We start from the raw sequence: 72089 nt of genomic DNA, 5'->3' as shown, positions 1-72089 counted from the left end.
GAACAACTTTCTGTTACTAGTTTGAAGCCTGCTACCCATTCCTTTCCTTTGGTGTCCTCTAGTCCTTCTATTATGGGAACTAATGAAGAACTTTTCTGTATGCACCCTCTCCACCCCACTCGTGCTTTTATAGACCTCTATCATATCCCCCCTCCATCTCCTCTTTTCTAAGCTGAAAAGTTCCAGTCTGTTTTGCCTCTCTTCATATGGGACCTGTTCCAAACCCCTCATCATTGTAGTTGCCCTCCCCTTTCCCACCCTCTCTCTTCTCCTCTCCCACCTCCTTTTCCGAGTCTTCCCCAGTTTTGTTCAATAAAGAGAGATTCTATTTTTGAACACAATTGTCCTTTATTTTGTACCTCAGGAAGGGGGGCTAGGGAGGGGTAAGTGGAAGGAGGTGAGGGAGGAATGGGGTATGAGCCCCCGATGGGGAGGACTGGGCTGGCTCTGCGGGCTTCTGGGGGTGGAAGCTCTCCTGCAGCCCCCCAATTGCGCCCTCTCCCCAGATGGCAGCCTGCGGCAAGTGCAGCCGGGCTGATGGCCGAGTGCTGTGATGTGCCCAGTGTGGGTTCTCCGGGCAATCCAAGCCAGGACTGCTTTGCAAGCGGGGCACCCCTGAGAATTGTCTGTCCAGGGTGGGGGTTGGGTCCCTTTAAGCACAGCCCTCAGCTAGCCTGAGACAGCAGCTCCACGCTCTAACTCCTCATCTGATGCCCTGCCGGCACTGCTTCCGGCCATCCTTAACCCTGGTTCAGGGTCCACTCTGTGTGGACATGCTAGTTCGAATTAGCAAAACGCTAATTCGAACTAGTTTTTTATTCTGGATGCGTTAGTTCGAATTAGCTTAGTTTGAATTAACTAATTTGAACTAAGTTAGTTCGAATTAGCGCTGTAGTGTAGACATACCCTGAGAGACTCCCTGGTCTGCCTCACTGGGGGCTTGTACCTCATTCCTCCCTCACATCCTTCCACTTACTCCTCCCTTACCCCCCTTCCTGATGTCAAATAAAATGCATGTATTTTCATGAACATAAACTCTCTTTATTTAACAAAACTGCTGGGGTGTGGGGTGGGAAATGAAACTCTGGTGAGACTGGGGAAAGGCAGGAGAGGGGAAGAGAGAGGCTGGGAGAGGGGAAGGGGGTATCTGGGAGGCAGGAACTGGAAGGGGGAAGCAAGGGGAAGTAAGGGGAAGAAGGGGAAGGGGAAGGGGAAGCTCAGGGTTGGGGGTCATGCTGGACCAACTTGATTTTCATGCAAACCTGCTCCTGGGTTCCTCTGGTGGCCAGGCTGGCAGCTATCCTGCCATAGACAGCCGCCTTCCTCCATCTAGTGCAGAGATCATGGAAGTTGGGGGCATCCCCCCCAAACCTGAATAAGGTCCATGATCTGCACCCTGGACCAGGAAGGCGCCCGCCTTCTCCAGGCCCTGGCAGGCTTCTGGGAGCTGGCAGACTGCTCCTGGGGAGCGGTGGAGGGCTGGCTGCCAGCGGCTTGCTGGTTCATGCTTTGGGGCCACTGGGTCAGGGACAGTGACTGCTGGCTCTGGACTGGCAGGCTTGGAGCTGGCACAGGCACTGTGGCCAGAGTCAACCCCTTTAAGGGCTCTGGGGACGGGGGAGGGAGAGGAGTGTTCTTAGTTGAGGCTGGAGTGGCCACCAGGGCACCCTGGGAAGGCTGGAGGCCCCCTATTTTGATATGTGTCTATAGCACTTATTTCGAAATAGCTATTGGCATTATTCCTCGTGGAATGAGGTTTACCAAATTCAAAATAAGCACTCCGCTATTTCAGATTAATTTTGAAATAGCGGTTTGGCTGTGTCGATGCTAGTAAAGTTATTTCAAAATAACTTTGTTGTGTAGACATACCCTTAGACCGAAGCCTTAGAGATACATTTTTTCCTTAGCACACTAATAAGTGTGGAAGAAAAGACCAAAATCATGGCTCCTGGTCTACTGCTACTATGCCACCCAGGCAAAGAGTGTGAGCAGTCAAAGTTGAGGATGCTAAGCCCCATCTATATCATAATATATGCAAATTATGATCTTCAGACTAGATTTATATCTTTGATCATATGCTACAGTGACATTTTCAGAATTGTTGAGAAATTTAAGTTTTAAAAATAGCTGCTGTGCACAAATGAGCCTACAGCATTATTGAAACTGGATCTTGAGATTAAATTGGTCTGGTGATCTTCTGCATTTGGAAAGAAAATGTCTCCACTTGGAAGATATAAAATATGATGCACTAGTATAATACAGAATTTGGCAATCAAGCATTATAATCTCATATTATTTCAATTGGTTTCAGTAAGTACATAACATAATGAAGTCATATTTTGTATATATACACATAAAATCTCCCCACTGTATATAATAGCTCTGTATATTACCTCTAGCTTTCAAGATTAGTAAAACACAAAAAGAGACACACTCTATACATTACACAGTGCAACTCAATGTAGCTAAAGTTTTTCTAATATTTATTTACTACTAAAATTTGAGATTGTTCTCAACTGAAGTTAATGGGAGTCTTTCAATTGTTGTCACAATAGGCTGGATCTGGCTCTAAGTGGTTTGCAGGTGATAATATAGTAAATCCCTAGATGATGGAAATGGGATTAGAATTCAGGAGTTTTTAGCTTTCAGTCCTGTGCTCAAATCAACAGAAAGTGCTGTCAGGTTGGACTGAAATAAAGAAGTTTGATTTCAAAAGGAGCAGTTAAGACATTTTAAGGATGGGTCTAGACCAGGCATGTCAAACTGGCTTTTGGAGGGCCGCATTCAACCCAATAGAAATTTATAAAAGAATGACCCACTGGCTGCTTGGAGCACATGGCCAAGTGCCTGCTCATGGCTGGGTGGGCTGCTCTGCACTGGACTTTCCAGCAGGTGCTCACAGCCAGCGGGGCCTCTCTGCGCATGCGCTCATGGCCAGCTGGGTGCTCTGCACTGAGCGCTTCAGCAGGCACTCACAGCTGGTCGTTGTGCTCACACCGCCTGCTGTGCTCCCGCCATCCCAGCGCCTCAGGTGGCATCGTCGACTCCAGGACCCTGGTATTAGGTTGGGGTGCTGGGAAAGCCTAGCTCTGGGAGAGGGGAGAGGCAGTAGGTTGGGGAGGCTGGGAGTGCCTGGTTCTGGGGGAGAGAAGAGGCATTATGTTGGGAGTGTGGCTATGGGAGAGGGAGGAGGCAGTAGGTTGGGGAGGCTGGGAGTACCTGGCTCTGCAGGAGGAGGGGAGGCATTAGGTTGGGGGGGCTGGATCTGGGGGAGTGGAGGAGGATTGGGTTAGAATGGAGGTATGGGAGTGCCTGGTTCTGGGGGAGAGAAAAGGGGTTATTTTGTTAATATTTTGTTATTTATTTATTTATTCCCAAATAAAATCACAAAATGTATATTAATTTTATATCAATAAATATGTGATTTTTTTGCAATTGCATGAATAATTATATCTTTATGAAAAATCTCAAACTTACAAAGTATCTGAAATTTTCACAGACGCCTGTTCTATTTGATTAACCATGGTCTATACTTGTTTTTATTTCAACAAAACAAGTTATATATCATATACAAAATCTAAAAATACCTTAAATTTATATTTAAATTACAAATTATGTAAAATTAATTTTAAAATAATTTAATATGAGCAAATAAAAATTTTACACATCAAATTATTGTAATATTATAAAATATACCTAAAACATAATCTATACTAATAAATAACTACGACTTTCTAACAAAGTACGTTTTCCATGTCTTGACGTTATTTGAAAATAGCTATCAAAATAACGGGCACACTATTCCAATGTCCCTGTAAACCTCGTTCCATGAGGATTAAGGGACATTTCGGAATAACTCTCTATTTTGAAATTTGGTGTTGCGTAGACAGTGTCAAATTTCAAAATAAGCTATTTTAAAATTAACTTGAAATAAGCTACTTAATTTGTTTAGCTCAAATTGCGTAGCTTATTTCAAGCAAAGAGTGCGGTGTGGATGCACCCTAATTTTGCTCCTCATTTGGCCTGCTCCTGTACCCATTGTAATTGGTAACAAAACACACATGAATTTCAGTGAATGGAGACTCAACATGATTAAGAGAAGTTTTGACTAATTAACGTTGGAAATAAAACCTAGTAAAGCCCAAAATTTCAGAGGATATGGATATATAACTTTATTCGTAATATTTTTGACTAAATACTGTGACACTGAGCTTTTTAGCCTCTGTTTTAAAGTAATAGTGCAGACCAGGGTTTCCCTGGTAGAGAGGTAAATGCTGTCTATATTCATAATATGAAATTGGCCCACAAAATGAAAGGCAACTGAGATTTGAATACTGTTTTTTTCTTTCCTACCAAGAAAATGATACGAATGATTAAATAAAAAAACTCTGAAATTTTACTCTGGAAATTAGAGAGAGAATAATTTAAAAAATCCCATGTATACTTCACCCTAACCTTAATATATTAAAGAAAAAACACGCACCTGGAACTGAAATATTAAGTGCATAATGCAAATGGATTATATTTAATTATGCATATGTTACTTTTATGTATTATACAGTATTGAGAATTATTGGCATTTAATAATTTCAAAGATGAACATATGAATGTTTATTTACATAACATGGAGAAGAAGGAAAGGGACAGAAAGAAAATCACTCCATTGAGGTGGAGTCCACCTTAGAAGATCTAATTGCAGAACTGGAAATCAATTGCTAAAAAACAGGTAGGGCAGTAACTATGAGTTCAGAACTGTTCCTTTTGAAGTCAGTATCTAAACCTCATTGACTTCAGTGGAATAGAGATTAGCAGATTTGTACAAGTGAGCTCCTTATGATGTCCTTATACCCTGTGCTTCATTCAGCCTTGGGACAACTTCTCGAAAAACAAACCTCTTGCTTGACTCATTGGCTACAGCTACACTGTAACCTTCTTCAGGAAAAGCTTATGCAAATGAAGCACAGCGTGGAATATCGCTGCACTTCATTTGCATAAACTTTTCCAGAAGAAGGCTACAGTATAGCCGTAGCCATTGACATAAAATCTCACTACTTACAAGTTCCAACCATATTTGTAAAACCAGAATCAAAATGCACTCTAATGAACATGTAGTTCATTAGAACCCAGCCCTTTTGTTGAATCGCTGCTTGTACTCAGCTGAACACTGTATTTGTAACAATCTTCACTTCTCAGTAAAAGAGACAGTTTATAGTTAAGACTTTGTATTATAGCACACCACTTTACTTTCTCTATCCTGGGTCAAACAATTGGGAGTTTGGTCTGAGAAATTAATTGGGATTTGCCTTTTAGCTTTGTTTTCAAATATATTTACAACTTTTCGGTCAAAATAGAAAACCAAAAATAATTTTAAATCCATTGATGTAACAGTCTAAAATAAAAAAATTCTGATACAATATCCTGATCTTGAAAACTGCTACTTGTATGATCTTTCTTTTCTTTTGCCTTTAGGGCATGAAGTATATGAAATCAAATTAGTTCCCTTTTTTTTCTAAAACATTTTTAACATGAGAAAATAACTGAAACAAGTTTAAGGGATTAAGTTGTAAAAGCTATAAAATAAACCATTAGGGTTTTTTTTTAACAGATATTAACTTTTATTTGGCAAACTTTTTATTTGTTATGTATGATCTTATGTGGTATTTTTTTCCCTGCTGATAGGTTGCTGTAAGTAAGTTGTACTTGCAATGTCAGCATGGGTATCCTGCAAAAGCTAAATAAATAAAAAGTGACTTAGCATTTATCTACCTTGCAGCAGGTGAACAAATAAGGTGACAGTGAAATAAATTATTTTTCCTGCCAGCTAAGCATGTCATCAAACCTTTTTACCAAAGTAATGAAGCAGTGAAACAATATTTTGTTTGCTTTTCACCTCTGGTGTAGAAAGTTCAAATAAAATAGAAAGGCAACACTTCAACTTTAAGGATAACAGAAATATGATATTTTGGCCTGTCTGCCAGGTCCTGTACTGCCTCCCCTGTTAAAACAATCTGAAATCATTCCGGATTATCTTGTCACCAATATTGCCTCCCAGCAATTCTTAGAATAACTTGTAAAGAATACACATGGACTACTTCTCTGAGTTTCAGTCATGGAAATTTTATTAAAAGAAAATTGTATATCATTAAAAGAACATTGCTGTGTTTAAAAGTGGCCATGTTCTGCAAATATTTAGATGCATGTCACTCTCACAAATGTGTGCTCCAAAAGCATTACCAAAACAAACATAAAAATACAGATGGATATATTTTTGCGTGCTTATTCACATCCTTGTTCATTCTTATCCATGACCCCCCCATGCTGATATTGGTGGTGCATGAGTAAGGGGATACAATCTGATGCAACATACCTTTAGAACTTTTCTCCTGTTAAGAGGACCACAATGGCAATCTTCTGTTACTTTGAGAGCATTCTGATGTTGATGTCTGTCTGGATTCTTCAGTTTTCTCTTGCCATAGGGGACTACTAGTCTCACATTGCAGAAAAACTTTGATACATGCAACAGATAGCTTTGAAAATGAACAGAGTGCAGGTGGAAGTATTGACTGTAAATTAGAATATTAAGATTAAGGACATTACAACCAAAAGGACACTAAAATCAAAATGGAGTCTTGAGTTTTACACAGAAATCAAAATGGAACCCAAAGGACTAAAAAGACTTTTGCCACCAAAATCCATCATTTGCACACAGCACATGGTTGTACACACAACACTGCTGCTCTGCACACGGCACTAACGTCTGCACCAGGAACGCTAATCTGCACCCAACACTACACCTTGTGCACTAGAGACGCTCCTGCTGTTTCCCACCTTGGACTCTTTATAAGCTCAGACCCCTGAAGGGATCAGGCTACTGCTCCTGGCTCCTGCTTCCTTCTCATCTTCCGGTAGCTGGCAGTTCAGATCGCTGTTGAAGAAGAATCGTAGCGAAGGCCGGGACCAGCTTCCCAACAGACCAGACCAGACTCAATTTCACCGCTATCTATAGGGTGCATTAGCTCACTACTGTGGCAATTGCCCAGTGTTGTGGGTTATAGCTACCTGTAACTCCAGACCGAGAGCAGCTGCCTATCACCCAGTTCCACTCCAACCATTGTGGCAAAGGCCCTATTTTGAAGCTGAGAACTGATTACTATCGGGTGCCTGTGTAACATACCTACCATTATACCATTAACGAATCATCAGTTGGACTCCTCAGTGTTCCTCCTCTGAGGCTGCCTATGCCAACGGGTTGAGGGTCCTGAGCCTCGGCTGTCATCTGACTTTAGAACAGACTGAATATAGTCCTTTCTGGTTTAGTTATACTGTGCTATCTTCTATTACTTCTGGGGTGAGGGGTAGATTTATGCAGTGTTGTATTCTGGGGTTACTCTTTGTGTTGTTACCTGTTGTATTCAATATATCTTTTAAATTTAACATTCGTGTCTGTGCTTATTTTGGACTGGAGAAATCCACCGCTGACAGATCTGGTGGTTTCCAGGTCAGACCGCCTTCTGAGACAAAGGCATTTTCCATCTATTCAGATCGGCTCCACTAAATTTAGTTTACTAGTGTGCCTTTGCTAGTAACAGAGGGTATGTCTACACTAGCCCCCTAGTTTGAATGTAGGCATTCGAAATTGCAAATGAAGCCCAGGATTTAAATGCTAAGAAGTACACACTAGAAAATATAATCCCAATTGTGTATATAAAGTGATGGGGTATAAATTAGCTGCTACTAGTCAAGGAAGAGATCTTGGAGTCATTGTGGATAGTTCTCTGAAAACATCCACTCAATGTGCAGCAGCACTAAAAAAAAGCTAACAATGTTGGGAATCATTAGGAAGGGAGACATAATAAGAGAAAATATCATATAGCCTCTATATAAATCCATTGTTGACCCATATCTTGAATACTGCATCTGGTAGGACCATCTGAAAAAAGATATTGGAAGGTACAGAGAAAGACAACAAAAATAATTAGGTATATGGAATAGCTACCTTAGGAACTTTTCAGCTTGGAAAAGAGACAACCCGTGGTGATATGATAAAGATCTATAAAATCATGACTTTGTGGAGAAAATAAATAAGGAAGTGTTAATGTAACTCACACACCTGCTGTGTGTGGTTCACTGTCCCCTGTGACTTAGACCACTTGTAGAGAGAATGAGCTTGCTCTACAGCCTTAGCTGAGAGTCAGTTGTGTCTTAGCTCAAGCTGTAGCGACTCATACACTGAGCTCCAAATGTCCCAGGATTGGATCTGCCTGTCAGTGTTCCATTAATGCAAAGCCTAGGATTCATTAAATTAACAGGCAGGAGATTATAAACAAAAGCAAGATTTTTCTTCAAACAGCACACAGTCAATCTTTGCCAGAGGATGTTATGAAGGCCAAGACGATAACAGGCTTCAAAAAAAGTCCATCAGTGGCTATTAGTCAGGATGGACAGAGAAACAAAATCATGCTCTGAAGTGTTCCTAGCCTGAGGGGTCTCAAACTCTCAACCCATAGGAAATCCCCAGCTGGAGTGATCTGAGACTATAAGATTGCTCAGACCAATGCTACATCTAGTCCAGTATCCCATCTTCCAACAGTGGCCAATGCCAGATGCCTCAGAGTGGATAGAACAGGTAATCATCAAAAGGCCCTTCCCCTGTCACCCATTTCCAGCCTCTGGCAAACAGAGGCTAGGGCAGGGGTCTCAAACTCCCAGCCTGTGAGCCATCCCTGGCTGATGTGATTGTGCAATCTGACTGGGAATTCCTGATGGGCTGGAGGGGAGCCTGTCCATTACTCGTCCCCAAGAGCCACCCCACGAAACCCCATCCTGTTTGCCAGAGGCTGGGACTGGGTGACAGGGGATGGATCTCTTGATGATTTCCTGTTCTGTCCATTCTCTTTGAGGCATCTGGCATTGGTCACTGTTGGAAGACAGGATACCAGACTAGATGGAGCACTGGTCTGACTGAGTATGGTAATTCTTATAATCTTTCATTGACTAATTTCAAAGTTAAGTCACACTCATGGGTCATTGCTGCATGTATAGATCTCTTCTTTGCATAAACTTATAGGTACTAGTCTGACAGCACTGGAGTGGATGCTTATCACCAGCTCTCGAATAGAATGCCTCTTGTGAGGAAGAGGAGCAGCATTTGGCCCAAGAAGCAACATCAGCTTGTCAAATAGCTGGATATTTGTTCTTTAGTAGACAACCAATTAAAATATACAACACATCTTTGAATTATACAAAAATCACATGTCATTTGAATGGACAGTGAAGTTAAAAATTTTAAAAAGTGTACTATATATGTGCAAAACACATACTAGCATACTCAATAAAGGAAAGAGGAAATGCACTTAAAGTTGTGGCTACACTGCTTGCATAGTTTCTGTTATAAATGCATATTTACTTATTTTGCATGTGCTATTCCATCATTCCATATTACACACGCAAGTTAGAAACACATTTCTGAAATGTGTCCAATCATGTCAACTTTTTCCTCTTTTCTACAGTTATGTTCTGCACCTGCTGTCACTCCTTTTATATCATGAGTAGAGCCTTGCATGGATACAAAATTTGTATCCATATCTGCATCCATATTCATAAAAATGAACCACAGATATTCACATCAACATCTGCAAATGCGGATACTCTCTGTTATAAAATGGTTATCCGCAAATTTGCAAGGTTTAAAGTACAAAATTTGTAACCACATACGCATTTGTAGCTGTAAAAATGAGCTGCAGATAATTATACCTACATCTGTGGCTGTGGATATCCATGGATACAATACGGATATCTATGGATTTGCAGGACTCTAGTCTTGACATGTCCAGTAATTTGGCTTCTGTCCTCTACAGGCTATGCTACACCATCATTCACTTTAAAACTTGCCTTTAAAGAGTTACTCACTGTTCAAACTTACTCCTATCCATTTTAGCAACAATGTGGCAACACCAAAAAAGAGGAGAGACAGCCTAGCACATGCAAAGCTGCACATGTGTTTACTGCTTCATTTGCTCCACTGCTGTGCACACTATCGTTCAATCATATTTCCAAATTATTGATACTTTCTAGCAGTTCAGAAGCCCGTATCCAAATGCCCTATGCTGAAAGTTTTGACTGAATCTTTTTACTCTATCTAGAAATGATGCAACCTGTTTTTTAAAGTATTTACAAAACAAAGCAAGCACCAGTTCTGGAAGATGGAACATTGTAAAAAGAAAAAAGGAATGATCTTCTACAGTGACAGTGACAGTGACAGTGACAACTATTAACCAAGAGAATTATAAAACATCTTCACCTTGTTATCTTGCTGCATTCAGATGCTCATAACAGTTTTAGAAAGCATGCCGCCCACACCACAGGATCTTGCTCCTCTTTAATTTTCCCTAATTTGTGTAGTGAATAACCAAATACTCATAATGCAATTAGAAGATAATCAAGCTTGTAATTATGTTAATTGCTGGAGACTTACATCAATCCTCCAGCAAAGTGATAGGATTTCAGGGGAACTATTAACATGGAGAGAGAGAGAGAGAGAGAGATGGGGGAGTGGGTAAATTGATGAACAGCTTAGACTTGTATCATTGAACAACAATGAGAATACAATGGTGCAACAAATGAAAAGGGCCTCAAGGGGAGAAGCTCAGAAAATGAGGTTTTAGGTACCAGCAAGTCAACCTCTTTTGTCTATTTTCTTCCCATAAATAATCATGTTGTGCATCTATATTTATTGTAATAAGCCCAATTCAGAGAAATCAGATCCATAGCTGAAGAGAGAACAAAGGGGAACTGTTCAACTAAGCAGCAGTTTTCCATGTCTCCCACACCACTGAAAGAGCCACTGTATTACCTTCTGTCCTGGTCTCCTGGGGGTATTCTTTTCTCATGGTGATGTCCAATATTACATTTAAAGCCATAAGATTGCAACTGCAATGGCCTGTCTCAGGTTTGTCACGGATCAGTCATAATCTGTGCAAAACATACAATATGTACTTCACTGACAAAGTTTATAAAACACCCAAAAATAAAGGTAATTTAAAAAAGTAGTGGTGTTCCATTTGTGTTGTAATGACCGTTTAATCCTTTTGACAGAGTGTTCTCTGTTTAGTCAGCTGAAATCTGATATAAACTGTAGAACATGATTATACTTTATTAGTGTGGTTACTTCTGAGTTTAAAATGCAGTTTTCTATGTATGTTACTTGCCCGAAGTAATATAGCTAGCCTAAAAGTTGGAATGCTGTTCATTATCTACTTAGAGAATTTTCAGACATGTTTTATAAGAAGCAGGAAAATAACTGTTGGCCATCATGATTGTACTCCTTTTTGCATTTGCTTACTTTGTGGGTGACATTTCCGGGGATAATGCTACTAAAGAGTAAATCTCTACTGACAGCACATTCAGGGTAAAGTAAATTAAACAAGAGAAATCTCAACATGTTATTAAGATATTAAAAAATGAGAGAGAACCACCAAATAAAACAAATAAGCAAATAGGCATTGTTGTTTTGTCATACGCTTTATAATCCAGGATAGCAAATTTGATATGAAAATTGACTAGTTGTACAGTAATAAAATCTATTCCATTGTTGCCATATTGATGATGATTAATGAGAAAAATAAGTATATTCACTTGACAAGAGAGCAAACTCTTTTCACTACTTTTCTGTTCTTTTTATTTAAATGTATGCACATACACTGTTCAGTTAAACTAAAGGTACGTGCAAGATTTGATGTATGCAATGGTGAGAATACATAATGATGGTACAGTATTGCCTTTCACATTGCCATGCAATAACATTTGTTTTTATGTAGCACACTCCTACTGGGGATTACAAAATGCTTTACACAGAGACTGTCAATAATAAACAAAAAGCAAAGATGAAGGTTTTAAAACAAAGATTTAGAGAGAACATGATCTTTGATTAAATGGAGCTTCTGTGAATGCATCTGAGTTTGTGTTTTAATCTGCGGAATCTTTATAATATTCCCTTCTGTGATGTCAGTGGTTGCTCTTTGATTTGTTACTTTTGAGTTAATTTGAGGTGCATGATCTCTCACTCCTGTGAGGAAACCCATGAAGCAGGGGCTCTGGAACAATTTTTATGGTGGAGCTGGTCACAGCCATTGAACAAAACTGGTAACCCCTGCACCTGTAGCTATTAATACTTCAAGCCAGAGGTTGCTTCCCCAGCATCCTTTCATGGGAAGGGCTTAAAAGGGCAAACACCCTGCAACTCTCCAAGAGGTTTCTCCCCAGTTGTCCTACCAGTGGAAGGAGGAGAGGTATTGACTTCTCCATGGAAACAGCCATATGTCTTATCCAACCCAATATTTCACTCCACCTGATCCACAAAGGTCCCAGAGGCTCAGCATGAGACTCCAACACCCTTCTTTTGTTCTGTCAACCTTGACTCATTATTCCCTGGCTGCACAACTGGAGCAGCCTGAGATACTTTCAGAGGGGAATTTCTGCTATGGGGCAGGGAAACATAAATCTAATACAAGTTTAGTATGGATTTGCATTTCCTTATTGAGCTCTCTAAATTTACTGCCCCATACCACCTTTGGCCTACCCTAACTTGTGCTCAGCTATGTTTCACTGAGAGCCTGCTGCCTTTGGGGACAGGTAGCTGTGTGTACAAGGCCTTAACACAGGTTTCGCTGTGCCTCTAGGATCTTTCCACAGGGTCTTTCTACAATTGGACTTTCATATTTATTTGTTATTTGTGTTATCATAGGACCTAGGAGTCTCAGTCATAGGTGCTGTCCAAACACAGAATAAAGAGACAGCCCCTGACATAAAAACAGATAGATGCAGACAGATAGGGGACAAGAGGAAACAGAAAATTTTGTTGATCGTGATAAAGATTGGTCTGAGTCAGAGTTGTCCTGTCCATAGGACAGGTCAGGGCCTCATGGTTTGGGAGGTTCTGCATTTCAGAGGTATGTAGGGTCCATAGCAGCTTGTGGAGTTAGTAGGGGGTCCGGCTACCCAGCAGCAATGAACGACCTGACCCCAGCCCAACCTGCTCTGCTGCATCCTGACAGCTCATGGTGTTGCTTGGGAGGAAGAAGGAAGCTAGAAAAAGGAGGGGTGCGGTTTGGAGAAGTGAAGGTGGAATGGGCCATGAAGGGGCAGAACCGGGGCATGATTTGATGAAGTGGGTTGTGAGGTCTGGACCATAGGGGGGTTGTCTCAGGCCCCACAGTCCCCTTGGGATGGTCTTGGTCTCAGCACACCAACAATCAAATCATTGTCAAGTTTTTTGTAAGTCACATAGCAAAGTATAGTTTTAAGGAGGGTTTTCAAGGAGAATGATGAATTTATTTTGCTTATTTTCATGGGAAGCTTCTCCCAAACATGAGAAAGGGCATGGGAGAGAGAATAAAGGTGCTTGTTTGAAAATCTAACAAGTGGGCAGTAGAGACTACCTGATTAGTTATTTCGAAATAAGGGTCTGGTTATTTCAAAATAATAACTCCTTTTTTGCTTGGGGAATAAGCTTATTTTGAAATAGTTATTTTAGGAGTTATTATTTTGAAATAACTTATTTTGAAATAATCTCAAAGTGTAGCCATAGCCTGACTAGAAAGAGAAGAGATATTGACAAATGAACAATTAGGAACACTTAGTTATAAATGTTTCAGTTCAACTGTAGTATTGGTAAATGCACCATGAGGTTAGCTTCATGTTTGACACATGTCATTCCTAAATAACAATTTCCCATTATGGGGGGGGGGGGGGGGGGAGAAAGAGAGAGAGAGAGATTGAGAGCAAGAGAGAAAGAGAGAGAAGGTACTGGAATTTAGTGAATATAACCACGGGTTATATTTGTTTTTACAAACCCCGCGCCCCCCCATGGGGTATACTTGGGTGCGGGGTATACATAATTTTTTTTACTCACCAGGTGGTGAGCTCTCCATCGCCTTTTCCTGTGGCTATGCAGCCGCCAGCCTCCAGCCTCCGGGCGGGGGAGCATGCACTCCCTGGTTCCTGTGCAGCCGCAGAAAGGGACGGGGAGTGCTCATCCCTCTGTTCCTGGCAGCCAGCCTCCGGGCGGGGGAGCGCTCACCCCCCAATTCCTGCGCAGCTGCAGGAAGGGGCAGGGGAGCACTCATCCCTCTGCCCCTTCCTGTGGCTGTGCAGGAACCGGGCGGTGAGCGCTCCCCTACCCGGAGACTGGTGGGTCCTGCTCCCCTGTCCCTTCCTGCAGCTGTGGAGGAACCTGCGGGCAGTGAATAGCTAATCCCCACCCTCCCTCCCCCTGCACTGTAAATATACCCCCAGCAACAATATCCCCGGCACAGAAAAGTCTAGTATACCCTGCGGGTTATATTCGTGCGTGGGCTATACAAGATTTTTTTTACTTAAATAGAAAAACCAGCGGGGTATATTCGGGTGCGGGTATATTCAGGTGCGGGTTATATTCGCTAAATTATGGTAATAACTTTCATTGGACCAACTTCTGTTAATGCGGGTGAGAAGCTTTTGAGTGTCACAAAGTCCTTCTTTGGGTATTGCAAAAGAAAGTGTTAAAGCTAAATACAAAGTGGGACATACTGTAAACCCTGAAATCAGTATCTGTACAGCAGTATCTCTAAGGCTACGTCTAGACTGCAAGCCTCTTTCGAAAAAGAGTGTCTAGACTGCAAGCAGTACTTTCGAAAAAGCAAGCCGCTTTTTCGAAAGAGAGCACCCTGGCAGTCTGGATGCTCTCTTTTGAAAAAGCCCTTTTTCGAAAAAAGCACTTTCGAAAAAGAGCACTTTCGAAAAAAGGTGTTCTTCCTCGTGAAATGAGTACCGCCGTCGAAAGAAAAGCCGCGTTCTTTCGATTTAATTTCAAAAGAACGCGGCTGTAGTCTAGACGCAGATGAAGGTTTTTTTTGAAAAAAGGCTAATTTTTTCGAAAAAACCCTGCAGTCTAGACACAGCCTAAGAGGTTGGCAGAGGGCTTCAAACAGACAGCTGTGCAGTGTTGAGAGACAATCAGAGATCTTCAAGGTGGCCTCACTTATATGGAAGTTCTCAATCTATTACTTGAGTGTCTATAGCTCGGCACTCTCTGAACATCTGTGGTCTGGCATGATTTTAATTAGCCAGATGTTTACTTATCATAGGTATGGCCAAATTTCATGTGGTCCCATAAATTTGTTTGTTTACCGGTCCTGGCTCTCAATGTTCTGTGTTGTTATTTAGCGCTAATCTACCCCTAAATATCTTCAAAGAGTCCAGTATACAGTGAAAGTATTGGTAATGCTGCTAGACAAATTGACCTCCCATGGTTTAACACATGGCAGGTCCTGAGGGTGCCAGACTAGAGAGGTTCAATCTGTAGTCATGTCAGGCCTGCATGAGGATGGGAGCCCATGACACCTTGCTAGTTTTCCTGGACTAGAAGTGCCAGTCTGCAAAGGAGGAATCTGCAGGAATTGCAGCAAGCTGTCTCCACTCTGTTATTTAACATCCAGAGAGCATGATCTGCTTGCCACCACCTTCTGAGGGTCATATGCCATTGCTGAAATGTTCTTCACTATGTTTCATGACTTCTGTTTGCATTCTGCTACATAAACAGTGCAGCTAGATGCAGGCACAGTTTATGTCTTGGCACCATGCAGAATGGACAGAAGTGAGGAAAGTGCAGAGCTGGAAGTAGTTCAGCTAAATGTGTTGGCAGGCTAAAACCACTTCCGTACAAGCTCTGAGGAAGGACAAACAAGTTTTCTCTCAAGACACCATGAAACAATTCCAAAACCTTGAGTGGCTCAAATGAGAAAGATGATAAGAAGTCTGAGATACTCTCCAGAAATTTTGGCATTTTACCCAGACTGCTACCAATGTAAACGATGGCTATGTGGGTATGAGTTGTGTTCTTCTTTGCAGGATGGTCACTGGCATGTGAGTTTGGCAAGCTTGGGATGATTTTATTAAAATGTGCAGTAAAACATACTCTTGGGACATATGTGTCATGTAAAAAGCAATTAAGCTCTTATGGAAGAGATCCTTGATAGGATTTTCTGTAAAAAACACAATCCCAATGCAGGCACTATGTAAATGGTAGGTTGTCCTTGGGTACTGGATAGTATTAGATGACCTGTGGGAAGAGGAGGAGAGGTGATGGAAATACCACAGAGAAGCCAGCAGAAACCTGCAGCCAACCAGAGAACACTGAGAACATTCTAAGAAAGAGTGAGCAAGAGAGTGAGTGAGTGAGCGAGAGAGAGAGAGAATGCAGAATACTGGTTACAAAGAGGCTTGGAACTCTGAGCAAAGAAACTGTCTCTTTTTGATTCTACTGTGCTGATGGACACAGGACTTTAAGTACATTATTTATAAATCAACAGGTTGCATGATTGCGAATATTGGCTAACCACTCAGATCAAAAGGGGGTAACACTTTTTTTCCAATTAAAATATTTACTGTGTTAACGATCCCATTGCAATTTGGTGTGGCATAAAAATTCCTACTTTTCTCTGATATTTTAGCTTTTTATTGTATTCTCATTCCTCAAAAAGATGCTTGAAAATTGAGTTTTAAGAGGGTACTTACAAAAAATGTTGGTTTGGGGGAAAATGCTGGAGAGTTCCAGGGTTTCCTGTAGGTTTGAGTCATTGCGTAAGGTTGCCATATTAATTTCTTATTTAATTTTAGTAAATGAATACAAATATTTAAAATGACCCTCCTTTGGATTTAACGTGATATCTAAAGTTAAATAAAAAGACTAGTAGAATGGAAAGAAAAAATAATCATTTCCCTCCCACCCCGCATATTTTCTAAAGAACTAAAATTCCTTCAAATTTTGCCAAAATTTCCTGTATATTTGTCTTGTTTCTGCTGCCAGGTTTCTTCATCCTCTGCCAGCTTCTCTCTCTAGATGCTAGTTAATTTTTCCATACATCAAATGCTTCACACCTGATTAGACCAGCTTTGCACTGCAAGTAGGATAGGGCACTGCCAATCTGCTATGATTACAAGCCAGACTGTCTGTTGGAGATTTTGGCTCATTTTGGAGGCTCTCCTCACAACACTTTGTGCAGAATAATCAATTTCCATCAGGACAAGATACATTTCAGATTGCATCTTATCTCTTGAGATTATAATATAATTAAAAATCACTCTTAAGAAATCTTATTGGTTATTTTCACCAGCTGTGCCGTAAGTCATTCATTCTATTCTTTGGACAACTAGGAGTTCAACCCATTTTAAATAATCTTCATTATGTAATAAAACACAGAGACAGAATGCTATATTTTGTTTCAATCTTAGGGGCCTTCTGAAATCTGTCTAGTCATATCCAAAGTCAGTGTCTGTGCATTGTTAGGGTTGTTTTGTTTTGTATTTTTAGAGCTTGCTTCAGCTTCAGCCAAATCCATAGTTGCAAAAATTTTGTTTTGTCAGCAGTTTTTTGCAAAATAAATTCAAGGCTGAAAACTGAAAAGGCTAAAATGTGTATCATTAAAGAATTAAACATGAGGATATTATTCTTATATTTCAGAAGAAATTATATATAACCTCACTCCAATACAAATAATTTCTTTGCTGAGCTGTATACTAAATGCAAAATGGAAACAAGGGATATTGTGTATATCGTTTGTTCATTTATAATACTTGAGAAATTCTAGGCTGATTTTACTGTGTAAATTCAAAGATTTGTTGGATGAGTTGGGTTTATTTATTGAGAGCTGGTATTTGCTATTTTGGATCTGTGTAGGTGTATGAAGTTGACTGTCTTTAAAGGAAGCACTTTTACTAATTTCAAACCACAACTCAACATCTCTATATTATTTGTATTCTCCTGCTAGATACCACAGCCAACATTCTGAGAACACACTCCTCAAGCTTGTTAGGTGGCAAAACTCTCCATACATTCCTTGTCTTCTTAGGTCCAAATTGTACGTATCCCTTGCAAGCCTGCTCAGCAGTGGTGAAGAGGAAGAAGCTTCCCTGCTATGCTTTTATGCAGCTGTTCGGAGACTGCAGAAGCAGTCCCTATACTCTCAAGCTTTGTCTACCCTGCAGGGTTTTTGTGCAAGGAGCTTTTTGCGGAAGAGATCTTCTGCAAAAACGTCTTGTGCAAAAGCACGTCCATACCTCAAAAGTGCATCGCAAAAGCATGGATGCTCTTGTGCAAGAAAGCTCTGATGGCCATTCACAGAATGGTCATCAGAGCACCTGTGCTTTTTCTGATAGGCCTGTGGAGTGTCCACACTTGCCTTTTTGCACAAGAGCTATAGCGCAAAAAGGAGTTATTCCTCATGGGGAGAGGAATAACTCTACTGGCAAAAGCCTTCTGTCCTGTCGATTTACTGTATTTTTTTTTGCACAAAAATGTACTTGAGGTGTGGACATTCTGCCATTTTTTGCACAAAAACAGCTGATTTTGCACTAAAATCTTGTAGTGTAGACATAGCCTCAGGGAACACAGGAACCACACTCTCCTGCTTAGGTGCAAGACTTTAAAAACGGGATAAGGATATGAAAAAGGATTAAGCAGGGGTCATATGTCTATGCCTTGTCCTTCCTTCTGCAGCAGCCAGCAGAGTAGAGCTGTTGGTCCAGTCATAGCATTCTGCAGCATCCTAATGGATGCACATGGGAAGAGAGCATCTCAGCATGGAACAACACTCATATTGTCAATCCTGGATCCATTTTCTCTCTATTGCTTCTCCTGAGGCAATAAATCTACACAGCAACTCATACATATGCCTGTGTCACAGAAAACACAATCTAGCTCCTAACCCATGAAATCCTTGGAGCATGGACTGTCTTCATATGTGTTTGGCCAGCACCTGGCACAACACGATCTGTGTTCAAGCACAAAGGCATTTCTCTCTTTCAAATTAGGGAATAACTAGTTTTCCCAAGCAAATGCATTAGCTCTAACAGCCATCTTCCAGGAACATCTTTAGTGCACAGACAGCACTAAAAGCTGAATGTGAAGAAAGACAATAAAACTAAACTTAGACTAAATAGGAGCAATAAGAGAAGCAACAGACTTAAAACACAATTGTCCTAAGTACACAGAAAATGACTTTGCAAGCCCAACATGCAGAGATAATGGCTTTTTAAACACTGACAATATCTTCTGAGACAAATGCTGAAGCTAAACTACATTCTTGCTGCTTCCCGTTCCATGTTCCTTTTCATCATCCTGCAGCAGTAAAGTAGACTACAATAGAGAAGGTGTGCATTCAACCGGGTGCTTGCTCTATCAAGTATTTGGGGGAGGCATCTGAATCTAGTAGATAAGGTGATGGTGTAATCAGAGGAGTTAGGTTCTATTCCTGCTTCCACTAGGCAAACTGCTTCACTTCTCTTTCTCCTTAAATTGTGGGAGTAGGTTTAGATCTCCTTAAAGTGGAGACCAAAGGGTGTAGTTATAATACGAGGTGCATGTGAGCATTGTATGACCTCCTCCACATAGCTCTGCCAGGTGTCCTTAAGTCTGATCTGAAGAAATCTACTCTTGCAGTTCTTGGCTTCATGACAACTGAAACTGCTCACTGTGCCAAATTTCAGGGAGGAGGGAAGTTTTTATAATATGGAAAAATATGCACCAGGGAGGCAGTTAAAGCTATCAAATTCATTGAATAGGTTATACACCATATTTAAAGCTGCGTTCAGTGACCAAAGACTTGTGCATTAATTCCTCCTGACGACTCCTTTCTAAATTTAAAAAAGTTTGCTCTCCCCTTGTAACTCAGAAATTAGAGAATAGTAATACAACTCTATATTATATTGAGCAAAATCACTTTGCTTATATAAGGCAACTGTTGGGCCTTCCCTAATAACAATCCTACAAGCCATTTTATAGCACATTTATTCTGTAGAGAAACTGACCACAAGTTCTTCATACAATATCACTGCTGCCAATTGAGCTTTGTAGTCTTATAAATTTTCCAATGGAAAATCTGAAGGCTGACATGGGTAAACTGTATTTTAAAACATCACAGAATTGGTGGAACCCAGACTCTTGTTGCTTATTATACTTATGAGTCAACTAATGGTATTCTCTGCAGCTGAAATCTAATAAAGAGAAACATTACTGAAATGCTAGAAATTGGATTACAGCTGCTAATTGTCTCTTTCATAACCAAGGAACGTCCATGTTAATAATTCTTCGCAGTGTCATTCAAAAGAATTCATCTATTTAAGCATACATTCTCAGACAGATCTGTTTAACACAGCGTTTATTAATTTGTTGCGTTCCCTGAATAATTGTGACTGTACATTTATTAAACTCTTTAGAAATGTGTAGGAACAAGCAGAAGACAAATTAAAGTTAAATCTGAATTGTAGATATGTTGTGAAGAAAGAAATGGTTTCTTCCACAGTAGTTGGTTACTGTACTAGTAGCAATGGGTGCAACAAAGCTGATATATTCAAACTGTGCCACTTATATTCGATGACTGAAAAAAGGAGAGTTCCATTTTCTTCAGTGCAAAAAAGAGTCACTTATTGAAAGGTCACAGGAAACTGAAGAGAAATGTCAAGCACACAGATTGACCTATTAAGAATATAATCAAGCCTTCTTTAAAAAGACAACGTCTGCTTTATGAAGGGTGTCAATCTTATTGTGTTCCGCATGTTTCACTAACGCAGTTAGTGTGAATAAAACCTTGAGGAAATCTTACCATTCCAAAAATAGAGAAGCTGGATTATTACATATTGATGCTTAAAAAAACCCACAATGTAATCTAATCACTGTCTCTATTTCCCTAACTAACAGTTTCAGCACAAGAGTAAAGGAATCATATATTCAGTACATATGGAGGTTGGATTTTTTAACATGTAACTACAGGCAGTCCCTGGGTTACGTACAAGATAGGGACTATAGGTTTGTTCTTAAGTTGAATTTGTATGTAAGTCGGAACTGGCTCCAGATTCAGCCACTGCTGAAACTGATCAGCGGCTGACTACAGGAAGCCCTAGGCAGAGTTGCTCTGCCCCCGGCTTCCTGGAATCAGCCGCTGATCAGTTTCAACAGCGGCTGAATCTGGACTCCTGGGACAGAATAGCTGGGGCACTGCCGGGTAGGTCCCCGCAGGACCAACCCGGCAGCACCCCAGCTGCTCTACCCCAGGCGTCCCGCAACAAAAGCCTGGTCTGCTGGGGGGGGGGCGCACACTAGCTGCACCCCCTGTCCCCCCAGCAGACCAGGGAGACCCGAGCAAAGCCGCACAGGCAGCGGGACCCCGCTGCCCGTGCGGCTTTGCTCCTTTGCCCTGGAGCAAAGCCGCACAGGCGGCGGGGTCCCCTGCCTCTGCGGCTTTGCTCCTGTCTCCCTGCTGTGCTGTCTCCCCCCCAGCACAGCAGGGAGACAGGAGCAAAGCCGCAGAGGGAGACCCAGAGCAGCTTTTCTCGCCACGGAGGATGCGGTGGCGGGACCGCTGCGCTCTGGGCGGTCCCACCGCCCGCGAGCTCTGGGGCGAGAAAAGCCCCGTTCGTAAGTGCGGATCCGACGTAAGTCAGATCCGCGTAAGTCGGGGACTGCCTGTATTATTAGAAGTGAATTTAATGTTGTTGAAATGTTCAAAAATAATAGTACCGACAAATTATGAACTCTATTTCCTGCTTATGCACAGCAAGAGGAGCAAGGGCAGTTGACCAGTTGACAAGTATCCCAACAATGTTTTTGAAGAGACTACCTTTTGGTTACATTGGGTGTTGGCAGTCTCAGTAGCAAGGCCAACGTTAGGTGTGGGCAAACTGGGCCCATGCCACTGTAGTCAGAAGATGAAGGGCAACTGGACCTGAATGTCACTGGGAGGTGCAGGGTGGCAGGACATGCTGGAAGTGCAGGGCTGAAATTTGGGGGGCACAGATGGTAGGAAAGTGCAGAGGCCTGGATAAAGGGGGCACAATGCAAGAGCTATTGGTAATGAGAGCATATGTTGGGGGGGGGGGGGTGCAGGTTCTTGGGAGCCCAACAGTGCCAGGGGAAGTGGGTGGTGTTATGCCTACAAGGATCAGGGGCACCAAACCACAAATTAGTTCATGGCATCATTTTCTGTAAGGCTGGCCCTGGAGTAAGGATACTGATCTATCTGATGCTTGGTGCCTAGATTGTTTGATCCTAGGGTTGTTTCTTTTATTGTGTTCAAATCAATGGAGATGCCTATCTCCTAGAGCAGGAAGGGACTATGAAAGGTCATTGAGTCCAGTCCCCTGCCTTCACAGCAGGTCCAAGTACCATCACTGACAAATTTTTGCCCTAAATGGCCTCCTCAAGGACTGAACTCACAATTCACAACCCTGGGTTTAAGCAGGCCAATGCTCAAACCACTGAGCTATCCCTCCCCCCATGCAAAAATCAATGTAAATTGTGCTCCAGTCCGTCCCACAAAGCCACACAACCATGAGTGGCACCACTTGGCTTAAACTGAGCCTCGTGGATGAGAGAAATAGGGTTGGTATACGCAAAGGAATGGGAAGGATCTCTAAGTGGAAGGGAGTAGAGGAGTCTGACTAGGCAAAAAGACAGGAAGCAAAGGCAAGAGAGTATGTGTTCCATGTATCTTTTATGGCGAAGCATAATTTCTTCCACTTGAGGAGTATTGTTAATTAGGCTACTCTTGTTCCCTCCTTAAGATCTATGCAATGGGAAGGTTAAGCATGCAGTTGGTGGCAAATCTAACTAGGTCCTTCCCTTTTTTTATTATTATAACTCCTTTTGCTAATTTATACTCTGTATACTGTGATCCTGTGAATTGCTGTTATGTATGAGCAGCAGCATATGAGACAGACTGTAATAACATGGTTTTAGAGGGCTAGCCATGTTAATCTGTAACTGGAAAAACTTAAAAGACAATGTATAGTGTAGCAGCACCTTACAGACTAACAAAACATGTAGATGGTATCATGAGCTTTCGAGGACACAACCCACTTCTTCAGATGACTGGAGTTATGGATTGATGAGGGTGAGATTCATTTTCTTGTGCTTTTAGGAAGTTTTGATTGGTGAAAGTACTCAAAACCATATAGCAACATAAACATACATAATTGTTTGGCAACTTCCACATTAGAAGACCAGTTCTTAGAGTTTCACACCTATTTAGCATCCCTTAAGTACATAGCACCAGCAAAATGAATCTCCATTGGAGAGGAAAACATGCTAATACTGTCCTAATTAAGTAGCAACCTTCACCATTCAGTTAGACTACATCAGTTTTCAGAAATGTCCCAATAAAGAAGCTGTCCAAATTAAGTATCTCTCAAGTAAGTAGAGACTATTATAATTGTATGTTATAGTTCTTGTCCACTTTTCATCTCAAATCACTTTAAAATTCTCTATATACAATAATTTAATGGTATTTGGATTGAAGCATTTAACTGATAACTGACACAAAAGTTCAAACAGGGAAAATGAATACTTCCATTAACAAGTTTAATTTATAGCCACTACACCAAACAGCTTCCCTAATGCATCTAGAGTGTTGTTGCAAAATTCAGGAAGTTGAATCAGTCTAAGGCAGAGTTTCTGAGTTCTAAAAATGCCAACAAATTGATTCTTCATTCACCTAAATGCATTGATCTGTCATAGTTGGGGGGGGGGGGAGTGTAGTGGTTCTTTTAAGGGTGCACTCTCTTGGGTGCTGGGAGAAGGAAGGTGGTCAGGAATGGGAAAGGCATTGCCTGAGCTGATGGATGGGCTGGAAGGTTGCAAATAAGTCACTGACCTCTGCACACTAAAGAGAGGGTGTATAAAACCTATTCCTTCAGTAACTGCCTGCAGAGATGAAGTCAGGATCAAGAGAGGTGATTCTGAAGTAAAAACCAAAAAGTGATCCATGATGGCAACTGTCAATTCTTCCAATCGCTCAAGATATGAAGTTGGTGAAATCTGAGAGTTGCTGAGGGGAGCCAACAAGGAGGCCATTCAGACACAGCTAAATCTCACAACATTGATTCTTGTCCAGTGTTGTCTTAGGGTACTTCTACACAGCAGGGCAAAAGTTGAATTAAGCTATGTAACTTGAGCTACATCAATTGCGTAGCTGAAGTCAAAATAGCTTAATTTGGCTTTTTGGCACTGTCTACACAGCAGGAAGTTGGAGGAAGAACACCCTTCCTTCAACTTCCCTTACTCCTCATGAAATGAGGGTTATAGGAGTCTAAGTAAGAAGTCCTCCAGCTCACCATTATTTCACAATAATAGCTTGCAGTGTACACGCGCTCTTTGTTATTTTGGAATAACATCAGTTATTCTGAAATAACACTGCTGTGTAGACATAGCAGCATGTGGGAAGACTGGGGATTTGCCTACTCAAAGCATTACAGACTTGCCTACTGTTGAGGTTGCTGGTGTCAGACCACTTTTTTTAAAACAGGGAAAAGAGGTACCTCAGAAAGGAAATTTCTGTTCAGAGCGTATATTGTTGAGGTTCCCCATGCCAAGTGGGAAGTAGGCCTAGACTGGATTTATCCACAGAACAGCTTGGAATATGTCCTCAATAGGTTATACTTCTCAATGGTAGCAGCTGAATGAAAGCAATCTGTGGAGGCCACTGTTGGAAGGATAATTCAGTGGTATAAATGTGATAAACTCTTCCTATTTATGCCTTCCTCCAAGGGGCCTCAGAGGTAAGGCAGTTCTGAGTTGGCACATTTTCGCACCTAGCCACGTTTTCTGTTTATTAGCCAGAGAAGGCCACCTGAATGGATCAATGTACAACTAGGGGACACAATTAGGGGATTCATTAAGGGTCAGGACAAAAAGATTAGAAGTTGAGTTGGGTCCAAAGGAACCACAAGGCATTTGTAAGTGGAGAAGGCCATGAGATGAGGAAATTGGATGCTGGTTAAGTGACTTGACTGGGAAAGGTAATGACTTCCTTTTGTGAAAGTGAGCATAAGGCTCCAGGGTTATGGGCATATGTGAGGCCCGCAACTGAGAACCAAATCCAATGGTGCGTGCATGCTAATTTTGCCTTCTATTCAATATTCAGGAGCATGGGAATGGGCCATGAGAGCTAGTGTTGGCATAAATAAAATAATAATGAAGATTGCCTACCTCCTAGAACTGGAAGGGACCTAGAAAGGTTGTTAAGTCCAGTCTCCTGCCTTCACAGCAGGACCAAGTACCATCCCTGATGAATTTTTGCCCCAAATGGCCTCTGGAAGGATTGAACTCATAATGCTGGGTTTAAACAGGCCAATGCTCAAACCACTGAGCTATCCCTCCCCCCTGTCTATAGGGTATTTATAAGCACACTATTGTTAACTGGCCAGCCAGTTCCTCTGGGGCTCACAGCTGTGCCTCAGCAAAAGAGGCATTTTCTGGGATCAACTGATGCCCCTTTTAGACTCTTTGGCAGCCAGGAAGCAGCCATCTTAAATAATGATCATACACCTTGGTAAAAATGATTGTGGATTTTGTAGGGGGGCTGACTTAACCAGTAGGGCAAAATAAGATTTGAGCAGAACCAGTAACTGTAACTAGTCTAATGGTGCAGCAGAGAGTGTGGTGGGGAGCTGCCAAGCCACCATGGGTTGGCAAGGCCAGACAAATGTGGGATTGATAGGGTGATTCCGCTTGTACAGGAACAAAGAGGGATGATTGGTAATTACCCTCCAATAATATCCCAGTTGGCATCCGAATTATTCTGAATAGGGTACACCTCTCTAGCTGGGTGCAGATATATTTTTGGCTAATGGATATTGTGGAAATTTGGCTGGAAGGAGTCAGCCAAGCTAATTGCTTGTGCTTCTTTGTGGTAGGGCCCATTGCAGATATGTGTTTAATATGATAGCAGTGGGGTCACAGCAGTGATCTGGGATTGATTGTAGAGGGGAGAGGGGATGACAGCAGCTCCCCCCAGACAGAAACGATGAAGGAAGGAAGGATGGCCTGCCCTGTACATTATTGCTAGAGAGTTCCCAAAAGGGTTAAGTTAATAAAACTGTGGTCTAATTAAAACACATTCCATGTATCTTGTCCTTCTTCCTCTTTGTCCTGGATAATACCTTACAATTTGCCAAATATATCAATACTCTTCAAGTGCAACAGGTAAAATTAAATGTTGACTTTCTAGCCCAAGTGCTTTGGAGTTATCATGAGCCACAAACAAACCAAAGCCAAACCAACCACTCATACCCCAGTGAAAATTCTCTCTCCAGTCTCTCCAGTCATAAATCAAAATACTTAAAAACGTATTAAGGAAATGAAAAATAACTTTTAAATAGTCATATTTCTCAAACATCTAGTTTGATTTAGCTGACACTTTTTAAAACAATTTTAGCATAGGAGAGAACAAAAGGTTGGAAAAGAAAACACCCCACTTACATTCTATGTGGGTTCATTTAGATTGGGCAAAATTAGGAGTGAGGATGGATAAAATCATGTTTATAACAGAAGCAAGATTAAATCTTAATTATGGAATGACTCATGCCTCTATTATATACAATAGATCACATATATATATATCCAAATTTTTCAGGAATATAATCTTATCCATTCAGCCAAATACAAGATTTTCTTTTCATTTCTGTCTCCCTCCTCCCCCTCCCCCCGCCTAGATGCTAAAATGAGCACTTATATATCATCTCAATATAATGTTAAGTGTTTTCAAATGACGGTGACCATTTTAGCATAAGTGAACTGTTATTTAATGGTAATGTGATAAAAGCTGAATGAAAAAGGTGGCATTTCTTCCAAAATTTGTGCAGATATATTGGTGCAAAGTAATTAAAGAGGGACAAAAATGGGTTAAAATCACCCTAACAAAATAATTCAGTAACTGTTCGTGTGATGTTTTAATTTGCATCTCTGACCATCATCAGGGAGATAAATTAACTTATAATAGCTATGGACAAGTATCCAAGTTTGGGGCCTAAATATCTTATTAAGATAGACGTGTTGAAAGTTAAAGGACTCATCAGAGCCACGTTAAATATATGAGCATTTTTGAGTGTTTTTGCAGTGTCACAACTTTGCTCCAAAAATAACATCATGAGATGACATGATGAGATTCTTTTTAAACAGCTAAGGGACATAGAAACACTGTCAGAATAACTAAAGTGTTCTTACAGAGCACTTTATGAAGTAACATGAGTAATTGCATGTAAGACTTGCCAACATCCATAGCGCTAACAATATCTGTGGTGCAGTATTTGAAGAATGCAGTGGCAAACTTTTAAATTATGGTTAATCTTCTGCAATGTTATTTTGTTCAAAAATAGCAAACTTTAAATATTCCTAGTTTTTCTTTCTTTTATTGCAATTGGCCTGAACTGAACTGAAAATAACTTAGTGCTGAGAAATTTTACAAAATTATAGTGTTGCCTATCATTGCCACTTTAGCTTATTATTAAAACTTCCATTATGTGCACTTCTTTTTGGGAGTTTATACAGTAATTTGGATATAACAGTGTAGCAAATTATGATCCAGATTCTGGCTCCCTATTTCAGCACCTCTGCACTGGCTTATAGGCCATAAATCTACTCTACCAGGGTAGCTGGAGTCTTCCCCAAACCTGGGCAAATCCTCAAGTGAAATAAAGCTGGAATAGCTAGCTCTGTGTTACTTCATACAGGAAACAAGCCTGGAACTTAATTTGGGTGTAATGGCTGCTTGAGGAGCTGTTACAGTCAGTAAGTTATAGCAGCCTCAAGGACTGGAGAAGCACAATGGTGGCCTTCAGTCATCTTCTCCACTTTGGCTCCCATAGAAAGCAGAGGATGCTTTATCTAAGGGTACGTCTAGACTACATGCCTCTGTCGCCAGAGGCATGTAGATTAGGCTACCAGACATAGGAAAATGAAGCGGAGATTTAAATAATTGCCGCTTCATTTAAATTTACATGGCTGCCGCGCTGAGCTGACAAACAGCTGATCAGCTGTTTGTCGGCTCAGCGCGATAGTCTGGATGCACGGGTGGCGACATCAAAGGTATTTGTCGACCACCCAGGTAAACTTCATCCCAGGAGGCATACCTGGGTGGTCGACAAATACCTTTGATGTCGACACCCACGCGTCCAGACTATCGCGCTGAGCCGACAAACAGCTAATCAGCTGTTTGTCGGCTCAGCGCGGCAGCCATGTAAATTTAAATGAAGCAGCGATTATTTAAATCGCCGCTTCATTTTACTATGTCTGGTAGCCTAATCTACATGCCTCTGGCGACAGAGGCATGTAGTCTAGACGTACCCCAAGAATAAGTCCAGATATTGATTATTAAAAGGACTAGAAGATTTACCTGGCCTTGTGCAGGTTCTTAACCCAAATAAGTTTTGTTTTTCTTCATTTAAATTATTGCTCTGGGGTGGGGCTGGGGAGGAGGTTTTCAATATGTAGCTTGCTCTGGGGAGAGGACAATCCCAGACCTTTGTCACCACAGCTGCTTGGGGCCACATAAAAAGCACCTCTTTATGGCCACTGCAGCTCCCCTATGCACAGCTGGGAGAGGGGTACATGTCACCCAGCTAGGGGACAGATAAACACACAAACAAACACACAGACACGCTTCCTGAAATATATAGTAGATAGTGGACCCTTTCTCTTCCCTTGCCCCTGTTGGCCCAATGGGGATATAGCTGTCCTGGTCTCCATCTTTGACCCCGTGCTGTCCCCCTGTAGTCACTGTACAGTATAACTGTCCCTGCTAGCAGATGCCTCCCTTTCCATTTTATGAGAAACAATACATTTCCATGCCCATCCCATTATCCTGGCACTGCCAACCCCTGGCCATGCTTTAAGTTATGATAAGAGGAAACTGCAAACCAAATTTGCCGGTTCTAGCCCTTACCGGTTAGGAAGAGTTCTTGAACAAACGGACTCGCAGATGGACAGACAGACAGATGCACATTTCTAAAATATATGGTAAGACTATATTACAAATGAAGGAAACATCTGATTCAAAACATTTCTGAAAAATAATGCAAAAGAATCTGAGAACTTTAAAGTATATTCCATGTGCTTTCTGACATTTACCATATGAATTGCAGTTTCTTGAGTAAGCCTCCTTCAGTCCTGAAGAAATATATCAGTAAAATTTATGGGGTGTATTAGATGCTAGAGATTTTAGTGTAATTCTAGTTGCTGGCCAACTGAAGAAACTGTGGACATGCTAAGAAAAAATTCAATAATGATGATAAGCTATGTATGATGAGCAAGGTAGGTAGCACACATATAGAATTCAACCAGAGTTGCAAACATTCAGATTATGTCTATTCTGCGACACTATTTTGGGATACTTATTGTATCCCAAAATAGCTATTCTGTAGGTCTTTTAAACAAGTCCATTATTTTAAAATAGCTTTTGAAATAATGGGCTTGCTATTCCGATGTCCCTGTAAACCTCATTCCTTGAGAAGTGAGGAACATTTCGGAATAGTGCTCTATTTCTGTGTAGACTGAGCTGAATTTCAAAATAAGCTATTTCAAAATAACCTTGAAATAAGATACACAATTTGAGTAGCTCAAATTGCATAGCTTATTTCAAGATATGTGCAGTTTATATGCATCCTTTATCTCCAGCATTTGGATCTTTACTGTGAGAGTCAGAATCATTACCACAGTTATGTGGGGTTATGTTTTCAAAAAGTAGTCTCTATTTGTGCCTGAACAACTTAGGGCTAATTGTGCAAATTGCATTTCAGTATCTATGGAAACATATCAATTGTACTTATTGCGGTCTGTTAGGCTATGTCTACACTCACGGCTTCTTGCGCGAGAAATATGCAAATGAGGCTAAGCGTGGACTATCGCTGAGCCTCATTTGCCTACCTAATGAGCCACCTTTTTTGCAGAAGAGGCTTTTGCGCCAGAAGGAGCTGTCTACAGTGCCCCCTCTTACACAAGAAAAACCCTCTTGTGCATTTCCTGAAAATAATCTGCGTAATGGCATTGCACAAGAAGGTTTTCTTGTGCAAGAAGAGGCAGTGTAGACAGTTCCTTCTAGTGCAAGAGCCTCTTCTGCAAAAATGGCGGCTCATTAGGTATGCAAATGAGGCTCGGCAATATTCCACACTTAGCCTCATTTGCATATTTCTCGCGCAAGAAGCTGCAAGTGTAGACATAGCCATAGTGCTTGAAAAATACTCATGCAGGTTGAAGCCCTTTTAAAAAAAATTCTGGATTTCATAAGTATCAATCATACATATGTAACAACAAAAAAATTTACCCAGCATTGGCTGGGTCCTCAACTCAATTCGTATTTGTTTTTTGGAAAGTAAAATGAAAATGCACACGCATCATTTAAATCATTGCTTTGGGATGAGACTGGGTATGTGGGGTTCAGTATGCATGCTGCCCCAGGGAGATCGGACTACTGCAACCCTCCCTCGCTGCAGCAGCTTAGGGCTAAGTGAAAAGTGCCTTTCCATGGTGGCTGCAGCTCCAACAGGCACAGCCCAAAGAAGGGTTCATCTGCTGCCTGCGCTTCCCAGCCAGACTGAGGACTGCAGCAAACTGTGCACTTTCTCCCTTGCTCCCTGATGAAGGGTAATATCCAGCAATGTTCCTGTATGAATCAGGGAGAGAGGCTTCACCCCACCACCTTGCTTTCCCTAAAGGGTGCCTGTGGCACGGGGGGTTTTGGGCTGAGGCAGTCTCGGACAGGAGATGTGCCCTCAGCCATCCCCTTTCAGCTGCCTGGTGATTCTGTCTCTTTTCTATGTGGTTTTATGAGAAGCAATCTCATTCTAGCCACACTCCATTTTCCTGCACAACCAAACAATTGCCTTGCTTTAAGTTATGATAAGAGGAATCTGCATACCGAATTTGGTGGTTCTAGCTCTTACCATCTAGGAGCTCCTGAACAGACAGACACTCAGACAAATTCTCTTTTATATAGTAGACGTATAAAAGAATGAATGTTTAGTTGTTATTTATTATACTTTTTCAGGAGATGGTGTATCATAATAGAACTGCAGATAATGGATAAAATGAGAAAAGATCACTCTGTACTGTTTGACACAATGAAAGTTAATATAGTTGTACCAATAAATCTGTTAAATGCAGAGAATTCCTTTGCTAGTGTGTTGTAATATTAATTCAGTAGCATGGTACTTTTATTTGACAGCTGGTAGCAAAACTTGAATTCAGATTATTAATACCCTTTCCACAGTCTATCATTAATGTCAGTGGGTGCGGTTCAGGGAGTTTTCTTTTGGCATGTATAATATGTTAACATAATAACTGAATAGGAACAGGAATACAAGCCAGGAAAGCCATTTTATGCCAATTCTACAGACACAAAACATAGACTCATGCTACTTAGTAACTTAGGGTACGTCTACACAGCAGCATTATTTTGGAATAATAGACATTATTCCAAAACGTATTGTGCATCTACACAGCAAGCTCGTTATTTAGAAATAAATTCAAAATAACGGTCTTCTTACTCCAACTTCTGTAAACCTCACTGTATGAGGAGTAAGGGAAGTTGGAGGAATAGTGCTCTATTTCAAAACAAGTGCTGTGCATATGTGCCCAAATTTGAAATAAGCTATTCTGAGTTAAGCTACGTGATTAACATAGCTCAGGTTGCGGAGCTTATTTTGAGTTTAGTCCTGCTGTGTAGATATACCCTTAGACAATTTAGTAAATATCTGATTTCTCCTGATTTTGAAGTGCACTTAGTCTTTAGAGCCATTTCCTCCACTGGACACTAAGGGCACGTTTAAACAGGAGGGCTAAACTCAAAATAAGCTACACAGATTGAGCTACGCTAAATTCCTAGCTTAAATCAAAATAGCTTATTTTGACTTTTGACACAGTCTACACAGCAGTTATTTTGAAATAAAACACTCGTCCCCCAACTTCCCTTACTCCTCATACAATGAGAATTATAGGAGTCAGAGTAAGAAGCCCGGTATTTCAAATTTATTTCGAAATAATGGGCTTGCTGTGTAGACGCACACTATGTTATTCTGGAATAACTGATGTTATTCCAAAATAATGCTGCTGTGTAGACATAGCATTACATGGAGAAAGGATGGTATGTCAACTATAACAGTAGCCAATGGAATCAGGGGTCACTGACACTTGTCATCTGGTAAGAATACAACTGTTTGTAACCTTGACCTAAGATTGTGCCTATCCCTCCCCTCCCCCACCAAAAGCCAGTTTCTAACCAATACCTACAGTATATCAGGCCCTTAATACAACTCATAGAAAGTACTGTGCAAAGAGCACCACCCTAAGCTACATGACATCATGGAATGGTGTATCATTTCTTAGGTGAAAAAAACTATCAGCTATATTGTAATTTTGCTATCAACTCCAAGTAAGGAATGGTACATTCGTGTACATTTCCCAGGGCAGATCAGGGAAAGCGAGTTGCAATTCCTCCACCATTCCTTATTGTTTTAGAAGAAGTAAGTTATTTTACCTCTTTTCATGGAATAGTTTCTCTCTGTGTGCCCAGCCAGCTACTCTGGCTAATGAATAGTTGAGAAATAGAAGAGCCCTGCTTGCCCATATGGAGCATATCAGGTGAGCAGTCCCAGCTACAAGGTATCTACAGTCACAGGCTAAAAAAGAAGCACCAAGGAGCCGTACTCACCCTTGTGGCTGAGAAAAACTGTGATAACCAGAAGTTACATGAATATATGCAAATAAAGCCAGCAGAAAACATCATAAAACCAATATTTAATGTTGTATATGAATCCAGAGACTTAGAGATAATAGTAGGCCATCAGGTAAGCATGAGTTTGCATTGTGATATAGCATCTAAAAAGGATGGACATCATAGCCAGAGACACCATGTCACTGTGCAAGCAGATTACAGTCTCACTGCCCCCCCCCCTTCAGAGGTAGTCCACTGCCCCTGAAATATTACAATCACTATAAGCATGACTTTTCTAGACAGATATTGACAGGTCTGAGAGAGCTCAGAGAAGAGCAGTACAAATAGTTAGTTGGAAGTATTGATTTTAAGGAAAGAATTTTTTAAAAAAAAGGCTATTGTAAATATTATTGTAAAATCTATACTTGCCTCAGTGATGATTAAAAGGGATATTACAACTAGATTGTGCAAAACGGTGAAAGTCTTTTCATGAAAAAGTTTAGATTTAAGCAATTTTGGTGTTTTTTACAGCAAAGCTTAATTTATGCAGGTTCCACAAAAAACCATACCTTTGTTTAAAAAAGGTATTTGAAATGTTAGCTTCAGGAATTTTGAATGAAAATGTGCCCATGTTCATATGACTCACAAAATGACAATTTGAGGATTTCCATTAAATTGCAAATTTTATATATTTCTAGTTCATCTTAACTGCGTGCACTGGAACAGTGTTATATGCATGAGGGATTGTTTATGGTGATGTGAGTTCCCCAAGGCAAGGAGGAATAATGAGATGAACTTAGAGAAAATCTTGGCTGAATATCAGAAAAAAACAACAAAAAAAAACAAGTGGCCCAAATCATCCTTCCCTCTTTTGATATCTGTAGGTTATGGCTCTGGGGTTATGGTAGAAGGCAGAAAAACTATTTTATTGAGAAATCTGGATACAAGGTGGCCTTATCTGCATCTCTAACCATCTTTGAGGAGGTCACCCAGAGGCAAACAGGGAAAAAAGTTTTAATTTCCAAGAGTATATAGAATTTTGACTGAAATAGATATCGACAGGAAAATATCTCATCTAAAAAGATGGAAAAGGGATTTGGACAAAGGAATTGATCTAGAGAACTAGTTTTCTATATGGAAAATAATTTTTATAAATTATTTGCATAGATGATTTTTGAGTCTAGTTAAAACCCATCATACTCTTTGCCATTAGGGAGACACTCTTTTGGAGATGTTGGAGGAGGGGGAAGGAGAACCTACTTGCACTTGTGGCAGTGTCCAATAATTAGATTGTTTGGGGAGGAAATTATTAAAGAGGTGTATATTATAACACAATGCTTTCTTCCCAGACATCCTCTGGACTGTTTCCTTAATGATCCAGTAAAGCAGTTACATTTTAAAGAGAACAACACATTTATCTGATTCTTATTATCAGCAACAAGACATTGTACTGCATATTTTTGGAAAATATTATTTTTCTTCTCATGGAACTGTGGTGCAGTAAATTATGGACTGTCTCGGGGAATGGAAAAGCTTTCCCATGAAGTTGGTACACGCACACACACACACACACACACACACACACAAAATAAGTATTTTGAAATTTGGCCAGGCTTTTTAGTGTAAACGGCGCAGGAGGGCTCCCCAACCAGCCAACCCGAAACTTTAGCCAGGTTCTTTGAATATTAATCTGATGCTGAGTAAGCAGTGTATGATGTAGTACATTAACATTTCCATGTAAATTTGCCTTAATTAAAAGTTTAAAATAAAATATATTGCTTTAAAATAAATGGTTTTAGATCGTGTAGATTACAATAAAATAGACTGTTCCTGTTCCTAGCCCCATGAAACAATTCCACACTCAGCATGCAAAGATACCAAGGCAGGGCTATCCACAGAAAGACTCCACTGGCAAATTGAACCATGGTGTGAAAGGGGCTATGCTACCAAGAAATCTACACTCAGATCCAGTATAAGACTCAACCCATGTAAAGGGGTTTCTCAGCATGATATGCGATCACACAAAGGTTAAATCAGCATCAGGGTATATGGACTTTACTCTGGCTTTTCCTCAGGGCTTGAGATAACAGCAATGACCTTTGCAGCAGCCTTCTGCCCATCTGGGACAATTCCATGAGGATGGCTGAATTCCCAATCCCTTCCCTCCAAGTGCAGAGTGCATGGAAGGCATCCTCCACTATTCTTTGATAAGAGTCCCTATCAGACCTACAGAGAGCTACGGGTGTTAGTAGTAGTTGTAGTGCAACAGTGGCTAAAGTCAGAGACAGGCTCCAGCATGTTACAAACCATAATCTCCCTGAATAAGGGGTAGGAGCCCCAGGGGACAGAATATTCTATAGTTAAAAGCACTAGCAAATGACGGAAAGAAATGATCCACTAGTGGTAAGGAATGGGTTAGGTGACCTAGCAGGCCTTTCCCTTCTCATTTCTATGAATAATATAGAGTAAATTAAAATATGTTATAAATATACCAAGATGCCAATTAGGTAAGAATTGCAGGAAATTCAGTAAAATTTTAATTCTTGAAACTTTCATATTCTGAGCACTGGTAGAAAAACAAGAATGGTGGAACAAGTTGTATTATTTAGTGTAAAGTGTTTCCTCAAACTGTTAAAAGTTAATCTTATCATACAGAACATGGTTGGATTTATAAAAGATAAAAATCACAAACAAGTAATGCACAGTTACTTGTTACATATTCTTCCCATTACAGCTGACAGGTTCATTAATCATATAGTGTATTTTACTATTAGACGCTGTAAAGAAGATCAAATCACTTGTAATTTTTCTTCTTCTCTTTCAGTTGATAAGTGTGTTGTTTCACTGTGCAGATAAAATATAGTGTCAGTCACAAACAGTCCCATGAGGTTTGTGCATCTTCAGTAAGAAAATTCATTCCTATTTGCAATGTAAAATTCCATGGAAAATGCATCATTCCTTTTTGACCGACACATTAAGTAAAATGCATATGCTTGGGTATTCACAGAGGAGGTCATCCAGAATGAAGTGCGTATGGAAGTGAGCAATGTTTATATAACAGAAATATTGCATGCTACCCATTGACAGCATTAGGTATGAATAGTCCTATTCATAACATCAATTTGATTCGTAATTAAGACCCTGTGATACTAAGTTTCAAAGAGAATGTTTAACATGAATGACCACCTGTGCAGAAGGCCCATATTTCTCTGACAGAAATTGGGAAAGTAATGCAATTTAGGCATTTTGGATGATTTCTTCAAATGAAACAATGCTACACAGCTATTTGAAAAATAAATTTAAAAAAACTGCAGAAAATAAATATAATTCAAACCTTAACTAAAAAGACTAAAAACAGTATAAAATAATGCCAGTGCACAAAATTTCCCCAGAATCTAAATTAGTACATTTTAATACAATAAAGTTATAGTATTCCTTTTAGGGAAAATTAATTTTTATGATCCTTTTAATTTGTGTGATACTAATATATTCCTGGCTTGTTTTATGGTAAGATTCCTGCATCCTATGTCCACTTTTATTTTAAATATAAACCAAAAAATTTGTATCAGTTACAGACAAGGGCAGAGTTTCAGGAGGGAATGGGTGCAGCAGCCATGTGCACCAGGCTGTGGATTGCTTTTCATCCCATTCCCCGGGCTAGCAGGGAGTGAGGGGAAAGTACTTGCATTCCATGCATGCCTCCCACATCTGGCTGGTGAAGGGAGGAGGCAGAGAAGTAAATCACAGAACCCAAGTACTTTCCCCTCACTCCCTGATAGTCAGAGGAATGGGATGAAAAGCAAGGCGTGTCCTAGTGCACATGGCTGCTGCCATCCCCTCTCCCCCCACCCTCCTGAAATGCCATCCTTGGTCACAGATCTGCTGATAAAATGATCTGGGCCTGCATTAAAGTAGTTTCCAACAAGACAGTCCATGACACATACATTAAGAGAGAGACAAACTTCAGGCTTGGTCAGGTAGTGTGCTTGTGCATTGTTTTTTCATCCCTACCAAAACATGGTTAGGCTTCCTGACACAGGGGAACTGAAACAAATCTGATGTGATTGGTCTAGCTTCCAATGGATATTTTACCACAATAAAAAAACATCACCTGATTTACTCTTTTAGCATATCAACTCTCTGTAAATGGTTGTGGTGCATTGGTGGAAAAGTGTGAGGAAAACCTCGTTTGTGTCTCATCTGTCCATACCATACTCAATTGTAGATTAGGGCTACTCAACACATGGCCCATGGACTGCATGCAGCCCATTTGTTTGCAGCCCACGGTGAGGTTTGGGTTTACATGGGGCTCAATATGCCGGCCCACGGGTGGGAGCCAAAACAAAAAAGTAGTCAATATAATGCTCTTCTGTTGATATGCATTTTAGTAGTTAAATTCCTATACTGTCATTGCTCATTAAAAGTGCTGTCATGTGGGTGGAAATCAGGTAAATATTGCATTTTATTAATATCAGCAGAACTGACTTAAATGGGGCCTGTGTGTCATGTAGTCTTGCCTTAATCTTTGTATTCATGCCTGTCAGTGTGAAAGGCCCCAGCTGACCCCAGTTCCACGTGGCATTTCAAAGCGGCAGCACCGCATGGAGCCTGGGGTCAGTGAGGCACTCCGAGTCCCCTGCTGACCCCAGGCTCCATGCAGGCACTTACGCTCTGAAATGCACAAGAGCCCCTTCTGTGGACTCTTGTACATTTCAAAGCTGGCACGCCGCATGCAGCCTGGGGCCTGTGGGAAGTCCCGCTGGCCTTGGGCTGCATGTAGAGTTCCTCCTCATTCCTCCTTTGAAATGTACAAAAGCCCAGGCAGGGGCTCTGGTGAATTTCAAAATTGGAAGTGCCTATTGACTAGTTGAGTAGTTGATGGAAATTACTTTGACTACTCAACTAGTAAATTAATCATTATTTGACATCTTTAGAAAGTACTAGAGTCCATTACTTTCATGAATACTGAAATGCATCCTATTTGCCTCCTCCCCTGCTTAAAACATATGTACAATCATTACACCTGACAGCATAAAAAGGGTCATGATTGCAACCAATATCTCCAGTGAGTAATCCCCCAAGATAGAGGCTTTTACAGATCACACAGAACTGGCTACACTGGATTTCTGCCACTGTCTTATAAAGTCTACAGCATAGGAGATAATTCAGGGTATGTCTACACTACCACCCTAGTTCGAACTAGGGTGGTAATGTAGGCAACCGGAGTTGCAAATGAAGCCCGGGATTTGAATTTCCTGGGCTTCATTTGCATAAAGCCAGGCGCCGCCATTTTTAAATGTCCGCCAGTGCGGACTCCGTGCCACGTGTAGCTGTGCGGCACGGAGTCCGCACTAGCAGACATTTAAAAATGGTGGTGCCTTGCAAGATGCAAATGAAGCCTGGGAAATTCAAATTCCGGGCTTCATTTGCAACTCCGGTTGCCTACATTACCACCCTAGTTCGAACTAGGGTGGTAGTGTAGACATACCCTCAGAGACATGTTAGGAGAAGCAGGTATGATATGATTGGAAGGCTGCTTCACAATAGTCTCTGTGGGGCTCTTGCAGCGGAATATAGAGCCGCTTTAATTTACAGTAAGAGCTGAAGTAGCTTCTGATCAGTGCCTGCATAATGGGAGGTGCAGAAGTGACAAAAGCACAATTCCACCTCCCTTCCCCCTGTTCCTTCAGTGAATGGAGTTCTAGAGAAATGAGAAATTGAGACCAATATGTTCATGATTATTATGTGGGCAATATGAGATTGATGTTGTCTTTCAATCTGGGCGTTGTGACTAATGTGATAGGAAAATGCACAGTTGTCACCTAGCCATCAAAATTGGTTATTGAAAGGACAGTTTCTTTGTTCTGGAAATTATGAACATACATAGTTTGGAATGATGTTGATTTACACAACCTGAAGGTCTGGCCCATATTAATCTATTGAGTATGAATAGATATATTCATGACTTTCCTGTGTTAAAAAAAATAAAAAGGGCTGAGAAGCGATGTGTCTTCCTTGTCTATTGTACTAGTGTATACTTTTAGAGTTATTTGTCTCTGTTGGAAAATAGAGACCATAAGACTGGATCATTTAGACACTTCTGCTTTCACAGGCACAATTCTTCATGATAAATGTCTTGCTGTTGACTTGTAGTTCTATCTTTCTGGCTTTTCATGAAAGAATTTCCAGGGCCGGCAAATCCCAACACATAATACTGAACACTCCCATAGAAATTGGCTGTATAAATAAATAGGGCATGGTGTTCTAACAAAACAATCAACAACAATTACTACTTAGTTCTAAATATAATTTGTATTAAATAAAACATAGATACAGTAAATAAGAGGTTAAATCTAAGGACAAGCATGGTAACTCATTAAAGAATACATCCAAATGAATGGAAACCCCATCATATTTCATTAATTTTGTAAGAATTACTGCACCCCATTATAAATCTCATGGAAGACAGACAAAAGCACACTGTCCAGTAATATTTTAGTAACACCAAGAACAGGGAACACTTTATATATTCTCCTTGCTTTGATTGAGTTCTCTCCTTTATTGCGTTCTTGTGTGTGATAAATTGGTCAGTATCAAAGCAATACCATGTGTAAGTGGAAGCATTTATTTCATGCAAAAAACAAACATACATATCACATGCCATAGTATGATAGAATATATGCTAAAACATTACACTATAAACAAGATCTGGGTGAAAAGTTCTTGGTAAAAATGATTTTAGGCATGCTTCCTCTCTTTGAACTCTGAAAGTGAGGCTTTTATAGTGATCTAACCTGTTCTACTACTCCACCCCAGTTAGGCCCAACAGTACCATCGTAAGTTCTTTTGACTGATAGGTACTATTTTGCCTCAGGTACTTCCCTGGCTCATTGTATCCAAAATAAAGCTTGGAAGAGTACAAACAGTATGCCTAAAAGGTTAAATCCACAAAGGGACTCAAGCATTATGTGCCTAGGTCCAAAATTTAGATCCTCAAAATCCCTGCTCAGCTGCTGCCTCACCCTGGACACATCTACTTAATGGGAGGTGCCTTAAAAATCTGTCAGTGAACATTCTCATAGCCGTCTCAAGCCAGAAAGCCAGAAAGCCAGAAGCTAGCTCATGCCTGAGACACAGCAGGAGTCTCAAACAAGATTGTCTTCATCTCTCTTGCTCTGATCAAGTAAGCATTTTCAAATGTTCATTGCGTTGGAGAGAAAGGGAGAATGTTTGTAGCCCTGGGATAGCATTTAAAGCACCCTCCTGTAGAAGTGGGATATGACAGTCACATTCATGGCAGGCAGAGTGGAGAACGGCATCTGGGTGAGTGCTCTAACCATTGGGCTTATGGCTGTAAGCAGTGGAACTGACAGGCCACTGTGGGCCCCGGTGCAATGTGTGTGTGTGTGGGGGGGGGCCAGCACTGCACTCCCAGGAAGGGGTAGAGCATTGGGTGGAAGGAGTGGGGCTAGGGCCCTCAGCGCTGGCCCTCAGCGCTATCTGGGCCATGGTATACTCCCCCCGTCTTCAGAGCCACACGGAGCTAAGGCCTAGGGCAGTTAGCCCTTTGAATCATTGGGCCCAGGAGCAACTGCCCTCTTTTGCTGTATATTTCTCTCCCACCCTGTTGGCGAGCCTAGCTGTAGGAGCACGACCACTGCTGGAAGGCGGGGGGCGGGTTTCAAAAGAAAAGGGCTTCAGCACCTAACTTCAGGAGAGTGTATCCTGAACAGAAGGAGGCATGTAACTCTGAAATCATCAGGCTAGTTTGTTGGCAGAACACTTACTGTCTTTCAAATCTATTTTTACTGACTTTGTTGTTTGTTCCATTCACTCATTTCAAGGATTTGTAGGAGATGGCATAATCTACCAGGCCAAACTCTGCTCTTATATATTGAAAAATCTACAGAATTCAATACATTTGCATGGATATTTCAGCATATAGTCTTAAACTCTTGATAGAAGAAAGGAAATTCAAATACCTCACTGTTATGGAGAACTAGAACTATGGATAAGAACCAGCACAACTTTACCCAATACTATGCAATAGTGTGCACATTTTATCAAGTAATGTACTATATTATTCATATGGGAAATTCAAATGTTATCAATAAAATAATGCTATTATATATATTAACTGATATATGGCACATAAAAGACATCTTCCAGAATATATACATTGTAGTATCTGGAAGATTTTTAACTCATCTATGATAACATATATAACTTTACGACAGCCTGTGTACAACCTTGAGTGATTACAGAACTGCTGATGAGTCATACATTTGTTTATAACTGGAAGCTGGCCTTTTGCTGATATCTTCTGTCTGGTTAAAGTTCTGGTGCCTAATTTAGTTTTTGTTAAGCATTGTAAAATCCTTTGGAATCTTGACCTAAGCTAATTAAAAATGAATAAGGTTTTATTGACAAGATTTCTTTTAAGACATTCTGTTAAGGAAATTCCAGCAACTATTGTTCAGGAATAATTTTTGCATACTATGTTAATGCAATATTTTTAATCTTGTCTTCACCATGTATTGGGAAGCTCACTGTTAGAATGCCATGAGCTCAATATCAAAAATTGCCTAAAGTGCAGGAATTCCATGAGATAAAACAGGAGCACTGAAAGCTAAAATCTGGATTAACAATTAATATAAGGTGGCTGGGGGCTGCTGGTGGAAATTGTCTTTGTACTGTGTGAACAATTCGTAATTTTGTGTGTGTGTGTATGATCAGAACTAGGAGAGCTTGCTAGTTTCAAAATACCTTGTGGTTGTTATGGAATAGCAGGTGTAAATTCAGTGCTAGATTATTTAGGGGACTGGCATATTCATTAGATCTTTTTTGTTCTGGCTATTAACAAAGATCTTACTTGATCCATTGTGATTTTCCCTGTCAGAATTACATCATCAGGAAAGCTCTTTTAGTTACTGTTCTTTTAGCTGAATAGATTGTGACGCACTTTACTTCAGCATCCCATGTTTGCTGGGAAAATTTCAATCTGTATCATTAATGAAGAGGAAAATCTCAAGTTAAATGAAAAAGAAAAAAGACAAAACAAAGGAAACCATTTTGCTGAGCGTCTCTATCAGAGCTGTAGGGTCCTGCCTTCACAAACCCCCTTTCCTCTGACTGCCCTGCATGAGACTTAATAAGGAAGTGTACTAGCCACCAACAATTAAGGACAGCACTTGTATTAATCAAATATCAAGCTTTGGGGGTTTTAAGCGACTCAGAGTTAATGTATTTCTCAGTCAAACCATGTGTTACTGATTACTCACGACACCACATATAATTGGCAAACATATGCAATGGCAAGTCTCTTTCTGTTGTTTTAGAATAATAGACAATATTGAAGTGACCCAAAAAGTTGCACATTTGAATTAAATCTATTTGGACCTGTGGGATGTTTAGGAGGCCATCACTCCTTATCACCATGAGACATCTAGCATTCATTGGTCCCTTGGTAACCATTGGTCTTTTCCTGTTGATCATTCCTTTGTCATACTATGGATTCTTTGGAATCCTTCTATTCTTCCAACATTCAACTGTAAAACTTACAGCTAATGGATCATTCTCCCATGCTTCAAAAGGGCTCAGATTTAACTCTTTGTTTCCTGACTTGAGTGTTTATTTCTGAAACTGAGTGTTGCATTAACGCTGAGGTTGGTTTTTTTCATGTAACTTTCCTACTTTTTTAAGTAAAGGGGAAGCCTCCTGAAATCAATCATAACTGAGGCTAAAATCTACAAATTCTTTCTCCTCTTAGGACAACACCAGATTTTATTTCTTACTGAAAATGTTGTATCAACTACAAGTAACTCCTAATAGTATGATGGCTGAAGAAGATGCAGAGAAGAGCCACCAATATTATTCTAGAGTTGGGGGAGAAAGTCTTACACTGAGAGACTTAAGGAGCTTGATCTATTCAGATTGTTAAAAAGAAAATCAAGAGATTACTAGATTATATATATGTACTTTCACAGGGAGAAAATGTCAGGTACTAAGGACTTTTTAATCTAGCAAAAAAAGGCACAAGAACAAATGGCTGGAAATTAAAGCAAATCACATTAAATTAGACATTTGGAATAGGCTTTTGTCCATGGGGGTGATTAACAACTTGGGGAAAAAACTACCAGGAGAAATGGTGGGTTCTCTATCTCTTGGGGTGTGTCTAGACTACCTAGTTTTGTCAACAAAAGTGGACTTTTGTCGACAAAACTATACCAGCGTCTACACTACCGCTGAGTTCTGTCGACATAACGTCGACAGAACTCAGCAGTTTTGTCGACGCTGGTATACCTCATTTTACGAGGCATAACACCTTCTGTCGACAGAACTCTGTCGACAGAAGGTGTTGTTGTCTGTAACATTGCGTCCAGACTACGGAGTTCTGTTGACAAAGCAGCTTGCTTTGTCGACAGAACTCAATGTGTCTGGACGCTCTTTGTCGACGGAAGTTTTGTCGACAGTATCTGTCGACAAAACTTCCGTCGACAAAACGCGTTAGTCTAGACGTACCCTTGAAGTTTCCAGATCAAGACTGGATGTCTTTCTGGAAAACATGCCTAAGTCAAACACAAATTATTTGAAAAACTTACAAAACAACGAATAGTTTAGCAGCACCTACATGTTTTGTTAATCTTTAAGGTGGTACTAGACTATTTGTTGTTTTTTATGTTTTTCCAGTTATAGACTAATTTGACTACCGCTCTGAAAAAAATTATTGGGTTCAATATAGGAGAAGCTGATTGAAAATCTGTGCCCCACTTCATACAGAATGTCAGATTATATGATATACTGGTGCTTTCTGGCTTTCAAAATCTATGAATAATTTATCAATTAAAATGTGGGCTGTGCATTTAATAGCATTTTGTGTATAACCATTTTCAGTTTCCCTGATGTATGCCCACACAGTCAGTCAGTCAGTTTCCCTCTTGCTGAAAAGACTCCTATAAGCCCCATTATCTGGAGAAGAGAAAAAACTTTATTTCTTTTTATGGATTCTTTATTTTTAAAATGTCAGGACATATTTTTATAGAGTGCTGTATCGGAAACTGGAGAATTGATTTTCATATTAGTTCATTAAAAAAAGTTGGTGTCTCTAATTCTGACTGAAAAATAATCAGTTTGCCAATTTAAATAGTAATAACTGTAAAACAGAACTGATTTTCTTGAAGTTTAATTTATGATTTAAGGCTCTATAATATCAACAAAAACATGCCAAGTTTAAGAACATAATTTTAGTAGTTTTACATTTAAAAACATATGTACTGATCAAGTGAGTCCTTAATACTTGGCCATCCTGAAGCCAAGGCACCCTGAATAGAACAATTATAAAATGTCCCCACTTGCATTTACTTGCATTACTCCAAAGCTAGAAAACGGAAGTGAGACTGGCTTCAGATATCTAAAACAGACTTACAAAATCAAGACAAATGACAAAAAAATCATTTCTGATACTTTTAAAATTAGAGAGGATGAGAAGTCTTTAGAAATGAATCATGACTTAGTCTATGTCTATCATCACTGATGTCTGCCAATGGTGCCATGCTCCACTGAAGAAACCAACCAGCCACCTTGAATTGTCTATAAAATATCATCTTCCTTCATTCTTCCTTTTGGGAAGATAAAGATTTGATCGAGAGATGCTTGCTGGTCTGGCATCTCCCACTTTCCTATTGTTCTTCCTATTTTCAGGAGTCACCAGTCATCCCTATTGAGGGGAGCACATTTTATGTATTTGAGACTTTATCCATACAAAAAGTTAAGTAAATTAAAACTCAAACTAATAGTGACTTGGAGGCAATAGCAGAAAAATGTTTAAAAAGTCTTCAAGCAAATAGAAGTTCCTTAATTTACTCTCAGACTTGGACAAATATAGCAGAATTTCAGAATTTTTCTCTCAGGGCAATATTTTGCTACTATCCTCAAAAGGCCATCATAATTTGCACAGTATGGATGGCATAAAACTATTTTATGTGATCTGGTTTCAGTGAGTTCCCTGTCTCCATGCAGGCACTTTTATCATCATGCCATCCTAGTAAACACTTAAAATGGCTTAAAATTATTTCTTGCCTTACCTTCCAAAATTCTACTTTTTAAGGTAGTGTTGGTCAGTATTTAGGTTTGCTACGATTTTATAGAAACAGTTCTCCACTGGTTTGCACCTTCTGCAGTTGTTTATCTTTGCACAAAGTGGCTATGTCAAATACCTTTATCAATTCATAGAAACAGAATAGTGGAACTGGAAGGGACCTCAAGAGGTCAGCAAGTCTAGTACCTAAACACCATCTAGATCATCCCAGATAGAAGTCTATCCAACTTGCTCTTAAATAGCTCTAGTGATGGAGATTTCATAATTTATTTCAGTATTTAACCCTTCTGACAATTAGGAATATTTTCCTAATGTCCAACCTAAAACTCCCTTGCTGCAATTTAAATGCATTACTTTTTCTCCTATCATCAGAGGTCAAGGAGAATTTTTCTCTCTCCTCCTTGTAACATCAATTTAGGTACTTGAAAATTGCTATCATATCCCTTCTTAGACTTCTCTTTTCTAAGCCCAATTCTTTCAGTCTTCCCTCATAGGTCAAAGGTTCCTGGATAATTCTAATTTGGTAGCATTTTACACTTTGCACAAGTGCAAAAGACTACACAAGATGTTAAGCTGTGGAGAATCAGAGCTATAAATTTGACTAGTCCTATTTTTTTAAAGAGTGGAGGAAATTAAATTACAGGCAGTCCCCGGGTTACATGGATCCGACTTACATCGGATCCCTACTTACAAACGGGGTGAGGCAACCCCGCACTAGCTGCTTCCCCCCAGCATACCAGGGAGATACGAAGCTAGTGTCCCCCTCCGCCCAGCATACCAGGGAGACGCGGAGCGGCTTTTCTCAGCAGACACCTCAGCTTGAGAATAAAGGACTGAGGGAAGTGAGGTGTGGGAAAATAAAACTGAGCTCTGGAGAAATGTTTGGCTAGAGTTTCCCCTACAATATGTACCAGTTCCGACTTACATACAAATTCAACTTAAGAACAAACCTACAGTCCCTATTGTACTTAACCCGGGGACTGCCTGTAATTTGCATTTGTGGGACTGCTGAATCCATAGCCCTTAGTAGACTCATCCTATCACTAAAAATTTTAACTAAACCCCAACCCTACCAAAAAAAAAAAAACACTGCATCTCACTCACAGTTTCCCCTTTGGGACAGGGTGAAAAAAAGAAGAAACCATACATGACAGATAGTAGTCACACTGCTTAATACACATCTGAAATTTGCACAGATACTATAGTGATGAGGGTGCTGCATGGGGAGCGTGAGGCCCAAATGGTCACTTGCGCCGCTTGCTCCCATGCAGTGGCCCGGCTGAGTGGTGCAGAAGTCAGCCAAGCGCTATGACGGGAGGCAAAGGGGGTGGGCCGGTGACATGCATGCCCAGGGGGCGGAGCCTGGACGAGCGTGCATCCCTGACAGAGACAGAGGAGAGTGGAGAGAGAGTGAGAGGCAGGATGGGGAGAAGAGAAAGAGAGATGGAGAGAGAGGCAGAAGGTGGAGGAGAACTGAGAGAGAGAGGGGGAGGCAGTAGGAGGAGGAGAGAGAGAGAAACGGAGCGAGAGACCGGAGGCTCGTGAGAGAAGACCGATGTGGAGAGACCTGAAAATCCCATCTTATGATGGGCTAATTGGCAAGTTTATATAATATTGAGTAACTGAAGAAAAATTAAGCTGGAAGGCTGTACCACTGTACATGTTTTTTGAGAATGAGGTTGTCTATCTATAGAAAGGGAGCTTATAGAGAAGCTACACTTGTGGAAAGAAACAAAAAACAGGACTATGTAGCACTTTAAAGACTAAAAAGGTTTATTAGGTGATGAGATTTCGTGAGCCAGACCCACTTCGTCAGATCAATTTGTGGAAGAAAATTGGCATGACCATATGTACCAAAGTGAACATAAAAAAATTCAATCAAAAAAAGTGAACACATATGAAAAGGACAAATCAAATTTCAGAACAGAGGGGCAGATCGGGGAGGAGGAGGTAAATGTCTGTGCGCTAATGATATTGGAGGTGATAATTGGGGAAGCTATCTTTGTAATGGGTAAGATAATTAGCATCTTTGTTGAGACCTCGGCGTAAAGTGTCAAATTTAAGCATGAATGACAGTTCAGAGGATTCTGTTTCAAGTGTGGTGTTAAAATGTCTTTGAAGCAGGATGCAGGTAATCAAGTCATTGAAACAATGCCTTTTCTGGTTGAAATGGCAAGAAACTGTTTTTTCTTTGTGATCCTGTCTAATATCTGTTTTGTGTGCATTGATTCTTTGGCGAAGCGTCTGAGACGTTTGTGCAATATACATAGCAGACAGACAAAAGCCTGTTCCAAATGTCTAATTTAATGTGATTTGCTTTAATTTCCAGCCATTTGTAAGCATAAATTATATTTCTGGATGAGCAGGAATATGTGTTCTTGATCTTATAACTCAATGGCTGTGTCTAGACTGCATCCCTTTTCCGTAAAAGGGATGCAAATTAGACACATCGCAATTGCAAATGAAGTGGGGATTTAAATCCCCCCGCTTCATTTGCATAATAAACATGGCTGCCGCTTTTTTCTGGCTCGGAGATTTGCCGGAAAAAAGCGCCAGTCTAGACGCGGATCTTTCAGAAAATAAAGCCTTTTCCGAAAGATCCCTTATTCCTTATTTTAATTGCTTGTAATCTGTCATCATGTGGGATGTTGGTGTATAGAGCTTCATGTGGGATGTTGGCGTAGAGAGAGAGAGACTCATAGGCCATGTCTACACTAGGAAACTATTTCAAGATAACTAAATTTGATTTAACTCCTAGTTTTACAAAATTGAAATAGAATGTCCCCTCTGCGGGGAAGCCTTGAAATCCACACTATCACTATTTCAAAATAACTATTTTGAAATTAGTATTATTTCCCAACAAATGCAGGAGTGCAGATTTCATAATCAGCGGCCCCTTATTTTGAAATAATGGCCTCGGTAGTGTGTATACTCCCCTTATAAATTCAACGTAAGGGGTGTTATTTCTAAATAAAGCCCTAGTGCAGACCACGGCATGCTGTGATTGTTTCATTTGCAGGATGGAAAGGATTTCCTTTCAAAATGTTGAAGCTGGACAGCCCTTGAATATAGCATCCAAGAAGGGCGAAGTTATTACAATCTTTCAGTTGTAACTATGAGTGGGTTGTTTGTATTTTTCCCCATTCATGTTATACCAGCTGTAATGAGAATGGTGTCATAGTGTGGCATTTTCTGTTCTCTTTGTAGGCTATGTCACAAGAACAAAACATGGAAGTTTGAAAGGCCAGTCTTATCCATGGTGCTCTTCTGCGTTAACATTTTACAAAGTCCTTATTTTGATTGATTAGGCCTTCCACCTCTTCCCCCAAAGTTGTTGAGGTTGTTAAGAGGTGAGCCTGCTTTCTCATTTTAAAGTTAGACAATCAATATAAAATAACCATGAGACAGCTCCACTGAAGTAGCCTCTCCCCCTGAATATGGAGAAGAGAGTACACACTTCTAGGTCACCAGTCAAAATACAAAACTAAATATATAGGTTTTGCTAAAGACCCATTTTGAATTTTTTATAAGAGAGTAAGTTTATATGTACATAATAATCATATGTACATCCTGGACTACACTGGATATAAGTGTAGCTGGTTAGGGAAAAACTAAAAATAGAAAGTCAAAGTATAGTAAGTTTACCCATGGGCCATTCACAGCTGTTACTTTAAATTTTCGCTATTAATACTAAAGATGTCTTTAATCCAGCAGAGAAAGGCATGACATGAACCAATGGCTGGAAGCTGAAGCTGGACAAATTTCAATTGCAAATAAGGCTCAAATCTTTTAACAGTGAAAGCAATTAAACACTGGAACAAACTATCAAGGGACGTGGCAGATATTCCATCTCTTAATATCTTCAGATCAAGCCTGGATGCCATTCTGGTAGCTGTGTGATAGCTGAAAACAAGTTATGTTTTGGTCAAATGTGGGTAACTGGGTAAAATTTAGGGGCTTGTAATGTGCAGGGTTTTAGATTGGTTGATCTGTTCATCCCTTCTGGCCTTAATCTCTGTGGATTCAACAGCACAATTCTTCAGTATTCCAAAAAAAAAAAAAAGATCCATGCAGAGACAGATGCCCTACCACAGCAAATAGTACTGTGCTCTCAACATTCCAGTACTGTGCTCTCAACAATTCAGCAGCCACAACATTGCCTCTTTTCAAAATCTCCTTTCACAGGGAATGTGGGATGGATTGAATGGACTATAGGGGCACTAGAAGGATATTTCTTACATAAGTTAAAATTTCCAAAGATGCTTTGATATTCTTTTCTATAGTATTAAATACTGACAAATAACCACTACAGCACAGGAAGGAGGGTAATAGTACAAATGTGCAGTGGTGATTAAAATTCTGACTTTCATAATACTCTTTCAGGCAAAAAATGAACAGCAGGCTGAGTACTTTAAGTGCAAAAATGTTTAAGTAGATATTAACGATTTGAGCATAAAGACAGAGATATTTCCAAGAGAAAGCAAAATACTGTATGTATTTTTACTGTATATAGTCTGAAGTTGAATTATCTTCTGATTGCTAGTTCTGACCACCGTAATAAGAAACCAGATAGTTGTTGGCTTAATTGATGCATAGTGCTGAATCTGAGTTTCAAATATATACCTTAGTTTAGAGCAACTGAGTTTTTACCATTTGTTGGTGTGGTATGTTGCTATTGTCATTGTAAAATAACATTTTGGAAAGTATCAGTTTCATAAGGACCTGGGATCCAGCAATTAAAAAAAACTATGCACAGTAGTTCAATTGCATCTGCAGATTAATAATTATTACTGAATTTATTAATCTTTTCCCCAGACCTAGGGTATCTACGCTTTACGTCTCTCTGATATTTATCTTTTTATCTCTGATTTCTGTCAGCTTTAGCAATAGCATATTTATACCTGTTTTTTTTCCTCTTAGGATATATCTACACTGCAGGTTTTTTTCAGAAAAACAGCTGTTACGTCCACACTGCAGTCGCATTCTTTCTGTGAGGAAGAGCTCTTTCGGAAAAAGAAGTGTGTGTGGACGGGGAAGAGGGAGTTCTTTCGAAAGAAGAGGAAAGATGAAAAAAACACAGGTGCCCTAGTGGCCACTTCGTCCATAGTAATCACAGCTTACATGCAAGATAGCGTCCATTCAGTGTGGACGCTATCTTTCGAAAAAGCAGATTGCTTTTTTGATGTGCTTTTGCTGGGTAGACGCTCTCTTTCAGAAGAAATTTTTCCGGAAGATCTCTTCCGGAAAAGCTTCTGAAAGAAGCCTGGAGTCTAGACATAGCCCCAGACGTTAGATGTGATACTCGTCTTCAGCATCCCCATAGGGAATCCTTATTTTTTCTGAAAGAGAGTTCAGTTTCCACCTCTTGTCTCTATGGCATTGATTTTTCAAATATTTATGGATATGCAGAACTTTATGCTTGTGAGTAGTCTTTTTGAACTTATCAGGACTACTCATAAGGGTGAAGTTATATCTATCCGTATGTGTTTCAAGCAGGATCAGGACCTGTGTTTGCAATATATGAAATATTAAAGATCCTAAATGTTTGGTTCCTCTTTCTTATTCTTCTGTTCCTCAGGGGAGAGATATCAGTTTCCCTACTGCCACATTAATCGACAATCTAGTTTGTAAAACCATACAACATTTCTTAAAAGATAGGAAGTATTGGATTTTGATACTGATACAATACTATAAAACAAACAGGTGCACTCAGATGCCCCAGTGGAGGTCAGGATCTCATTGTGCTAGGTGTTGTACAAATTTTATGCCCCTATCCTGCAGACACTTCACTTCTGATAATATTAGATATGTTATCAATCCCAATGAACTCTATTTGACAGCTCATGTCCATAAAAGACTCAAGCCATGGTCCCATTTGAATTCTTTCTGTTGATTTAATGGGCATTGTGGAGGGCTCAAACTTACTCAACGGCCTAACTGTTTGTAGTGCTGGACCATAGCTGTACATACAATGGTTAGCTCAAAGAGCTCACCCCGAGGAGACCAGCAACTCCCTTTAATACTGTTGTAGATCTAGATCCTACAAATTGCATAGCTGTGTGTGGTTGCAGGATCAGTTTTAATATTTTAAAACATTAAAATATCATCCTACCAGAATGGCGAATACTTTATATGTAGAGGCTACTTAAATCAGAAATCACACACGTTTTTGCAGGTTCACAGACAATAACATGCCCCTCCCTCTTACTTCTTCTTTGCTGCTAGTAGGTGGCATTGCCTTCAGAGTTGAACATCCCTTCAACAGCCACCATTTCCCACTCTGCCTTTGGAGCTGGGCATCCAGAGACCATATTTCTTGGGGAAGACTGTATTTTACTGTCCATGACTTGATTTTTACAGCCACAAATTTAGTAAAGCACCCGTTTATGTGGTGTTTTGCCTCTCCTGCCTTCTTGTTTATTTAAATCAAGTTCTAGGTCTCTAGCCTTATATTCCAATTGTCCAATATGCTGTGGCCAGGATAACAGAAAAAAAAAATCTCCCACAGCAAAGACAACTTTGGTCTTCTGGCAAAATGGAACTTCCTGCCATAAGAATACAGCTCATTTGGGCAGTAGGCAGAACTTCATTCTTTAGAGTCAGGCTGCCCTCCAAAAACTCAGATAGGGACTAAGACCCTTCACAAACCCCACTCCTTGATGCTTTAAGTGCAAGGTGCATTCCTTTCACCTTGCCTTTTCTAATAATCATGTAGCAGCAAGAATATATTAAAATTCCACCAGTAAAAATGACAACAACAACAACAACAAACCTCTACCAAAACAGACTACTATACTACACATACAGTTTTCCCACTGGGGAGACAATGAGAGAAAGAGCAAGCTACATATGACAAAAGTTAGTCATGTTGCACTATGCACCATTGGAAGATGTCCAGAAACTACAATGTTAAAAACATATATAGAATAAGAGTGGAAGAAAGTACTATCTCCAGGGACTGTACTTCAGTTTAAATATTTGCAAGATCAGGCCCTCAAGTTGTTCAATTCACCAAAGCTCTGTGAGTCCATTTGGAAACTTTCAATTGATTTCAACCAGCACTGGATCACACCTTTGTAATATAGCTCAGTGATAATAATTTCAGCAAGTATCAGTCTTTCTGCTTGTTTATGGTGACTGAAAGACTAATTTACGTCAAAGAAGTATGGACTGATAGCATTCTTAATGGTAGTGCAAAAACTAGGTAGGGTTTCAGAGCTTGCAAAATATGTAGGGCTAAATTTGTGCAACCCTCACTCATACAAATAGCCCTGTTGAATTCCATCCAATTGTTCACAGGAATAAATGTTCATCAGTTTATATATGGGTTTCACTATGAAGTTTTAGAATTAATTTTAGGGAACATGTTATAGGAAATTATATACACCCCCTTGCTTTTTCCTCTGTCTCATAAAAATATCCAAACCTTAACACTTAATTATTGCTACCATTTTCCTTGAAAATGTGCGTTTTTCCTCCTTTTTTTTCTTTCCGTTTTGTTTTTCTTGGCATGCAGTTCCAACATATCCCTGGAAAGCTCACTTTATGGCTACACAACAGCATTATTTCGGAATAGTTGACATAGTGTGCATCTACACTACAAGTCTTTATTTCAAAATAATGTTGAGCTAGAGGAATTCTTACTCCGACTCATGGTAAAGAGTATTCTTCCTTCAGCCTTATGCTGCATAGACAGCGCCAAAAGCTGAATTAGCACCAAAAGCTATTTCGACTTCAGCTACGCAATTGATGTAGGTGAAGTTGTGTATCTTAATTTGACTTTTGCCCTGCTGTGTAGATGTGCCCTTTAGTAGGAATTTGCTTCTGAGGTTCATACCCTGGAAGCTCCATAAGGACCTTAAGGTACAATCCAAGGCATTATTCCTGATTCTTCAGGGGAAAAAAGTTCCCTTGAACATTTATTCATATGTGGAGTTTGAAGATCTCCTTTCTCATTGATATATGGAAAATGTGTCAAGGCCCTTATTCTGCAATATGATCTGCATTGTGGAGATTTACTGTGTTTGATGAGACTCTATACTGGAGCAGTAGGCTGTATTAGAAAATTCTGTTACAGTATCAGGCCCACATACTTAGTTGAGTATTGCAGATTCCTCCCTGCAATCACCAAAAGATCCATTCTGTGCCATATAGCTCTACTTTCTAACTGGCTACCAAAGGCACAAAACTGTCAAACAGATGGGAATCCCCTTTATCACCTTACAAGATATATTTTCTTTATAATTAAAAAAGAAAAAGTATCAGTTCTCCAGAACACAACAAAAAGTGTTCTTGTGCTGTACCAAGACATTTTTCAGACCTGTAACTTTTAAAGCATATATTTGGCACACATTTCAAACTTCCATCTACAGCAAGTCACAGAATACAGTTTCAAGACTGCAGGAAATTCTGATATTTCAATGAGAATGTTGAATAGATTTGTTTCGACACGTTTCCACCAAATGTTCAATTTTGACAAAACTTCATTTTCCAATGAAAATTATTCCATCTTTTTTTTTCCAGTCAGTTCTCATATTCTCCAGTTTCTGCTCATCTTTTTTCTTGGATATTTGAAAATGAATGAGTATTTTTTGGAGATGGGAGGGATTGGATTATTAAATTGCTTATCATGGTTGTGATTAGTTATATTGAACTGCACTGATGCATTTAGGGCTTTAGCAGGTCTGCTTAGCACGTGTGGATAGATGTCTTCCCTCCACCCTCATGGTAAAATGTTAACCCTAACTAAAATAAGCACAAACAAAATACAGGACTATGTAGCACTTTAAAGACTAACAAGATGATTTATTGGGTGATGAGCTTTCGTGGGCCAGACCCACTTGCTCAGATCAAATAGTGGAAGAAAATTGTCACAACCATATATACCTATATGGTTGTGACAACCAAAGGTATATATGGTTGTGACAATTTTCTTCCACTATTTGATCTGAGGAAGTGCGTCTGGCCCACGAAAGCTCATCACCTAATAAACCATCTTGTTAGTCTTTAAAGTGCTACATAGTCCTGTTTTTTGTTTCAGCTACACCAGACTAACACGGCTACATTTCTATCACTAAAATAAGTACACATTTGCTTTTTGTCACTTTGCCTCCTTCCCTAGATCAGCAATGTGATACTCACCCAACTGGGAGCCTGCTGAATGAAGGGCTGTGCCATTCAACAGCTTCTGAAGCCTTCTGTTGCCCAGAGGCCATAGGTACTTTTAGGAAATAATTCAGTAGTTATCTCTTTCACCGTAGCTCCTAGTCTGAAGAAATTTAATTATTGTACTTCAATTGCTTAGACCACATTTAACATTATTATCTTTTGTATGGCATCCTGTCCAGCATTCAGCTAGATAATGGCTAATCAGATGCAGGTCTGCAAATGACATCTTGAATCAACCACAATCCCAATTTGTATGCTTCATGTGTGCAAGGACCTGGCATGATTAGAAACCTCAAAAGTGGAGAGTGGATAGAGGGGATTCTTCCCTCAACTACACCATCAAATAGATATGAGTATGACCAGGTAGGGTAGGAGAAACCTCACAGTGCAGCAGCAGCCTATTGTGTGTGTGTATTTCCTCTTTACATCTAGAATCGTCATTTATGCTAAACAATCCATTCCACCTTCTGTTTATCTGTGGCACTCTGAGTTAGTTTCACAGACTTGAAGAACAGCTCCGTGTAAGCTAGAAAGCTAGTATTTCTCATCAAAAGAAGTTGGTCCAATAAAAATATTACCTTATCTACTTTGTCTCTTTAATGTACTGGGACCAACATGGCTGCAAACAAGATAGTCCATGTTATTCTAATAATTATTGACCTAGCATAAGATCCAGCATCAAATATGTAAATAACACTGAGAAATATGGAAACATGAAGCTTGGATAGCTCTCTAGGACTAAGAGCATCATTATTCATAAATCATTTGAAATATTTAAAATGAAGTTACAAAAGAAAAAAAGACAAAAGCTCATTATTAAAAATGAACAACCAGTTCCTACTGTTAGCATGGCTGAGACTTGATATTTATATACATGCCATTTGTAATATTAATATTATTGTAGTGAAATAAATCACTCCCTGGACTTTTACATTTTTAATTACATTTTACTGCACTTGTTCTTTTGTTTACAGTTACCCAATGAAATATTTATCATTTCTTATGTACATGACAGGGTTTCTGTATTTTAATCAGATTTTACATAATCTTTCTCCCTCTTTTAGTATCTTTTTTTATGACCCTACACTACACAGGATGCTGTTTTGTAGAAAACCTCATTATTTTTTAATGTGTGGCTATTTATTAATGTATTGTATACATAGCACACTATGCATTTCTTTGGATTGATGAATACATTTACATTCACTTGAGAATAAGAATTCCCTTAAGATCCAATTGCATAGCAAAAGAAAACAGTGTACTGAAGGGGAGATGTTTTTGTAGGGGTGGTTTTTCTGAGAGGAGATGGGGTTGGTAAGAGAGAAGGGGGCACAATAAGGTCTGTTTTATTTTGTTGAAGAGATGTGCTTACAGTTGTACCCAGTTCCCTGAATGTGCTATTTCAGAATGCTGGCTATTCTAACAATAGCAGTGGTTTACATGGGTAAGTGTGTTAGAGGGAGGAGGCCCTGCACTGACCAGATTGATACTTTTCTTTCTCACTGCTAAGGACACCTCTCCATGGGTACTCTGGGATTTGGGGATTAGCTCCTTCCAGGTGCTGTACATCTTCCTCTGGTTATCTCTCCACCTATCTTCTTCTCTCATCTTGCATCCCCTCTCTCCCTAATTGCTGCAGCTTCCTCTTTGTGACTTGATTCTCCAGCCAGGTCACAGTATGTTTCCTTTTTCTGCAGTATTAAAACCTTTCATCATTGACAGTCTCCCCTTTCATTGCCCCATAGTGCCACTGTCTCAGTGGCTGGCAGGGGAATCCAAGTCCTTCCCCCCACTCCAGGTTCCAGCTTAGAGGCCCTCTAATCAGCAGCCACGGCTTGTTCCCTGTTGGACCTTACTTTCTTTCCCTACCTTTCCAGCTCCTTTCTCAGGTTTGGTAACTCAAACTCCCTCCTCCCAAGAGCAACAATCAGCTACTTGCCTTTACAACCCCAATCACACCATCCTCCCTCCCAGGATTAGCTACAGACTACTACTCTGCAGCACATAGCTCCTGGGCTTTATATAGGCCCTCCCCATTCCCATCCACCTGAATCTCATTTGGCTCCTCCTCCAGTTGCAGCCTGGAGAATGAATTGGCCTACCTAGCTTCCTTATCCCCTTCAGGCCTTGTGTGTGAGAGAGACATAATCACATGAAGTAACTCATTCTCCAATCCATATTACCCAAACCTGTATTTTGCAATATTAGGTTAACAGGGAAACATGGGAAAACAAAGTTAGCAATAAAAAGGTAAAAATGTTTGTTTGGAACCCAGATCTTCAAGAAATGCAAGCAAGGCCAGATTAAGGGGGGGAGGGGCTAGCCAGGCAGCTGCCCGGGGCGCCAACCTATGGGAGGTGCCTGATGGCAGCCGTAAGGGGTGCCGTGCACCCGGGGCCGGGGGCCACGCGGCGCCCCTTACAGCTGCAAGCAGGCGCTGCATGCTTGATTGGAGCTGTAAGGTGTGCAGTGCACCGGGGGGGGGGGGGAGGCTGCACATGTGCCGTGCGCCCGGGGGTGGAGCTGCGCATGCGTCGCGCACCCGCTGCCCGGGGCCCAGGAATGGCTCGAGCCGGCCCTGAATGTAAGGCCTGTTTTAAAAGCCACTGAAATCAGTAGGAATCTTTCAGTGTCATAATTCCATGGAAATGTGGGGTACAGAATAACTGTATTGATGGTACTGATGTATCAGAGAGGACCCCTTTCCTGTCTAATCTTACCCACTCATGAAATTAGGAAATACTAAACGCAGTACTATTGGTAGTACTTTATAGTACTGAAATTGTGTTTATATCCTAGTGTTCCTAGTATTATATTACATCCAGCCTCTTTAAACTGTCCTTAGCTATCCACAAAAATCCCATGCAGTTGAAGATACGAAATGAGAAAATGGACATGCAATATTAATTTGCACATATACTCCTATCTGTGCACACGCTTTTTGCATATGCAAATGAATGTGTCAGCAAATATTATGGGTACAATTAAGGAAATCATTTAACAATCTTTATATACTTCAATGATTTTTACTACAGCTGGGTGATTAATTCATAACAAATTATTTGCAAATATTGAGGTATTTTCTCTCCATGAAACACGAGCAGATTGTGATTTTCTTTTGTAATTATTTTAAATTATTTGTCAGATTTCTGCACATAGTTCTTGGCATTTTGGCTGTTTGTGAGCAATTTGATACAAATATTTATTATCTAAAATATTGTAATCTGCTACTCCCAGTAGCTGACTGCAGCAACTCACTTATCACGTCATATGCAGATGGTAACATACACACACACCTCTTGTACTCTAGCTAAAGAGAACCATCAATTATTCCACGGCCACTGCCTGCTAGATTGAAATTAATATGTAAGGCTAATGAATAAGAAATAACCTTCCAACAGGGCCCAAAAGAAAGAAGTTGAATTGTTCTAAAGGTTTTTATCTCTATACGTCAAAAGCAGCTTTAATTTGAAGGTCATAAATCTACAGTGTAAACAAAGGATAATACTACTCCCTTATTGTAAGAATAACGGAGTTAAACAATCACATAGAGGAGATAATACTACACCACTAGTTCTGCTTTTTTTTCCCAAGGAAGCTATGAAGGAGAAGCAAAATTATTCCCCTATGTCTGGTTTATTTGTTTTAAATCAGGTAATGGACAAATGTACATATTTTTTTAAATTGTCTAATGTGCTCAAGTAACCTAAAACTAGATTTATATAAACTATTATTAGATTTTGGATCTATGTAACTGTTCTGCACGGAGCCATTATAGTCAGTTGGGTAAACACACATTTTTAAAATGATATAAATACTTACGTACAAGAGAAACTTTAACAGTTTCAAAGGAGTAGTTATATTGAGTTAAAATAATGTGAATTTGCAATTGTTCTCTAGGGGTGTGTCTACCCTGTGCCATTTTCCCAGAATAACGGCTGTTATTCCAGAAAAACAATACTAGCATCCACACTGCAATTATGTTATTTCGACAGAAAGTCAAAATAATGGAGGGCTTTTTCCAATGGTGGTAAACCTCATTCCATGAGGAATAAGCCCTTTTCCAAAAAAAGCTTTTTTGGAAAAAAATATGTGGGATGTGGAATAGGGAGTTCAGTCTAAAAAAGAGGCCTCCAGGAAATAACAAGTGCCCTGCTGGCCACTCTGTCCACACTTATCACAACTCTATAATTCCTGTTCCCTGAGTGTATGTCTACATTACCCCGCTAGTTCGAACTAGCGGGGGTAATGTAGTCATCCGCAGTTGCAAATGAAGCCCGGGATTTGAATTTCCCGGGCTTCATTTGAATGAAGCCGGCGGGCGCCATTTTTAAATGCTGGCTAGTTCGGACCCCGTGCCGCGCGGCTACACGCGGCACGGACTAGCTAGTTCGGATTAGGCTTCTAATCCGAACTAGCTGTACGCCTCATGGAACGAGGACACCCTCCCACCACGAGCCACTATTTGAAGAAGCCTGGGGAAAAGGGCACATACATGCTCGAACACAGACTCTTGAGTGCTGCACATGGCACACAGACATGCCTGCATGCTCGAGGCACCACCCGCTTCCAGGGCTGGCTCGAGCCATTCCTGCGCCCTGGGCAGCGGGCACGCGACGTATGCGTGGCTTCGCCCCCCGGCACGCTGCGCACCTTACAGCTACAATTGGGCACGCAGCTACCCGGCTTGCCCCCCGCCTTTATCTGGCCCTGCCACTTCTGGGGACAGCGCTGCCAAGTACAGCGCTGCCAGGTGCAGGTGTTTGTGGAAGCTCTGGCAGCTTGAAGCCCCTCTCCTACCCATTGGATCCCTGTGTGGCTGGCCATTTCCCTTGCCTGATTGTCCATGGGATGGGAAGGGGTGGGAAGCATGGTCTCCTGGGGATCTTTGGGCCCTTGTAAGGCAGGACCCACTGTCCAGGCCACACATGGCCTTGCTCCTGGTGTATCACCTTCCTCTGACCTAAGCACTGCTGCTCTCAGTTCCCTGATGAGGTCAAAGCTTTAGGGACAGTGTTTCCAGGGATGACTGACCACCTCTCTTTATTCTCTCCAGCCAGACCAGCCATGATAATGGGGTGATCAACTGCAGCTGAACCAGCCACCTGACTCCGGGAGAGCTGCAGGTGTCGGAGGGTCCAGGAGGACCTTATGCGGGAGCACATGTCCATCTTCTGGGACATGCTGCAGACGCTGGCCCAGAAGGTCCGGGACCATGCTCAGAGGTGGGCCCAGATGTAGCCCAAGCTACAGGGCTGCAACATGTGTACGACCATCTGGGAGATGATACATACCTGGCACCAGTCCCAGTCCCTGCTCCAGTCCCTGCTCCAGCCCCACTCCCACTCCCATGCCAGCCCCTGTCCCTCTCCCATGCCTGACCCCGCTCTAGGCCCCCCTCCTGCATATCTCCCTATCCTCCAAGAACCCTCCTATCTCTCCAAGCTCGCTGAGGTCCCTGGACACGAGGCAGAAGAAGCACCTGAGCCATGCACCAGTCTCAGCCCCAGCTCTGCGCCTCTCCCTGCTGCAAAGTTTTCAGCCCCCTCGCCTCCCTATATCCAAGTTCTCAGCCCCCGCTCCTCCCCAGTTACTTCTATCCCAAAAAAATAACCTTTTTTACAAAACAAAACATGTGTTTATTGTATCTGCAGGGAAGAGAGGTGTAGGGAGGAAGGGAGGGTTGTTGTGAGAAAGGGAAAGAGGGGCAAGGCACAGGCCCCTAGGCGGGAGGCCCTGGGGAGAGTTACTGGGGTTCTTGAAACTCTCCCTCAGGGCCTCCTGGATGCACACCAGGCCTCCTGGATGCACACCCCCACCTGACGGGCCTAGCAGATGGCAGCTGTGCATGGCTGCTTGAAGGCCTGTCCCTCCCAGACAGACTCTGCCCCCCACCCCGGAAGGAAGGCCTCCCTCATCCTCTCTGTAGAACACAACAAGCGGAGATCACCTGGGGAATGTTGTGCTTCCCCACATCGAGGTGAGTCAGGAGATACCGGAACTACACCTTCAAGCACCTGAAGGTGCATTCAGGCCCTTCCCAGGTGGACATTGAAGCCATCTGGTATAGGTGTCTGGTGTAGGGCTTCCTTAGCCATGGTATTAGGGGTTGGCTATGTCCCCCACAATCCACAAAGGCATCTCAATGTCCCTGACCCTGATTTCGGGGAAGAAAGTGTCAGCCTTCAGCTTTTGGGAGACACTGGAGTTGCAGAAGACATGGACGTCGTGCGCTTTCCCGGACCAGCTAACTAAAATGTCCATGAACTTTCTGTGATGGTCAGCTAGGCCCTGCAGAACCATCGAAAGGTATCCCTTGCAATTTATATACTGTGCTGCCCAGTGGTTGGAGGCACGGATGGGAATGTGGGTTCCATCTATAGCCCCTTTCCCCCCACAGTTGGGGAAGCTGTTGGGGGGTGTTTACCCCCTTAGCATTGGGACTACCTCAGCAATTACTGTCCCCATGCATTGGCCCCTCTGTCAGGTCTCTATGGCCCTCTATGAGGGTCTCTGAGGCCCCCAAGGCCCGACTCCAAAAGTACGTGTCCCTCTATTAGGGCATATACGGCCCTTGAGGTCGAACTCCAAAGTATACGTCCCTCTATTAGGGCATATACAGCCCTTGAGGCTTAGTCGCCGGGAAGCCTCTCCTGGCCACGGGGTGATTAGTCCAGGGAAGGAAAAAGGGTGGTAGGGGGACCCGAGCCCTTCCTCTCCACCGGGTTCCAGCCCAGGGCCCTATAGGCAGAGACAATCGCTCCTGCCTGCTCGGTGGGGATTCCTGCTGCTACATGCCAAATCCCTTGGTTAGTCTTTTGCCCTGGGCTGCTTCCTACCACGCCCTGGCACCCCTGTGGGCTACTTGCCTCTGGGGCCAATCCTTAGCTGAGGCTGGCGCTAGGGTTGTGGGCGCTTCGCCCCCAGGCAGTAGTGGCTGCTGGTTTTGCTCCTGGGATGGCTATGGGCTGTGGCTCTGTCTGCGGCGGTGGCTGTGGCTGCTGGCCCCGCTGCGACTGCGAGGGCGGCATCAGCTGTTGCAGGAATACTGAAGTAGGTGCGGACAGACCTCGTCTTTTCCCCGCTGCCTTTTCTAACTGCAGGGCTTCCTCCGCTTTTATGCTCTGGCTCTGCGTGGATCATGCTGGATGGACAGGGCATTCTCAGCCAGCTGGGTCTGGGCTACTGTCTGCCCTCCAGTGCGGGGCCTCTCTGCCCTGTCACAGAAGCCTAAGGCAGCAAATCTGGCCATGATGGGGTCCAGGTCTCCCAAGTGGATGACCCTGCACAGTAGGACAGAGTTTATGGCCCTTACCACCTGAAGGAGGAGACAAGCAACAAAACAAAACAGAGAATCAAAAGGGGTGCCTGAGCCTTTTAAAGGCCCCTGAGTTCTCCGTCCCCACAAACACCCCAGGAACCACCCCTTATGAAGCCCGCCCACCCACAGGGCTGTGTGAGGGCGGGACTGCAGAACCCCTCCAGGGGCGAGGCTTCCCCCCACCAACGCCAGCCACCCACTGCACCTCCAACACCCTCTTTCCAGTATCCCCTCCCCACTCCAGGGACTGCAGCCTAAGAGTGCCATACTTGCATGAGGAGGGCCTCAATGGTCAACTTTCCCATGCCAAACTGGTTGCCCACTGACTGGTAATTGGCTGGCGTGGTGAGCTTCCAGATGACAATGGCGAGCTGATTCTCCAGGGGGATGGTGGGCCGCAGGTGGGTGTAACATCCCCAGAGGGCAGAGGCAAGCCAGGCACACAGCTCCAAGAATATCTCCTTCCTCCTTCAGAAGTTTTGGAGCCACTGCTGGTTGTCCCACTGCTCTATCACCAGCTGGTCCCACCAGTCAGAACTGGTGTCCAGCCTCCAGAACCGTCTCTGCACCATAGGGTGTCGTTGCAAGGCCATTGCTTCCGCACGCAAGCAGAGGTTCTCAATGATAAGCTTGGAGTTGGGCTCAGACAGGGTCATGAAGGCAGCTTGCACAAACTGCTACAGAAACTGCAGCATGGCATTGTGGGGCCATTCCGGGCCCAGAGGCAGCTCTGGCTCCACGGCAAGTAGTGCTGTGGAGTCCAAAAACAGGGAAACCAAAGCACACAGTGGAAATGCTTTGCTGTGCCTCAGTGAGGTAGGCAAGCAAGTGGAAGAAGCTGAGAAATGACTGTCCAGGGGAGTCCCTTGAAGCATGCGTCTCAGCCTTAGGCAGACACCGGGAAGCAACTGCTGACCTAATTCCCTGCCTGAAGTGGTTCTGGGTGGCCCTAAATGTGAGATAGCATCCAATCAGTGTGGATGTTATCTTTCAAAATAGCACATTGCTATTTCATTGTGCTTTTTGTGTGTGGAGGTTATATTTCAAAATAAGCTTTTCCGGAAGATCTCTTCTAGAAAAGCTTATTCCAAAAGAAGCTTGAGGTGTAGACATAGCTTATTTCAAAATAGCCCGTCTACACTGCAGGGAAGCCTCAAAATTAGTCCAAGGCAGGATTCCCTAATGTAGACATGCTATCTCAATTTAGAGTTCTAGTAGGCACTAGGGAGGAATAACTTAGAATGGCCCTGGTGAGGGGCTGTTTTGAAATTGCAGCAGAGTGTCTACACACACCTTATTTCACCATAGCTATTTCAGAATAGGCATTATTCCTTGTAAAATTAGGTTTACAGATTTCGAAATGAGCTATCCATTATTTTGAAATTATTTTGAAATAACAGAATGGCTCTGTGGATGCTTACATTGTTATTTCAAAATAATGCTAGTTATCTCAAAACAACAGTGCAGTGTAGATGCACCCTTAGTATTTACACATAGGCTATGCCTAGACTACAAGCCTCTTTCGAAAGAGAGCATCTAGACTGCAACCACTTATTTCGAAAAAACGAGCCTTTTTTCGAAAGACAGCACCAGGCACTCTGGATGCTCTCTTTAGAAAAAGCCCTGTTTGCATTCAAGAATGCCTTTTTTTGAAAGAGCACTTTTGAAAAAAGGCGTTCTTCCTCATAAAATGAGGTTTACTGCGGTCGAAAAAACTGGCGCGTTCTTTTGATTTAATTTCGAAAGACTGCGGTGGCAGTCTAGATGCAGGGGAAGTTTTTTTCGAAAAAAGGCCACTTTTTTTAAAAAAAAACCTGTAATCTAGACACACCCATACTGTATTATATGCACAAAAGTTTGCAAGCTAGTCTAAGCTGCTATGCTCCTGAAAGGCATTTTTAGGATGCTTTTTTAAAATTTTGCTGCTATAGACAGTATCCTCCAAGCTCTCCTCCAAGCTCACTAAGTCTCTCTCCATCCAAATAGCATTTATATTTTGTCTGCAAAAAACATGCATTGATGTCAAAATTAGGACTTGAGCACCAATGCTCACTCTATTGGACCTTTGCAGTTCAAGTGATTTACATCATCTTGTCATGTCCAGGCATAAGTTGAGTCCAGGATAGAAATGCAACCCTATTTCTAATTTTCAAAACCTGGGGACTTTGCAGATAACTAGATTTCAGTCACATATGCTTATTCAGATACCATGGGAATGGGCTTGTTAAAAACAATTATGTATTCATTGCAACTTTGTTCTTTATTCATTTTAATAAAAAGAGAACATCACAGACTAAAACAAACAAACAAACAAAAAAGGCACTTGAATTTGACCTTTGCATTTTCAAGAACAACAACATACCAACTAATGTCTCATCTAGTCTGATCAGGAATATTTACAGAGATTGCGTTCCAAAACCATCAGTTAATAGTCTACGACACTGCCCCATTGCCCATCATTCATAACATTTTCCTACTACCACACCAAACTTTTCCTTATTTTTGATCCTTAAATCCTTCTCTTACTATCTTCTGATATTGAGATTATTTTTTTCCTTCATTTATATTGTTGCTTTGAAGCCATTTAAGGTCTCTTTGACTACGGAATCTTTTCTTTTACTGAAGATGTACATCAGGATCCCTTACCACTGGCAGCAGAAAAGTCATCTGTAGTGTTTTTTTGTGTGTGGGGGACAGGGTTGATGAAGCTGTTACTGCTTCTAAAGCAATATGTACATTTTGGGAAGCTATGTACATTTTGGTTTGAGGGATGTCAGCACTGCACCATCCTACCCTGATTCTGTAACCTATGCTCAGTCTTTTCCCATAGGTCTGATTCACAGAGTCTGGGCTGGGTGATGACAGTGAAACAGAACAGCCAGAATCCATAACATTAGTGAAGGGTTCTAATTTTAATTTCCCTTTAAAAAGAATAAAGTTGTTTACATTTTCTCAGTGTGATGTTATTTTTAGTGAATTTCAATGATGTTTCCTCCTAGGCCAGTCTTTACTGTGGTGAAGAACTTCTCTGTCCTAGAAATTTTATCATGGTGATTAACTGACAAATGAGAAATTACACACTGCTAACATCCAGCTTGTTAGGGATTATTGACTACATAAATATTAGCAGCAACCATGTCAATGTTTCCAAAAGATTATTTTGGGAAAGTCTCACTTGGGATTGAGCAGGCATTATAACAAAAGGTTAATAAACAAAAAAGGTCTCATTCAGAATTTCAGGCACCTGTGGTTCTCAAACTGCAAGCTTTAGGGTTGTCCATATTGATACATAGGAGAGGTAGGCTTTGAGAAATATCTGTAAATGGAAGAAATCTCAGACCTACCATTCAGCTCCCTGTCAGTAGTCAAACTGAAACATTCCATTTTTCAAAGATTCAAATTTTCAAAGACTGACTATTTAACTCCGTGGTTAGCCTGATGTTGCAATTGTTCTGCATGAACATCTCCAATTGAAATAAACGTGATTCTAGACAAATCAATAACAGGAGAGGGGAAATTAGTCACTATTTCCCACACACAATTGCTCACATACATAAATGGAAATATTTGAACAGCTAATGATGTTAAAATTGTCATTTAGTCAGTATTAATACAGGGTATGTCTACACTGCAGAGTTTTTTTTTCTGAAAAACAGCCATTTTTCCAAAAAAATATCACTTAGGTCCACACTGCAACTGAATTCTTTTGAAAAAAATTTAAAGAACAGAGGGGTTTTTCTGACACTGGTAAACCTTTTTCTAAGAGGAAGAAGCCTTTTTCTGAAAGAGCTTTTTCAGAAAAAGGCATGTGTGGACAGGAAAGGAAGTTCTTTTGAAAGAAGAAGGAAGAGGAAGAACAGGTGCCCTGGTGGCCATTCCATCCATAGTAATCACAGCTTAAATGTGAGATCGCTTTTTCAATGCACTTTTGCTGTGTAGATGCTCTCTTTTGGAAGACGTTTTCTAGAAAAGTTTCTTCTGAAAAAAGTCTGCAGTCTAGACATAGCCCCAGTGACATTAGCATACATGGCCTTGAACAATATGTGAATTGTGCAGTTATAGACAAAAGCAATGCCTCCCCTCCAAAGAGAACTGAAAGATGTTAGGAGGTAAAATACAGTACAATACAAAAATGTATAGTGTTTATAGCTACAGTGCTTCAAAGAGTCAATAGATTTCCTTAAGTTTTCCAAGGAGATCCCTGGAAGCAGTCAACTGAGAAAGTGGTCAATATTTGCACATATAATGGGCAAAATTTTCAAAATAGTGTTGGAAATTTTTTGCATATCCAGTTGCTTGCTGATCAATAAAGACAATAGAGCTTCAGCAGATGTATATCTCTGGATGTAAATATGACCACACATGGGAAAATATTATTCATTTTCCAGTTGTATCGTTTGAACTCTGAAGCAGCCTCACAGAATGACGTGATACTAGCAACTATTATTATAGTATAATTTTCAGACTGTGAGACTGTATCTAAAGGCTTGTCTTGATGGTGCAATAGTATGCATTGGCTGGGGTGTAAATTCTAGGTCACACTAGCATGGCACATATTTACTGTCCATGTGGACTCTGCTGGCATGCACTAAAGGTTCCACAGTGTGCTTTGACATAGTCCCATTTCAAACAGTATGATGTCACTGTGTGTAACCCACACAACTAGCGTGGTTCACTGTCCCATGCAGTGGCACTTAGACCACTTACAGCAACAGCTAAGAAGAAAGATGTCTACAGCCTGGCTTGGGAAGCAGCTGACTTTTAGCTCAAGCAGTAGAGGATCCTACACTAAGCTCCAGAGGTCCCAGGTTCAAATCTGCCTGCTGGCGGTTACATGTCCATTAGGGATCTTCTAGTACATACAAGCAGGATCAGTTAATACCCAACATGTTGAGCACACTAACATACCCTTAAGGCTGCAGAAAACATCCTCTTTCATCCTTGCCTGGGCAGGACACAGCAATTTCATCTTATAAGACTTAACTTTGACCATGGTGATCCTTCCATTCATGATCTCCAAACTCATTGAAATGTTGAGTACTTTGGAATGAAACCCATGGAATTCAAAAGGAGCTAATCACTTGAAAATGCAGCAGGCCCTCCATGTAGAGGGAGATGGTCAGTACATCACTTTTTTGTTTCCCTATCTGTACTGCCTCCCACTTCCAATGAACACAGAGTAAAGTTCCAGGTTCAAGTCCTTTAGTTTCTCTGAGACTTTCCCAGGACATCTGAGGGAATGTCTCACTCTCTGAGCTCATGACTTCCCCGGAGGTTCCAAGGGAAGAACAGAAATGCCAGTCTCAAGGGTGACACTGTTGTGCAGAACAGCTTTCTTGACTATTGGCACTCATCTGTGGATCTTACTCCCTGAAGATGTTAGACCATCAGTTCTCAAACTGTGGGTCAGGACCACAAAATGTGTTGTGATTTTAATGGGGTCACCAGGGCTGGCTTAGACTTGTCCAAGGATAAAGCTGGAGCCTAAGCCCCACCACCTGTGCCTAAAGCCGAAGGCCAAGAGTTTCAGCGCAGGGTGGGGTTGGGGGCTCAGGTTACAGACCACCTGCCTGGAACTGATGGCCTTGGGCCCCACCAACCCAAGATGGTGGGGCTTGAGCAGGTTTAGGCTTATGCTTCAGTCCCCTCCCTCGGTTGTTTACTAATTTTTGTTGGGAGGAGGGGTTTGTGGTGCAAAGACATTTGAGAACCCCTCTCTTAGAACCATCACAAATCTCGTGTCACACAGGTCACTGCAAAATATATATGATATGAGCAATCTATATGGACTGGATCCTAATCCCTTTGGAATCAATGGAAAAATTCTCTCTCACATAAGCTGAAAGCACTTTTGAGATTTTCCTAAAAGTATTTGCAAAAAGCCACAGCCAAACCAAGCAACTCCCAAGTTTTCAATGATCTCTTTAGACAATGCCAAAGCTTACAATAAAAAAGATAATAAACATTCCGTATAGAGAAGACAGCTCTATGTGTTCAATACATATTGTGTTTGCAAAAGTAAGAACACACATATGTCTAATACATCATCTCTATTTTCAGTATAAAGGAAAGCAAGACAGAGCAGCTGGCTGTTTTTTACCACCTTTCACTCCTTCACATATGTTGGCACATATTTTGTAGACATAATTCTTTTGGAATATATAAGTTTTGCCATAGGAAGTAGAGTACTTTCCAGGTTTTACTTACCCATTTTCTTTTGCCGTGATAATGTATCTTTTGTAACAGGGAAAAATATAATTAAAGATACTTATGACTCCTACCTTTACATACTGATAATTTCCTAGTACATTCTTTTCACCTAAAACCTCTTAGGTTTCATTTCGGCTTCAGTCCCTAATTGGAATAATTTGGGATCTGATCTAACGTTCACTGAAGTCAATAGAAATATTGATATTACTAGTTTCAATGGACTTTGCTACAGGCTTTCAAGCACTAACATTATTAAGCAAAGACAGATTTTTTTGCACACCTTTTAAAAAATGAAGAAATTAAAAGGCAAAAATGACATCAATGTAACATTATTTTACATTTAAATGCACAATAGTCAAGAAGAGCAAAAGTAAAGATTCTCAGAGTGTAACATTAACTAATTCACGCTATGTATAACTAGATATTTAGGTAAAGATTTCACCTTTTAACTTCTTTCTTGATACTTCCCTATTTGGCATCAATGACTTTTATAGCTTTCCAAAACTCATGATTATATGCCTAATATTCACAAAATATACAGTCCATATACCGAGTCTTTATTCCGCCTCCCTTACCCCCTTATTTTCTTTATTCATAATCTTACAAGGTTCATCCTACCATATAACTCTCAGATTTCCTCTAGACATGTCCACACCAACATAGTCTAATTTCCCTCAATCTATTTCATACTCTAACTAGTAATTAAAAAATACATTGGTCATATTTTAAGGGGTCTCACCCAACTCACACCTAAAAATTGCAGGCCAAGTTATACGTGAGTGCAGATGCTGGTATCTTAGGGTGTGTCTAGACTACAGGGTTTTGTCGACAAAAGTGGACTTTTGTCGACAAAACTAAACTAAACATAACGTCGACAGAACTCAGCAGTTTTGTCGACGCTGGTAAACCTCATTTTACGAGGAATAACACCTTTTGTCGACAGAGTTCTGTTGACAGAAGTCATTATTGCATCTAAACTGTCCTTTGAGTCTACACTGCCATGTCGACAAAGCAGCTTGCTTTGTCGACAGAACTGAATGTAGTCTAGACGCTCTTTGTCGACAGAAGTTTTAGCCCTTAGGCTACGTCTACACTGCAAAGCTTTAGCTATCTTGCATCTTAATAGTGTGCCCATTATTTTGAAATATAATGGGCTTGTTCTTCTGATGTCCTTCTAAACCTCATTTCACGAGTAGTAAGGGATGTTTCAGAAGAGTGGGTTATTTTGAAATTTGGCACTGTGTAGACAGCACCAAATTAGAAAATAAGCTATTTCAAAATTGACTCAAAATAAGCAATGCAAATTGCGTAGCTCAAATTGCGCAACTTATTGCCAGCTACTGGTGCAGTGTAGACACACCCTAAAGGTCTAACTGTAGTATGCAATTTGCAAGTTGGAAGTTAATTTAAAACTCAAGTCTTGTACATATGGGAATGTAACAAGATGAATAGATGCCATTCAGAGGTTGATAGGGAAGGGATAAACTATCATCTTATGGCAAGAAGTAGAATCACAATTTCTGGACCTAAGAGAGGAGGGATTTATAGAGTAGAAATATCAGCGATTACAACATAATCAATTACTTCCAATGCAATTAATGATTATTATTACAATAGCACCTTACCTATTGTAGGTATCTTACAGGTGCAATACATTCCCATCTCAAAGAATTTGCCATCTAAAACAAAAACAAAAACAAAAAATGTTGGGGTGAGATACAAAACATACAGCAGATTTTGCCACTCATATGCTTAGTAATAATCTCCGGCATGTATCTCTGCAAATAGTTTACTCACTGCACATTTTATTCCACATCTATTCTGTTACTCTACATTTAAATGCATGTGTATTAAGAAACTAGTTAGTGTGAGTAAGGGTGCCAGAATCTGCTCCTATATTCATATCCATGGAGACAGGAGCTGAGTCCGGCAATGAGTGAGCATCCTAGATAACTTCATTTGTGTGTTTTATTGATTGGCTGCATTAGTCTGAGGTGGCTGTGTTTAGCTAGACTTTTCTTTTTTGTGTGTGAAAATTAGATAAGGCAATAAGTATCAGCAGTTACTAGAATCAGGGATTCTAACCTCTCTGGGTATGTCTACACTACAAAGTTAATTCGAACTAACAGACGTTAGTTCGAATTAACTTTGATAGGCGCTACACTAGCGCTCCGCTAGTTCGAACTTAATTCGAACTAGCGGAGCACTTAGTTCGAACTAGGTAAACCTCATTTTACGAGGACTAACGCCTAGTTCGAATTAGCTAGTTCGAATTAAGGGCTGTGTAGCCACTTAATTCGAACTAGTGGGAGGCTAGCCCTCCCCAGGTTTCCCTGGTGGCCACTCTGAGCACCACCAGGGAAACTCGTCTGCTCCCCTCCCGGCCCCGGAGCGCTTAAAGGGGCACGGGCTGGCTACGGTGCCCGTGCCAGGTGCAAGCCTGCCAGCACCCAGCCAGCAGACCCTGCACCTGGCACGTCTCGAGGCAGCCACCCGCTGCCACTCAGCCCTCCACCTCTTCCTGGGACCAGACTGGCGGCTCCTGGGAGCCTACCCAGGTCCGCAAGAGGCGGGCGTCCACCTGGTCTAGTGCGGAGATCGTGGACCTCATCCACGACCTCCGCACTAGGCACAGGAAAGTGGCCGGCTAGGGCAGGATAGCTGGCAGCCTGGCCACCTGGGAGCAGGTTTCCATGAAAATCAAGGTGGTCCACTGAGACCCCCGACCCTGAGCCCTGAGCTTAGAATGGCCGTACTGGGTCTGACCAAAGGTCCATCTAGCCCAGTAGCCTGTCTGCCAACAGCGGCCAACACTAGGGACCCTGGAGGGGATGGACTGCAACAATGACCAAGCCATTTGTCTCGTGCCATCCCTCTCCAGCCTTCCACAAACAGAGGCCAGGGACACCATTTCTACCCCCTGGCTAATACCACTCCATGGACCCAACCTCCATGATTTTATCTCACTTCTCTTTAAACTCTGTTCTAGTTGTAGCCTTCACAGCCTCCTGCAGCAAGGAGTACCACAGGTTGATTATTTGCTTTGTGAAGAAGAACTTTCTGTTATTAGTTTGAAGCCTGCTACCCATTCATTTCATTTGGTGTCCTCTAGTCCTTCTATTATGGGAATTAACAAAGAACTTTTCTTTATGCACCCTCTCCACACCACTCATGCTTTTATAGACCTCTATTATATCCCCCCCTCAGTCTCCTCTTTTCTAAGCTGAGAAGTCCCAGTCTCTTTAGCCTCTCTTCATATGGGACCTGTTCCAAACCCCTGATCATTTTAGTTGCCCTCCCCTCTCCCACCCTCTCTCTTCCCCTCTCCCACCTCCTTTTCCCAGTTTCCCTGAGTTTTGTTCAATAAAGAGAGTTTCTATTTTTGAACACACGTGTCCTTTATTTTGTACATCAGGAAGGGGGGCTAGAGAGGGGTCAGTGGAAGGAGGTGAGGGAGGAATGGGGTACGAGCCCCCGATGGGGAGGACTGGGGTGGCTCTGTGGGCTTCTCGGGGTGGAAGCTCTCCTGGAGCACCTTGATTGACCCCCCCTCCGGATGGCAGCCTACGGTAAGTGCAGCCGGGCTGATGGCAGAGTGCTGTGATGTGCCGAGTGCGGGCACTCAGGGCACTCCAAGCCAGGACTGCTTTGCAAGTGGAGAACCCCTGAGAACTGTCTGTCCGGGGTCGGGGTCAGGTCCCTTTAAGCACAGCCCTCGGCTAGCCTGAGGCAGCAGCTCCACACTCTAAGTCCTAATCTGATGCCCTGCTGGCACTGCTTCTGGCCAGCCTTAATCTCAGTTCAGGGTCCACTCAGTGTGGACATGCTAGTTTGAATTAGCAAAATGCTAATTCGAACTAGTTTTTAAGTCTAGATGCACTAATTCGAATTAGCTTAGTTCGAATTAACTAATTCGAACTAAGTTAGTTCGAATTAGTGCTGTAGTGTAGACATACCCTCTGTCATGTTGCAGAGGTAAAATCTTCTGTAAACCTGTTGCTTGTCATGACCAAGAAATAAAGATCAGTCTCCTACTAGTAGTACTGTGTGTCATAGCTGTATTACACACCAACACAATGCTGTACTTGGAAATATCTTGGAAAGCAGCTATAAAAACTCTTTTATGGTGCCTTAGGACAAGATACCTTAGAGATTCTTTGCCTACCTAACACTGAGAGAAGGAATTAATCTTTGTGCCTTTAATGGCACTTATGGTACCAAAAATTAAGCTGCAGATTGAGGACTAGTGTATGGTGATGCCATAGTGTCTTACTGCATTTTGGATTTATTGCATCATTACAAGCATTATTTCATGTCCTGCTGTTGGAATCTGTCCCCTTTCAGAGCTTAAAGCAAGTAAAGCAAAGTGCTTTGTCATCCATGATATATGCTAAAATCACAGGTGGGGAGGTGTGAAGTTGTGTTCTTATCATCTTTATGATGTAAATGATTCTCCTGACAAAACCTTTTCATTTTATGCAAAATTAAAAATTCATAACCTGTGAAACCCATAAAGACTTCTCAGAAGAAAAAAACATTGAATAATATGTGAAGTACACCCAAACCTGTTTGTGTTCCTCTAGACAAATGGGGGGAAAAACCTTTATAAAAATTCTTTGACCCTGATTTTTGCCATCTGAATGGACATGGTTGATTGGAAAAATCAATGAAGTGCTGGGAGAATTGCACCTCACTCTTGCAGACAAGCCACACAAAAATCCAACTTTTCACATGAGATGAAGATTGCCTTTGGTTCATTTACTCTCTTAAGACACATTAA

The sequence above is a fragment of the Pelodiscus sinensis genome, chromosome 2, assembly GCF_052426305.1.
Source record: "Pelodiscus sinensis isolate ZL-2025 chromosome 2, ASM5242630v1, whole genome shotgun sequence".
Lineage (NCBI taxonomy): Eukaryota > Metazoa > Chordata > Testudines > Trionychidae > Pelodiscus > Pelodiscus sinensis.
This window is presented reverse-complemented; position numbering follows the sequence as displayed.